Here is a 72,089-nt window from a genome sequence, read left to right on the forward strand (position 1 = left end):
AGAAGAACTATACAACCCATGATCTCGAGCTAGGCGCAGTTGTTTTTGCATTGAAGATTTGGCGACACTACCTGTATGGTACCAAGTGTACGATCTTCACCGATCACATGAGTTTAAAACACATCTTTAATAAGAAAGAACTTAACATGCGTCAACGCCGATGGGTAGAACTTCTTAACGATTACAACTGTGAGATTCGTTATCACCTAGGCAAAGCAAATGTTGTTGTCGACGCGCTCAGCGGACGGAGTTATTTGCTCAGTATTCGCAATACCCAAGCCCAGCATGATCTCGAAACCCTCATCCGCGAAGCCCAACATGCTTGTTTTAACGAACGCACTTTGAAGAAAGAGAGGATCTATCACAATGGAGCTCAGCTTGTAAGCAAAACAAATGGGATCTTCTATTATCTGGACCGAATTTGGATCCCTAAGCGGACCGACTTGCGAAAGATTATAATGGACGAAGCCCACAAATCCCGATATTCTATTCATCCCGGTGCCGATAAAATGTACCAGGATCTTCGCTACAAGTACTGGTGGCCGGGCATGAAACGGGATATTGCTCTCTATGTTGGAAGTTGCCTAACTTGTGCAAGAGTTAAGGCCGAACATCAACGACCTTTTGGCTTACTCGAACAACCTCCAATCCCCATATGGAAGTGGGAGAGTATAGCTATGGATTTCATAACCAAACTTCCGCCCACGCCATCAGGTCACGACAGCATTTGGGTTATAGTTGATCGTCTGACCAAATCAGCCCACTTCTTGCCAATACGGGAAGACTACAAGGTAGAACGACTAGCCCGAATCTACACTGATGAGATCATTTGTAATCATGGTACGCCTCATGACATCATCTCTGACCGTGACGCTCGGTTTACCTCGCGATTGTGGGAAACGTTTCAAGCAGCTCTCGGTACGTCGCTTAACCTAAGTACCGCATTCCATCCTCAAACTGACGGACAGACTGAAAGAACGATCCGTACTCTTGAAGACATGCTCCGTGCGTGTGTCATAGACTTCGGTGGTAGTTGGAACAAATACCTATCGTTAGTCGAATTCTCGTACAACAACAGTTATCATGCCAGCATACAAATGGCACCATTCGAGGCCTTATATGGAAGAAGATGTCGTTCGCCTATTGTGTGACACGAGATAGGTCACTCGCAATTAACTGGTCCCGAATTACTACAAGAAACGACTGACAAAATCCTCCAAATTCGAGATAACTTGTCGAAAGCCCGGGATAGAGAGAAAAGTTACGCCGATAGAAGATGCAAGCCCCTTGAATTTGACATCGGCGACTACGTACTCCTAAAGGTATCACCTTGGAAGGGTGTGGTCAGATTCGGCAAGAAAGGGAAACTAGCGCCTCGATATGTTGGACCTTTTAAGATTCTGGAAAGGATCGAAAAAGTCGCCTACAGACTCGAACTACCGCAGGAACTTAATAACGTCCACCCGACTTTCCATGTGTCAAACCTCCGAAAATGCCTAGCTGACCATGATCTGATTGTACCTCTCGATGACCTTCAAGTCAACGAAACGCTGCATTTCGTAGAAAAGCCTGTCGAAATCATGGATCACCAAACCAAGCAACTCAGACGCTCGCGCATCCCTATCGTGAAAGTCCGATGGGAAGGCAAACGAGGCGCATAGTTCACTTGGGAACTCGAAAGCGACATGAAGGCTAAGTACCCGCAGTTGTTTAAATGAAGATCTGAAGCGAGAAATTGGTAAGATCATTCATGGTGCTGTGCAGCTTTCAGCCTAATTTCGGGACGAAATTCCCTAAACAAGGGGAGGATGTAACACCCCGTGTTACCGAATGTCAAGTCAAAGCCAAAGTCAAAGTCAAGTTTGACTCCTTTGACTGTGATTAGTCTATTTTACATTTTATTATTTGTATTATGTGGAGTAAGTGTTGTTAATCAAAAGAATCGAAGTAATCAAATGTTTAATCGACGGGAAACGCTTTACGACTGTGAATAAGTAGGAAGTAACAATGCGATAAAGTTAATCAATCAATAATCAAGCTAATCGAATCATCAATCGAACTCGAAACTCGAATTATGCGAATTTGGTGTTATATTACGTGTGTGTGTGCCTTACGTGTTACCTGTGCGTACTTACTTTATGTTATGTGTGGTGATCAATCGAATCGAAACTCAAAACTCAATCGAACTCAATCGAAATCGAATCATGATAATTGGTAGCGAAAGGATAGTGTGAAATATAGATGTTTGTATGTAGATATAGTGGTTGGGACTAAACGTAATTTGAATAGGGAACTCTATCGTATTCGTATCGTCTTAAATCGGAATCGAAATATCAGAAATCGTCGCACCGAACACTCAAAGCAAGTTGTGGATCGATCAGGCTCCTAGCCGATCGAACAGCCCAGCCGATCGGACGGACTGTCCGATCGAGCAGGCTGTCCGATCGGGATGCCTGGCCGATCGGCCAGCTCCTTCCCCTTTTGGAAGCCTATAAATAGGCCTGTCATTGTCATTCTTTCCACTTTTGGAAACCCTCTGACCGACCAGCTCGTGTTCTTCACTATTTCTCAGATTTCTCTCAATCCCGGTAAGATTTCATCCTAAATCTTGTACGTTTTTTATCTATGCACACTCCTACACCTTTCTATCTTTCAAATCTTGGTTTCTAACCGTGAAATCATCAAGATCTAAGTATTCTAGGATGATGTCATCATGGTGTTCTTCAAGAACTTCATGTTTGGGCCTCAATCCACCAAGAATCACTTGGATCTAGCCGTTTTCCACATAAACAAACTAAGATCTATCACAGATCTGAATATTTACATGGTGTGAAGGATTGAAATAAGGATTTCCAACTTTCTTTCAACTCTTTTACACTCAATGCCTTCAAACCGATAGAAACGGAGCTTGAGCCAACTCACGAATCACTCTAATGGTTGTGTGGTTCAAGATTCGGATTCTATCTATGTGGTTCACCGATTTCGGGTTAAACGTTAAACTACCGTTCCGAAACGTTCACCGGCCAGACTTGGGTGATTCCTGTCCGAGCAGGGGAAACAAGTAAGAACGAAGGTGCCATGGTTCAGCTCGTTGTCAAAATACCTCGATATAACGTCAAACAATCAGAACAGCCAAGTGTTAGACGAACAGGCCGACCAGGTCAGAATGCTGACCGATCAAACAGGCTGTTCGAACGAACAGCCCAACCGATCGGACATGTCGGCCGATCGACCAGGCCAGCCGATCGGCTAGCACATGGCCCCACACTTTGACAATTTCATGAAGTCTAGTATTGAACGAAGTGTTGTTCGATCGAACTACGGTTTGGGTTGAATTACTCTTCAGATCATGAGATACTATGCTTCAACCCTTAAGCGATTTTCAACTCGTTCGACGTATTGGAGTGCCACCCGATCGAACATGCCGTCCGATCAGGTGACATCCCATTGAGGACCCATTTCTGAAGTACCTAACCGATCGGTTAAGCCGGCCGATCGAACAGACCGTTCGATCGATCGACCTGAAAGGTAAGGACACTTTCTCAAATACTACAACGAAAACTTCAAAAGGACAAGCCATTATACACAAACACATCCTACTCAAAGGAAGAAACAATCCACTCGAACAGACCAACCGATCGAGCCTACCGGCCGATCGAACAGGCTGTCCGAACGGACTGTCTAACCGAACGAACAACCCGTTCGATCGAACCTACAGTTCGATCGACCAGGCTGTTCGACCCATCATCACTTGTTTCCATTTAACGCGCTACTCATCGTTATGCTATCGAACTATTCAGGCTAACCCTACTCTCAAGCGCTCCCTTCAATCCATCAATCGCTGTGAGTATACTCGAACCCTTTTTGCTTTAGCACTTTTGGGTGTTACATACGTTACTTATCTAAAATCACAAACGATCACACTACTCAAGTACTTTAAATGCTAACCGTTCTGCATGTATTACGTGACTAAATGAATGCTTGTTGTTATGTTTACACGTGGAATGCTGTCTACCTGCCTTAATGATGTAGTACTATAGTTTGGACTCAGCACCCGTTCACACGGGGGTTGTTAAGGACAATTACTTACATGGATTACGGTGGTAATCATGTATTGCGAACTACCTCGGGCAGTCAACCAGCAGTCATTGGTATCGATAGATCCATGTCGATAATTAACATGCTTCGTTTTCCTCTGTGTACGTGCTGGTTATGCGTAAACTATTTCGAACTCTATATGCTATTATCAAACTTGTATGCTCACCTTTACATTTTATGTATTGACTTTATTTTAACGTATGTGACAGGAAATTAGGATGCTTATCTGCTAGGAAGGCGAGCTTAGAATAAGCGTCAAGAGCATAGTTGTCTGTAGATCTTGCAGATCGAGTCTCTAGAAGCATTTGATCAATATTTATATTTGAATCTGAGTTGTCGGAACAGAACACTTGACTAGTTGTTATCTATAATAATTTGTTTTACTATTTGGGATACGGTATGGGACGTATTAATTAAACTAAATAGTAATGATAGTTGTTGTGGAAACTTCTGGACAATCTGTTTCGCTCAGTGCCATGCCCCGATGATTCCCCCATCGGTTGGGGTGTGACAGGGCCTACTACAATAACTAAGATAATCTCTTAAAATGTGCAAAAGTGCGGAAATAATCAAAGGTTACACTACACACGAGTCGGATCCAAGTGATTCATCTTGTCTATCTGTTTTATTTTTATTTTATTTTTTAGCATTTTAGTTAGTTTTGTTTTTCTAGTTTAAAAACCTTTTTTCTAACTTTTGATTTGATTAGACGTTGAGGATAAACCAGTAATAAAAGCTCTTGTGTCCTTGGACGACCTCGGTATCTTACCAACACTATACTACGTCCACGATGGGTGCACTTGCCCATATGTGTGTTTAGTGTTAGTAAATATCGTGTTTTATAAATTTAAAACTTGCCTAAAAAGTGTAAAAGGGCTTAAAATATACACCGAAAATATACTACACTTCACATGCATCATTTGGTTATCTTGTTCTGTACGACTACACTTCGGAACATTATATCTTGATTGTTAACTTGTCTTATTCGTAGTTGATATGATAAGAGGATATTCTATAATTTAAGAATGTTGTAAGTTATACTTACCTTGCATCCAGATTATGCCTTTCCTTCTCACTTGATTCGTTTGACCCGCTTCCTTTCCAAGCTTTTACCTAGCTTGCCAAGCGTCAACTATCATTGAAATTGTAAGATGGTTAGGTTAGTCATAATCATTTACGACTATTCCATCCTACGCTTCTTATGTCGAATTTATCATTCGATCATGTACTTGGTCGGTTTGACTTTTTAAAGTCAACCGCCTATCAACGTTAATTATTACTCGATGTAGCTCTACTACTCATTTAATTACTTAGTCAATTATCCGATAACGTCATTCTTATGTTACTGGTTTAATCATTTTAACACATGATGATATCAACATCGTTCTAATCAAGAATATATCATCATTTTCATTTTATCATACAAAACCGTTTCCTAGCAAGTATGATCATGTACTCGAACACACAATTTATTCAAGTATTTCCTTATTACAATCACGTATGATGATTCTAGTCATAGTTATATCATCAATTTCATCATATGATTAAAACCCACTTAACCTAGTGTGGTAAATCATTCAATCCATAGCATGTTATGTATGATTTTCACTTAAGGTTTTGTTCCTAAGCAAGTATACATCACTAATCTAGCCATAGCTTCTCTAATTCATGCCTAATTCACGATTAGGATGATTATCCAATTTTTACAACTTCACCAAACATCAAGATTTTACATACCTTATTGTAACAACTGTCACTAAAATCCTTAATTAGGATAATAATTAGCTATTAAGAAAACTCTAATTGAGACACCCAAGTGATTCTACACAAACCCTAAAATTTTCAGAATTTTCAGAATCAGAATCAGGGCCCCTAAAACTCAGGGAGGGATAAACCCTAGCCAACGATTATCTTCATAACTAATTATAAAAATCGAATTTTAAGAAACTGACAACACAGCAAGCCTACACGCACGAAGGGCTACTCTATGAAAATAAGGTGGTCACTCGCGTAGCGCGACGCCTAAGGGGGTACCCCCTCGCGCTACGCGACGGTGTCAAAATCTCAGTATAAATAGCAGGGGTTGGGACTTGAATTTTGGCACTGAAACGACGAAAAGCGGAGTTACATAGGTCGAGTTATAAGCAAAACAGTCCAACACACATACACAATTATCGAATCGCTGCCACAGAACAGGGTAATTACTCGATCGCTATTACGATTCAGTTTCCGGAATCAATACATTCAAAGAATGTCTAAGTGCCGCCCACATTGGGCTATGCTTTATCGTTGTCGATAATTCGATAATGAGCCGAAGCATTGTACTTTGTCGTTGTCGATAATTCGATATACGAGTTGAAGTACTATACTTTATCGTTTGTCATTTTGATAAATGAGCCGAAGTATTGCACTTGGACATTCATTGTCAAAATTGATCTCGGGGAATTATCGTAACTGCTGTATTGATCACTAATCCTGTTTTGTGTGCATTATTGTTAAATTAGAAATAATCAAGGCTAATCAGTAGGCTTATACACTGCTCGTTAAATCTGCAATGTGAGTCATTCTCTTTTTATCAACTGTTTTACAATACTCCAAATTATTTTCAAAGTGTTATAATTACAGGGACTAAGTCATGGATATCTTGATTTATTGGTTAGTGGGGTATTGTGCACATTACTATTTCTCCCAGTTAGGTTCATTGACCTACTATGGAGAAACGTCACTATTAGAGTTCATTGACCTAATAGTGGTATGACCATCGTCACCATTGTGACTTGTCACCATTGTGACAGAACGCCAGATAAAAAAATAAGATATGAACCATTGTAATCGCTCTTATGCTGTAATTAATAACTATGGGTCATTTCCTAAAAACTGAATGAACTCACTCAGTATTTCCCCGCTGACAAAACCTTTTTCAAACATGTTTCAGGTAATCTGTTGTGAGCAAAGAAAAGTGCCAGGAAGCACTAACCAGCTTAGAAAAGTGGCTCAGTGTAAATAAATAAAGGAACATGTTTTAAAAATAAAGATTTCCATGGAAATCACATTATTGTAAATTACTGGGTTTTACCCCTAAATTATGTAATGAGCAGTTTCAATACTAAAGATCCTGTTTTAAAAGACTTCCGCTGTCGCCTAAATTAAAATACCGCAGGATTTCTGTCCCGCGGCTCCTGAAACGGGTCAAACCGGGTCGGGGGCCGTGACAGAAATAAGGTGGTATCAGAGCCACTTCTCAAGCCACTGATTTAAGCCAATTAAGTATTTGGAAAATACTTAATTTCCATTAATTGCTATTTTGTGATTGTTTGTTTATTTATCTGACTAATTGTGTACAGTATGAGCAGATCTTTATATGCTAGTCAATGTAGTAAGTAATGCAAATTCTTAAATAATTTGACTCAAGTATTAGTAACTTTATTATCTACAATCTAGAAGTCTTATCAAGAAAATCATAAAATTTACAAATAAAACCTCGTGTGATGTAAATTTCAATAGTACCCAGTAGGAACTAATATTTAAAAAGTTTTCTATAAATTTTATGATTTCTGACTATGTCTATTTTGTTAAACAGCATGAGTAACTTGTCTGAGGCCCTTCAAAATTTAAATCTCTATCCAGTAAGAGTAGAAGATTCCAGAGATTTCAATAGATATATACTAGATATAGAAGAACCTATAGAATTCGATGCTTTACCTCTCGAGAAACCCAAGCCCAAGGAAATAGAAATTGGGGAAAGTTCTAGGCAAATTGAAAAGTTACCATCTCAGGAAGAGTTAGATTCTATAATGGCAAGCCCTAATGCTATTAAGCCTGTTAATGAAACTATTTTTAATCGCTCTCCCGAAACACAACTACCAATGAACTTAGAACCATCTATTCCAAACCCTTCAATCCACTCGCAAATAGACGAATGGTTAATTAATGAAATACAGTTACAAAACTATCCCTATAAGCTTTTTCCTCAAGTTCCATCTAAGAACCTTTACCAAATCCACCAATAAGTAACAAGAATACGGCTGAACTTCGCTTTGGTGAAGAACTAATGGATACTGGGAATAGGATCCAAGAGATTGGGGGACAAATCTCCTGGAACTACGATAAGAGGGAACACAGTTACTAAAATATCGTTGACAAAAAGAATAGGGGATTTATGAAACTGTTATTATGTAATAATAATAGTAAAATCAGTATGTGTAAGATAAATAATAAAACGGTTGTATATAGAAACATGAAATTTTAGAAAATTTACAAATTTTGTTCGTATACGTGATTATGTGCAATTAAGTATGATATTGGATTATTTCTTGTATACTAATTATTTATCTATAACTTAGTTGTCAAATGGAAAACGCTAATAATGAACCAGTTAATGAGGTTAATGATTCTGAGCAACAACCGGGAGATCAATATATGACTAGGCAGGATATAGAAAATATCGTTGCTCAAGGGATAGCCAACACTATTCCAACAATGATAGCTCAAGGGATAGCCAACGCTATTCCAGCCATCGTTGCTGCTGTTAAAAATCCAATAGAACCACAACAACCAGTTCCTAGCAAACGTATTTCTGAAGATAACTTCAGTAATAGCGTAAACGGAGGCAATGATCATGTTAATCATGATAATGAACCACAACCAGCGCCGCTCCCCAAGAAAATGAAAGTTGCAACACCTGGTTGCACTTACAAGGAATTTCTTGCTTGTAAACCATCTGAGTTTGCAGGCAACGAAGGAGCGACTGCGGCACTACGTTGGTTAGAGAAAACTGAGGCAGTAATTGCCATAAGTAAATGTGCTCAGGATGATCAGGTTATGTACGCGTCAAATCTTTTCAAAGAAGGAGCGCTAGAATGGTGGAATACGGTGTTACAATCAAAAGGAAGAAGGATGGCGTATGCTATGAACTGGGAAGAATTTAAGAGCTTAGTAGAAAGAAAATTCTGTCCCGAATATGAAAAAGAACAAATGATAAACAAGTTTTTAACCCACCGAATGGTTGATGTAGATTGTCGAAAGTATACTACGACATTCTTCGAATATGCTCGAGTAGTACCAACCCTGGCTTCGCCAGAGCCAGTACTTATTTCTCGATATATTTGGGGATTGATTTCTGAAATCCGTAACATCGTCAAGGCTGCGAAACCTCGCACGATTGATGATGCGGTAGATTTAGCTAATACTCTGACTGACGAACTAGTACGGACAAGAGAAGAAAATAGAAGGAAGGAAGTAGCCCAAAAGATTACCCAGGTAATCCGTTCGGATAACCATAACGATTTCAAGAAAGGAGGGAATGGGCAATCTTCTACTAGTTCATTTTGCAATTTTTGCAAAAGGAAGCATTTTGGAAGATGCAAAGGATACTGCAATTTTTGCAAAATTCCGGGGCATCAGGAAGAAGACTGCAGAAGGAAGAAATTTTCAGTTTGTTACAACTGTGGAGAAACTGGACATCTTAGGCCAAATTGTCCAAAACTGAACAAACCATCTGACACTAAAGTCAAACCTGCAGAAGAAGCAAAAAGGAATGCAAGAGCCTTTCAATTGACTGCTCAGGAAATAGAGCTCATTCCAGATGTAATAGTCGGTACGTCCTAAGTTACAACGTTTACACAAAAAGTATTAACTGAATCTGATGCACACCAAAGTTTTATAAATACCTCATTCTGTCAAACTCTTAACTCAGACAAATCTCTACAGTCAAAACATGCAAAAAGGAAAATATAACTCTCAGGTCATATAATTCTTCGCTAACCTAATTCCTATGAAATTAGCCGAGTTTGATATTGTATTAGAAATAGATTGGTTAGTAGCCAACCCTACTCGAATTCTCTGTGATAAGAACTTTATAGAAAATCCAGGTAACTGCCGGAGAAGTATTTATGATTATAGGAAATAAACCACGTAAGATCACATGATAAATCATGAAGATATTCACTTAGATCCTGCTAAGATAGCAATGGAAGAGTTCGCAATTTTTAAATGGAAAGTAGGTATTTTGTAAATTTAGCCGGATACTATAGGGAGTTTATTAAGGATTCTTTTAGATAGATACATCCTTAACTAAGTTAACACAGTTAATTATAAATAAGAACCCGAATAAAAAGAAGCCTCTAGCTAGCCTTACCAGAAGGAACAGAAGATTTTAAAGTATACAGTAATGCTTCAAAGTTAAAATTTGGATATATGGTAATGCGACACAAAAAGGTAATTGTGTATGCATCAAGGCAATTACAAAAGCACGAAGAAAACCTTACCACTTGTAAGCTTAGAAACCACAAGTTATCCTTAAGATTAGGAAACATTATCTAAGTAAGCTTACTATCCATATGGGTCATAAGAATTTAAGATACATATTAGAGCAACAAGAATTAAACATGAGGAAAAAGGGAAATCCTCGATAATTACGACTGTGATATTTAGTATCACGAAGGAAAGGCTGAAGACGGTTAGAAGAACTATACAAATAATAAACCAAAGCCGTCGAAGTCCGAGTTGGAGACAAAATGCTATTGAAAGTATTTCCTTGGAAAGGAATTTATAAATTCGGTAAGAGAAGAAGCTAAGTCTCTTATACGTAGGACCATTACCAGTAATCCAACACATAGGACCAGTAGCTTATCATTTACAACTATCAGAAGAATTAGCTGAAGTACATGATGTGTTTCATGTATCCAATCTCAAGAAACATCTATCAGGCGAATCCTTGGTAATACCTCTTCAAGATATAGAGATAAATGATAGAGAAACCCCTACAAATAGAAGATCGGAAAATTAAGTTTTTCAAAACACAAACGACTAGTGCTAGTGAAAGTCCAATGGGAATCCAGAAGAGAACAAGAGTATACTTGGGAACTGGAATCAGAAATGAAGTGAAAATACCCTCATCTATTTCAGTGAATCTCGAGGACGAGATTTTTCTTAAGGTGGGGAGGATGTAACAACTGTCACTAAAATCCTTAATTAGGATAATAATTAGCTATTAAGAAAACTCTAATTGAGACACCCAAGTGATTCTACACAAACCCTAAAATTTTCAGAATTTTCAGAATCAGAATCAGGGCCCCTAAAACTCAGGGAGGGATAAACCCTAGCCAACGATTATCTTCATAACTAATTATAAAAATCGAATTTTAAGAAACTGACAACACAGCAAGCCTACACGCACGAAGGGCTACTCTATGAAAATAAGGTGGTCACTCGCGTAGCGCGACGCCTAAGGGGGTACCCCCTCGCGCTACGCGACGGTGTCAAAATCTCAGTATAAATAGCAGGGGTTGGGACTTGAATTTTGGCACTGAAACGACGAAAAGCGGAGTTACATAGGTCGAGTTATAAGCAAAACAGTCCAACACACATACACAATTATCGAATCGCTGCCACAGAACAGGGTAATTACTCGATCGCTATTACGATTCAGTTTCCGGAATCAATACATTCAAAGAATGTCTAAGTGCCGCCCACATTGGGCTATGCTTTATCGTTGTCGATAATTCGATAATGAGCCGAAGCATTGTACTTTGTCGTTGTCGATAATTCGATATACGAGTTGAAGTACTATACTTTATCGTTTGTCATTTTGATAAATGAGCCGAAGTATTGCACTTGGACATTCATTGTCAAAATTGATCTCGGGGAATTATCGTAACTGCTGTATTGATCACTAATCCTGTTTTGTGTGCATTATTGTTAAATTAGAAATAATCAAGGCTAATCAGTAGGCTTATACACTGCTCGTTAAATCTGCAATGTGAGTCATTCTCTTTTTATCAACTGTTTTACAATACTCCAAATTATTTTCAAAGTGTTATAATTACAGGGACTAAGTCATGGATATCTTGATTTATTGGTTAGTGGGGTATTGTGCACATTACTATTTCTCCCAGTTAGGTTCATTGACCTACTATGGAGAAACGTCACTATTAGAGTTCATTGACCTAATAGTGGTATGACCATCGTCACCATTGTGACTTGTCACCATTGTGACAGAACGCCAGATAAAAAAATAAGATATGAACCATTGTAATCGCTCTTATGCTGTAATTAATAACTATGGGTCATTTCCTAAAAACTGAATGAACTCACTCAGTATTTCCCCGCTGACAAAACCTTTTTCAAACATGTTTCAGGTAATCTGTTGTGAGCAAAGAAAAGTGCCAGGAAGCACTAACCAGCTTAGAAAAGTGGCTCAGTGTAAATAAATAAAGGAACATGTTTTAAAAATAAAGATTTCCATGGAAATCACATTATTGTAAATTACTGGGTTTTACCCCTAAATTATGTAATGAGCAGTTTCAATACTAAAGATCCTGTTTTAAAAGACTTCCGCTGTCGCCTAAATTAAAATACCGCAGGATTTCTGTCCCGCGGCTCCTGAAACGGGTCAAACCGGGTCGGGGGCCGTGACACTTATGATCCCCTAGCTTGTGTGATCATTAATCCATGTTCAATTGTGAATTTAGACTCCATTTGGACCTCCAATTTGATGATTTGTTGGAAACTTAGGGTTTTGGCTCCTGGGGAGCTTCTGGTCGACGAACAGAACACCCAGAACACACTCAATGTGTGTTTTTATGTTTAAGTTTTCTTTTTATAACTTAAGTTTCCATTTATCCAAATCTAGCCCCTCTTGTTTGGTTAGTTAATTAAGTACGGCACAACCTACTTATTTCTAACAATATTCCCCACTTATTAACTAGGTTAAACATTCCTAGTTAAATTAGTGGGTTCGGGGAATCTATGACTAAGTTTATTTTAAGTCCCGTTAACTCGGGCCTTCTATAAACTTTATTTCCACAAAAGCCTTTATATAACTTTTATTTAATATTAGGCTTAATTATTTAAAATCCTAATATTCACCGGATTAATTTTACCACTAACGGTAATTTACCCGTCTTTTAGTATTAACGTGGTTTGATTACCAAACCCGTTTTCGGGGTGTTACAATGCACGACAAGGATTTCTCAAATACTGTCATCGTTGTTTAAGAACCCCAAAGCATCTCTCAATGTCTTCCGTGTGTGTTGACCTCGCCATGCGGTCGGGCAGTTATCCCAACGCCAATGCATGCAATCCAAGCTCCCGATCATACCAGGCAAACGATGCTCAGCCGAATGTACCTCGTAGATCTTTTGAAGGTCGTCCCATGTGGGCGTTCTAAGATAACGCGCACCATACAGATCAATAATACCTTTATAAGAAAAATGTATACAAACATAAGCTTAAAAAACACTTGTAAATATTATAGTAAAGTATAGGAATTGTACCGCGACAAAAATGCTCCAAGGTGTCTCGCGTTGTTTTCTTGGCCATTTTTAAATACTCGTCGTTGATGTCGGTTGTGTTTCCATAAGCAAGGACTCGTAGCGCCGACGGACACTTTTGAATACCGGTAAATCCAAGTGTCTCTTTCGCATCCGCTTTTTGTTTAAAATAATCGTAGTTGGTTTCCAAGTCATCGACGATACGTAGAAACAAACGCTTACTCATTCGGAAACGACACCTAAAAATTTCTGGGTTCGAAAATGTCGGCGCCTCATCAAAATAATCTTTCATCAACCGATCGTGTGCCGCGCCTCGGTCTCGTTCAATATAATCTCTTGTTTTAATTTCAGGTTCGGGCCGACGACAATGCTTCACATATCTCACCGCTAGTTGACAAGCACTCGTAACCGCCTCTTGCTCGACCTCCTCATCGGTGGATTCATCGCCATCCGCAAAAAAAACTCTTTGTAGTAAAAATTCACCATGGAAGAGGAACTAGGGGAATCCCTTTTTATAAAATGGTAGTATTTGTATGAGAGTTTTTGTGTGTAAAATCGAAGAAGTTTATATATATATATATATATATATATATATATATATATATATATATATATATATATATATATATATATATATATATGGGTTTTAGGTTAAAAAAGAAAAAAAAATAAAAAATAAAATCTAGCTGTTATGTAGCTAGCCGTTGCAACAAGTCCCTATTGGTCAGTCAAATGTCCGTTCAGCGTGATTCAAAAAATGCCAAACACAAATTCAGCCGAGAGCACGCCCGAAAACGCCGGGGGAGGGGGGGGGGGTCGAGGGCGGAATGGGGCGTTATTGGGGATGGATTTTGAAAATTTTGACGCCAACTACGGGTGGTCTTATACATGTTTTAAATGTCGACATTTTTTGTGTTTTTAGTTTTTGTATTACTATTAGTATTATATATATATGTTTTATGTTTTTTATATATAAATTTTGTATGATATTAAAATTATTGATATCATGCCGTGATAAATTATATCTCAAATAGCAATCCTTATTCGATATTTGATTTTGCACTGCTATAACTCTGCATACATTAGTGTTGTATTTGTTTTGCCATTTATGTATACGTGTTACCCATATATGTCTATATATAATGATTGTTAATGAGGCAAGTATCTCCATGTTTAACTGTGGTTGATGATGATGACTATGTTCTACTATATATTGACCATGATTGATCTAAATAAATTTACCATTACTTACCATGGTTGGCTATGTTTAACCATAATGAACAATGATTGATCATTATTAACCAAGATTGATAGTGATTGACCATGGTGACCTAATGAGATGTATTGGGTGATACATGTTTTAATAAGCTATTTAGGTAATAATAAGTCTTAACAAGCCATAATAAGCACTTTAGTCGATGTATGTCACTCGATGACCATCGTCAACCAATAAAAACCATAGATGACCTAACGTGGCAGCCGTTCAAAAAAAAAAAAAAAAAAACCTAACGTCGCATACTAGGTGATACATCTGTTAACAAGACGTATTGGGTCGTAGCAAATATTATGGAGCAGTAATAACCTACTTATATCTATGTATGACGATCACTAGTCAATAGTAACTATCAATATTAACCTTATTATTGATTTAAACATTTTTAATTAAATATTATTACATTTTATGAGTGATTAATGCTCTTGTGGAATGCACTTTGTGTTCTTTTAAACTCGTTCAATTTAACTAAGTTTTTTTTTTTTAAGTTGACTCATTTCACTAGTTAGAAGAAACTACGATCCAAATTCCAAATCAACCAGTTTACCCATAGATAGTCGGCACCTTTAGTATAACATTGCGTATTCGACCGGATTTAACATCTAACTGTGGATTGCAATTGACATGTAAATGATGCAATGCAAATAAATACATAACCGTGGCAAGTTTAACATTTTGTCGTGTAACATTAACTCGACTAAACAATGTGGAACAAATCTCATAAAACAACCACCATCCTTTCCTATTTCTAGCAACCATAAACTACATAAGAAATTGCTTTGGAGCATGAGTATTTTTCATCAAATTTATGATGATGTCAACAACATTACTTATTTCTCTAGCCCAAGGAAGATATAGTATATAAGCGTGATGGGTAATGCTATTAGCATTCCAAATATAACCCTGCAAGGGTTAGATGAAAACAAAAGTTAAGTATTTCCATAATAATCTACTTGAATAATAATATCTTAAGGAAACTAAACTTCACAATAAATAACAAATGAGCATTGTAAAAAGACTATTAGATGAAGTCTCGGATGTTTACTTTTACAGGAACTATTCTTTGGACTTTTTACAATCCACATAATCTCATTTTTTCAAAAACATTTAGGCGTGTAATTAGTAAAAGATAACTTCTTAATCAATTTGAAAAATTAAAAGATTTAATAATAAAAGTTAAAAGGAAATCTAATAACACAAAAGTAAATAAGAGTTCTAACACTTTAGCATGAAAAAATGACCACTTTACAATAATATAATCACTTCTTAGTAATATTTTGTTTTATAAAACCAGAACTTTTAGGTTTTTATTTAATTATGGTAAGTGTTTGTATGTATAGGAATCTACAAGAACTATCTTTCTGTCTAAAACATATATCAATTTTTAATCACAAAATTAGCAGTATTTTTTCCCTCTACTAAGTTTTATAACTTATATGACTTGAATAACACGAAATGTGAAAAAGAGTTGAGCTACTTGCAAGCTACTCGAGCTCGGCTAAGAAAAAAAAAGCTCGAACGAGCCAAGCTTAAACCAGTTGGAGCCCAAGCCTAAAAACAAGCTTTTTGGTAAATGAGTCCGAGCTCGAGCTCAAGTCCCTAAACGAGCCTACTATTTGTATAGATATATATTTTTATTAATATAAATATAAATAGATATATAATTACTATTTATATAATTTTGAAAAAATAACTAAATTATATATAAAATAATAATTCTAATGAATATAAATTAATTTATAAATAATAAATTAGCCGAACCCGAGCTTGAAAAACGACATATGAGCCGAGCTCGAGCTTAAGAAACAAAGCTTGAGTTGAGCCAAGCTCGAACTTGAGCTTTCATAAGTTAAACAAGCTCGAGCTTAGTCGAGCTCGGACTTAGCTCAGCTCGCTTGCACCCTTATAATCATGGTCCACCAATATCAAATGCCTATATTCACTGTTTAGTTTAACGTTTTGAACTAACTTTTAAACTAAAATCAATAGTCTCAATTGAATTTTTAAAATTTGTAAAATTGTTTATGAATGTTACAAATATAAATAGTTGCATATTCTAGGAAAGGGAAAATGGAATAATAAAAGGGTAAACCACGAAAGAGAACCATTAAACTCAGTTTTTTAAATCATAAAGTGTGAATTAAGCTGATTTATATAGTTTTGAATAGATGGTTCGATTATAATGATTTATTGGACTTGTAAAATTTGTTGGTTGAAAAAAACAGTAGCATAAGGAATCTATTTTGATGGAGGGAAGGGAAATAGAAGAAATAAAAGTAAAGTGAAAGTAAAAGAGCATACCCTGTGCTAAGAATATGAGGGTGAACATTGTACTCCTTGGCAAACACAAAGGGGACAATACCCTGTGGTAAAGCAGCCTGTTTGTTTTGTTTTTTCACAAATAAAAGAACAAAGTTAAAGGACTATATGTGTACATCGATCAAACTTATTAATACAGATTATAATAAACCCAAAGGTCTGCGCTTAGTCTGCGCGACGCAGACATAAAAGGTCAGGAAGTACTTCTTGCAAAAAAACAAACACCCCCTAAAAGACTTCATCAAGTATAGAGCTCATACATACTTTTAGGAGAATTTTATGTATGAACTAAAAATTTGATATTCAGTATACCAAATTTAAAATATTTGAAGCTCACATGTATGTATTTTATCAACTATAACTTATATAAATACTATAACTTAAAAGACGTGTATATTTTCATATTTTGATAACATATAACATTGAGCCATTGAGGATATATGAAATTATTTTTTATTTTTTTCATGTATTGATTATAAAAAGACAAACATTAAAGCTGATAAGAAAAATAAAATAATATTTATTTATTTTTATCAGACATTTATCCTTCTGAAGTCATACTACAAATTGATAAAACGACAAACATTAAAGTTGATGATAAAATTAAAATAATAATAACTTATTTTAATCGATTGTTATCTTTTTAAAATTATAGTAAAAAGTAAATAAAAAGACAAAGAGTGGCAGACAAAATGGGAATGTCGGATTTGGTGTGTAATTAATTAAATTGAACGCACGCTTTGCTTTGCTTTAATCAAGGCATGTATATGCCCCACGTGACTTTCACGTGACCCTCAATATCATTTATTTTTTTTTAAGGGTAAATTACTTTTTGAGTCCCTGTGTTTTAGTGGTTTTAACCACTTGAATCCAAAATTAAAATGTTTAACGCCCTGAGTCCCTATAGCCATTTTTCTTAACCATTTGAGTCCAAATTTTTAACACAGTTACAATTTTGTTGTTAAGTTTTTTTAAATGACCAAATTACCCCTATAATTAAAAATAAAAAAAAACTAATATATTTAGATGTGTTTCACTGTTTTGTCTACTATGAAAAATATAATCTCCAAATCTGTAACTTTCGTTCAAATAAATATATCTCTCTGAGCTCCACCACAGAACGATAATGGAAGCTCTACTGAGCTCCACCACAACCACCACTCTCCGCCACTTTCTCTCTCTACATTCACGACCACTAAAACGACACCATATCCTCTCACCTCCATCGATCCCCATCCAGATTTGCGTTCTCCACCTCCACCAGATCCACACGCGCCCTATCTCACTCCCACACCTCCCCCGCCCCATTTCTCAACCGTACAGTCAACTGCTCCACTTCCGCCACCGCCACCACATCCAAACCGTACAGTTCGATTGGACAGGTGTGTCAGGTTATTGGTGCGGTTGTTGATGTTAGGTTTATTGAGGGTTTGCCGTCGATATCCTTACGGCGTTTGAGGTTTTGGATAACTCGATTAGGTTAGTTTTGGAAGTGGCGCAACATTTGGGGGAGAATATGGTTAGGACTATTGCTATGGATGGGACTGAAGGTCTTGTTCGTGGTCAATGCGTTCTCAACACTGGTTCTCCGATCACTATGTTGATCTTGAGATGATTGATTGTTTGTTTTTGATCTTGAGATGATTGATTGTTTGAGATCTGGTTGTTGATTGTGTTTGTAGGGAATTTGATTTGTGTTTGGTTGAGAGAGAAAGTGCAGATGTGTTTTTGATAGAGAGAGATAAGGAGAGAGAGAGAGAGAAAATCTAAATAAATTATTTTTTTATTTTTTAATTATAGGGGTAATTTGGTCATTTAACAAAATTTAACAACAGAATTTTAACTGTGTTAGAAATTTGGACTCAAATGGTTAAGAAAACTGGCTATAGGGACTCAGGGCGTTAAACATTTTGATTTTGGACTCAAGTAGTTAAAACCCCTAAAACACAGGGACTCAAAAAGTAATTTACCCTTTTTTTAAATATGATAAGAATAATGAGCATTCATACCATCGATGAAATAAGTCGAATAAAAGTTGGTTTGTTTGGGTTTTGAATATATATATTTCAGGCAGGAGGTAGGAAGAAAAGATGACCTGGACAATGGCGATGCGTAAAAGGACGCCACGTAAGCCAACGGGAATAGAAACAGCTGCCATGACAGCTGGTCCCGTAAGGAATCTAACGGCCATTGAAAACGCAGCCACAGAATTCCCACATGCTATCATCTTTGGTTGTAAAGCCATAAAGAAACCTGTTTGTATCATCCACATGTCACTATTAATTAATACCCATTTCATTAATACTAAATATTATTTTTTTTAACAGCAAACACATTTTATATATGAATATAAACAGCCAGCAAGAGACTGGATACAACAACAAAAACACGAAAAGAATTTATGCGGTCGAATGATGGAATCCTAAATATTATTAACCATCAATAAGAAGAAGATAAAAAACACATTAATATCATAGAACCCAAATTTGATATGTTATAAACTCAAATTTGATATGTTATTATATTTGAATTTGTTTAAGAGATGAAACTAGGATTAATTTTTTTTCTTTTTTTATTTATTAGTTAAATCACAACATAATTTATTAAAATTTGTGTTACTTAGAGCCTTTGTTTTTTTTTAACAGTGAATTTCTTTTTAATTATTGTCGGTTGTGCGGACCTGAACTCAGTGCATCCCTCTTACAAATCTGAATGTTTAAAGGCTTTGACAATGGATTACCGTCCCATTGATTAGTTAGAGTTTGCAGAGTGACATGATATGGTTTTATGATATAATCTTAAAAGGATAAAAATGAGATGAACTATTATTAAAAACAGTTTTTGTTTGAATAATTTAAAATTTATAAAAGGGAAAATATATTAGTTTTCTTTTATAACGTAAACAAAAAAAAAAAAACAAAATTATGAAAAGAGGTTAATTCTCATTCACGCCCAAAATCAATCTTTTACTTTTTTTTTTCCAGACAATCTAAAACAACTTTTCATCATATCCCCACCACACCACTACTAGTTAGCAATCATAGTCATCATCACCATGCCTAACAAATTCCAATATATTTTTGTTTCCCCTTTGATCCTTTTTGAAAATTTAATTTACTTTTTCTTACCAACACATTAAAAATATATAAATACATTTAATTAATTAATAATCATACATGTTTATGTTTAATTAGGGTTTAGGGTTACCTTTCAAAAAACTATATATAGGCATGTCTAGATTTTTTTTGAACGGCAGCTGAATTATATAAAAATAAAAAGGCCAGCGAAAGGCTGGTTACGAAACTAACGATTAAGTTATCCCTATACACGAACATATTCATGCGTATAGTTATGAGATACGTAAACGTTACTTTTACTCGCATGTTTACTTTTACCCGTCTAAACTCTAAGTGATAGATGCATGATATGGTGTCGCGTTTCACAGTAGATTAAGTCTTTTTTAACGGTCAACGAATCATCCAAATAGGGTACTAGTAAAATTCACCACATCGGAATACACTCGCCTCTGAACCGGGAAAACCCTCACCTAGGGCCGAAGCCCGTGAACAATCGCCCGAAGGCACGACAGTGTGGTGAGGTAAAAGCCGCTCAGTTCAAGGATCGAACTAGCGATCTCCACCTAGTCTCCCATCATCATCATGTGGTGCGGAATCCAATGGGGAGGGCAAGAATCGAACCTGGGTCACTCAGAACACCGGTCTTTCCCTTGCTACTTCACCACCAGCTCGTGGGAGTTTAAGTCATTTTTATTTTAATAACTCACACAAGTAAAAGTGAACGCACGTCTCTCACAGGTATTTTATAATTAAATTAATGATATATTTCACAAATCACTAATCGAATATAAAAATAATATTGAAAAATGTTTAGAGAGAATGTTTGGTGCTAACCAAGACTGAACATTGCCATTCCCAGCCCAGTATCGGATAATATTGAAATGGATTTGGCTATGATTGCAGGCATCTCTACATTCCATCTGCAATTAAATTTAAAAAAAAAAAAATATGATAATAAATCTTGTATAATACAAATGTATAGTATAAAAATAGCATTAAAGTATTTATTGTTTAGCACCTGAAACATACTAGAGACCAGGCAAGACCGATGACGCTCGAATAAGTATTCGGGTTTCTGATCAATTTCCTCCACACCATGATCAGTATTAACCTCGTCATCACGCTCGTTGGCGGCATTGACGTGACGCTAACAAGGCCAGCTTTACCCGTCCCTTCGATATTTATGTTGTTGTTTCCATAACTCTCCAAGTACTCTTCTCCGTTACCTAAAGTAAACGTTACATTTTATCAACTTAAATTCGAGAAATAATAATAATAATAATAACAATAATAGTAATAGTAATAACAATAGTAATAGTAATAATAATAATAATAATAATAATAATAATAATAATAATAATAATAATAATAATAATAATAATAATAATAATAATAATAATAAAGAATTTCTAGACAAAAAATAACCTTTTACTGGTGATATGGGCACTTTCAAATCTTTTGTAGTTGGTTGGTCGAGTGCATATTCACGAGCCGCGAATACATCGGAAACCGGGGAAGCACTCGAGCTCCAAACGAACATGTGTAGATCATTTGAACCTTCGTCTGTTTTTTGCCCATTAGCCTTTTTGGCCAATGGTATATTTGGTTTTCCTGTTGACGGAGAAAACATCCCTGGATTTGGTGGTGGGTAGTTATTACCACCCAACACCCCGTGATGAAAACGAGCCTTATTAGCGTTACTTCCACCGCCTTCCTCTTCGTAGTTGGAAGGTCGGGGTGTGGGCCCTCTGGATACAGGAGGCCCATACACATCTGAAGCCCCAAAGTTTGAATTTCTTCCCCCTGCCATAGAATAAAAATCATTATGGTTGAAACTCGACCCTCTAGGGGTCGGGTTTCTAGACGACTGCAGAGAATAAATCTCTGCATTCGTGAGATTCGACGGACGAGGGGTCGTGTTGGAAAACCCATGCGACCTCCTGGAAAACACGTCGGATCTCGACGCATTCGATTTCCGAACAGTAACATGAAGTTTTCCATCCTCTTTAATCTCCGCTTCCGTCTCCAACACCTGTCGCCCATCCAATGACATAACGTCAGAATCGACATGAATCGCAGCTATCGAACCTGCTGTCCCCGGAAACTGCTCGGAAATCAACATTCTGGCACCGCGAAACTCAAACAAAAACAACATTAAAGTATACCAAATAATGCATTGAAGGACAACAATCTGGACCATTAAACTACCAGATTCACCACCATACATTCCTTTAAGCAAAGGAATCCCCATAACCAATGTGTTTGGCAATGTGGATAGTGAAAACAGTGTTATGGACCATTCTAAACTACCCCTTTTGCTAAGGTTGCTCCAGACAGCCAGGGCAGCCAGAATGACCAGTTTCTGGAGCGTATCGGCTGCGATGAATCGGAGGTTCATCTTGTAAGGATTGTTGGTGGAAATGAAGTGAAATGAGAGGAGGGGGACCGCGAAAAGGGCGACAAAGCGGTTGATCCCAGAGCATTGATCAGGGGTAAAGATCTTCCACCATTTGACCGAGCCGTAGGCTAGGATCATGGCGACATAGAGCGGGACAACCGCGGTCATGACATGGTAGAAATCTGAAAGAGTGATCATGGTGAAGAGATGTGAAGAAGGTGGGAGTGATCAATGAGGTTTTAAGGTTTTGAGAGGTGGGAACTGGGAAGGTGGTGTATTTAGGAACTCTCAAGTATTTTTTGGTCTCCAAAGGTGGTGGTGGACTGGTGGTGGTGGGGGAGGGGGGTGTTGTTTTGTAATATCTTTCACTTTGTTTTTTCCTTCTTTTGTGTGTGGTTTTAATATGTTAACATATGTTGGTAGGTGTATACATATAAAATAAAAATATATAGACAAAAGCTGAGTTATGTTTAAAAGATTTTTTAGATAAAGTACATGAAAGCAAGCAAATTGGACACATAACGTGACAAGATATACGAAAAATAACTTTATGAATATATTATAGCGTATCAGCAGTAACAATCTGTTGACACGCTATAGTAGGATAATATGTGAACATTTAGGAACTCAAATTATGTGTATTATTCTAAAAAACGCAAAGACGCTTGATTTATTATTATTATTATTATTTTTTTGTATTGTAATGATTGCAAGTAAATCTAGTGGTTTTTATTTATTTTTATCCAATTCTTGTTCATCATTCATATTTATCATTCTTTTAACTTTCATGTTGATTTTTTCAAACAGAATGAGTAGATGTTCTCTTACAACATGTCGATTTATCTTTATCTTTTTTTTTAAAGTTATAATATACCAGCTTTGCAAACTCACAGGTTACCAGACGCATAAAGGCACATGTAGGGCTTGCAAATGAAACGAATGTTTACCAAACAGTTCGTGATTGCTAGGAAGGAAGTTCGTTTGCATCTGTTTGTTTAATTAATGAACGAACACAAACAGGAAATTTTGTTTGGTTAGTTAAATGAACAAACAAGAACAGAGGCAGCGTCCATTCATTTATGTTTGTGAACGTTTGGTAACGTATTCATTTATGTTCGATAGTTCGTTTGTGTTTTAATTTTTTATGTTCCATACTTCAAAATACTGACAAATAAATTATTTAATAACTATCAATGTGTTATATATTATGTTCATGAACGTTTGTGTTCGTTTGTTTTTATTTGCGTTCATGAACATTAGTTTGTTTTCATGAACGTTCGTTACCTAAGTTTAACAAACGAAGATGAATATGTTCATTTCCTTAACGAAAACGAAGAGAAACTCGTTTAGTAAGTGTTCATGAACAGTTCGTGAACACATATATTTCTTGCAGAACTAGGCACATAGTTGAGAGAATAAAACTACCCGGTGTGCATAAGGCTTCCAAGTTGCTATTCTATTTAGGCTTGCTCTCCACATAATAAAAATTACTTTGGAACCTAATTATTCCATACAAAAGACGGACCATTATGCCATATATCTAATATATGTATTGAATGACGATTAAGATTTCTGTCACCAACCAGTGGAATTGAAGCGACAGTATTCAGATCGAAGAAGCATGTCACCAACTAGCAAACCGAAGTAGTCTTGAGTTGACTCGTTTATAAACCAAGTCACCTCAACTCAGCTCGTTTATTATCCAAGCTGATTTCGAAGAGTTTATTTCAGTGAGTTTCAAGCCACAAGCTATTTGACGGTCGTAGTTATTACAACCGAAAAACCCCATCAGTAACAAACCCACTAACATAAAGCTTTACAAACGACGTAACTACAATCATTATTTTCCAATAAACCAACCTCTATCTTCACGTTATCGTATTCCTATACTTCTCGAAAACCTCACCTAGAGGATAACACATTTTTGGATTCAGATATATACATATGTCAAGGAAGTCTGATTCATCAGGTAGTGATCAAGATGATGATCTGGCATAGAAAATGAAAGAAAGTTGCACAGTATAGCTAGATAACTAATAACCGATTCACGCTTTACTGCCAACACAAGTTCCAGATACCTTAACCTCAAAACTTAAAAGGTTATCGGTCTTCCTACGAGTTGTTTTAGGGCAAACTTTAAAGACAATCATGGGACAACACACAAGAGAACAGAATTTAGAGAAGAAAAAGAAAACATGCAAGCATTGCAGATTGTTTATCATTCAAAATTTTAGAACCATAATATTATTTCGACCACAACACTATACATTTATTCTGCACAAAACGACCTTTACAAGAAAACGCTATTTCAAGTGACCAAAACTATAACCGAAAACTCAAAAGGGAATCAATGAATAAAATGAATAATGCTGAAAGACCTAAATCATATTATATAAACAAGTGAAAGTAGGAAGGACAACTATGAAACGTATCTTATTTTTAAAGGAGACGCGGGTCCAGCTCCGGCATGGAGTGCCTTCACAAGTGCAATGAATTTGAGCAAACCGTCTTCGCTGAACAACCTCAGCTTCCAGGTCACAGGAACCGCACCCGGGCTGTTGAGTGAACCGTTTTCTGATGTCATGGCTAAGTCCCAAGGGGTGAACTCTGATGTAACAGAGCTGAGGGTTAATGTCACACACCACCTCTCTTTGGTGTCTATAACCTGAAAACAGAGGTACAATAGTTTCATTAATTTGGTTTAATTAGAGTAGTAAGTAGAGGTGTAAAAGAGCAGAGGGCTCATTAGCTACTCGGAATCAGCTTTTGCTAAAAGGTCGAATCGAGAAGCTCGAGCCTAAGTTAGAGCTCATTAACAAATAAGCTAGATCCCGAGCTTCATACAGTTATACCGAGCTTGACTAGGCTCGTAAGCCTACACGAGCCTATTATTTACAATTGAGTTAAATGCCATTTTAGTCCCTGTGGTTTGGGCCATTTTGCCAGTTTAGTCAAAAGGTTTCATATTTTTCCTGTGGGTCCAAAAAGGTTTCAGCATTGCCATTTTAGTCCACTAGGTTAACTTCATCCATTTTTCCTGTTAACGAGAAGGGCAATTCGGTCATTTTAAATGTAATTCTGTTAACTAGAATGACAATTCGGCCATATAAAATGACCGAATTGTCTTTCTCGTTAACAGAAATAATGGATGAAGTTAACCCGGTGGACTAAAATGGCAATGGTGAAACCTTTTTGGATCCACAGGCGAAAAATGAAACCTTTGGACTAAACTGGCAAAATGGCCCAAACCACAGGGACTAAAATGGCATTTAACTCTTTACAATTTTACATAAATATAATCATTTTATGTTGAGATGATAAATATAGAACTACACGATAAATATTAGGCAAATTGAATTTTAATAACCCAAACTATGGGTCTATGACACTCCTGACTTTCACTTTCATTGCTAAGGCAAATCCTACTAACAAAAAAACATTAATAAACAATCGACTGATTTTTATCTCAATCAAAATGTTGAAACAGTTGAACAATATATATTATAGTTAGATAACCGGAGTTGATTTTCCGTTGGAGTGGGATTGCATTTAGTAATGAAGGTGAAAGCTAGGAGTGTCCTTGGTCACATTACAGTACAAATTATTACCAGCCAATGGATCATAGTTTGGAGTATTAAATTCCAATGTACCTGAATATTATTACATATATATAATTATGATAAACGCAGCTACATTATATATTATGTATTATATATATAAATAATTATACACATGTATAAAAAAAATAATTAAACCAGGTGAGCCTAATAACAATAAACGAGTCCAACTCGAGGTTTAAACATAGAGCTCGAAACGAGCCGAGCTCGAGCTTAGGTGAGCTTGGGCTTGGTTCAGCTTGTTACACCCATGGTAGTAAGCCATTTACTTAGACATTCGTATTATTACCGTAATGATATCACTTTTAAATTCTCATCACAATTATGTGATAGCTTACCATTTCCAATGCACTTGCAATAAAACAACAGGTATCAAGAGAGAAATATGGAGTAAATATGTCTTGGGAATCAAAACCAAACTGAGAGATATCCTCAATGCACACAAGCATATGCCCTCCAAGAACAAACAATGATCTTGAACACCATTCATTCTCTGACAAGGAAAAATCATGTTTTAATACAAGATAGATATACAATTAACTAAAATTAAATGGGTCAATTCGGGTAATGGTTTATCTCAAATGTCACAACATCATCATCATACTCAGTAAATCCCACCAATAGCAAAGCTAAGGTAGGGTAATATGTAGACAACCTTACCCCTACCCCCTAGGAATAGAGAGGCTGCTTCCAGTGAGACCCCCGGCTCGATAGTAGTTTTGCATCAAGCCTTGGACATAAGGCACATAACACTCAACAATTAAGACAAAGGCCAATTAGTGCATGTAGCACTCCCTTGTCTTTCGGCTATCAATGCCACCACATGATGCATGATTAACCATCCCCCTCTTTTAACGTTATTTTCACAAAATTAGTAAAATAACATTAAAATTATTGCACTTTCACTTTTGCCCCCCAAGCGCCCACACATATATGCATTATTTACGAATACATGTAAATTTAAACGTGTAAATTTACAAATGGACAAAATAAGTGTTTGTAGGTCAACCCAACCCACCAAGAATAGTTAAGTGAGCAACAGCCACATGGTAAGGTAGTTACAGACAAGAAAGTATTATTCATTTTTTTCCATGAATATTACAATATATACCTTGAGATTTATTGTTCCAAAAGAGCACCATGGAATACTGAAGGATGTTTGTTTTTGACCCTCCACAGACATCCCTCTCAAACAAAGCAACCTGGATCTTATCCAAACTGACATACAGATGAAAGCCAAACAATCAGGGACAAAATAAACCGGATACACATGTAAAAATAGTTAATTGTCGTTCTCAGTTTCAACCACAGACATCCCTCTCAAACAAAGCAACCTGGATCTTATCCAAACTGACATACAGATGAAAGCCAAACAATCAGGGACAAAATAAACCGGATACACATGTAAAAATAGTTAATTGTCGTTCTCAGTTTCAACCATCATTTTAGGAGGTGTTTTTATTTAATTTTGAAACTTTTTCGTCTTATTGGAGAATCGCCTACAATAAAACTAATAATCTGAGGGTAAAATAAAATTACCTATGCATAGCGTCTTTTAACCTAATTTAGATCCTACTTCACAAAATGTTTCTACTTTCTTAGCAGAAACATCCCTTCTAGTAATTTGTCTATTACTTTTTTAAATGATAAGAATTTGGCAAACACTCAAACATCTGATTATGATTATCTTAGGAGTAGGGCTGCAAACGAACCAAACGTTCAGCGAACAGTTCGTGAACCGTTCGGCGGGAAGTTCGTCCATTTAATAAATGAACAAACATGAACAAGAAATTTCGTTTAATTAGCTAAATGAACGAATACGATCAGATGTCTCATTCGTTCAATTGTGTTCGTGAACGTTCAGTAATGTATTCGTGAGCATTCATTCATGTTCGTTTGTTTATGGTGTTCATTAAAGATTTTTGTGCATTTTATTAGTTTATCTAAACTTTTTATATTCTTTAATTTCATTCACGATTAGGGCTTCAAGGTCTAGCGCCCCCCCCCCCCCCCCCCCCCCCGCGCGGCTAGCCTTCGCGATTTTATTTGTGTTCGTGAACATGTTCATTTCCTTAATGTACGAACACGAACAAAAAATCACGTTTGGTAGGTGTTCATGAACACATATGTCCTTAACGGGCCTTGTTCGTGTTCGTTCGTTAGTTTGCAGCCCTAATTATCTAGTTATTACAACTGAAGCAGCAAAACAGATGTACATCCAAACACATTTTTAACAGGCCACCATATAACAACTGATTATCTAAATCAGGTAATTTACTAGCACACAATCACATTCAAAACATCCAAACACCCCTTAATGAAAAGTTACTAATCACCTTACAAGAGGAAACCCTTTCTTGTTGGCATTTGAATGAAATAGTTCCAGCATAGATATAAGCAGCCTTGATTTCTCTATACTCCTAGTTATGAACATATACCTTGCCCCTCTATTAGCGTACACCCTGTGACGTCAATAACGTTGTGATCAAATTTCAAAGGGGCAAAAAGGAAACCAAAAAAATAAGAATTTACAGTCACAGAATAAATAATGTTCCGTTCAGTACTTAGAAGGTAGAAAATCTGTTGTCTTTTCTAAACTGTAATTAACAACTTCTTGTCGTACACTGTTAGCAAAAACTGAACTCGGTTGTCAGAAACTTTAAGATATTTCATTTTCATAACAATGAAATGTAATTTGTGACTGAAAAACATTAATCATTAATCATGGAAGTGAATAGCTAAAATGGATTATTAGAAGAAGATAATCAAGAAATCGATTTGCCACAACAATTGGTGTGCGCAACTCCGTTCATGTTTCTATTGAAATGACAAGAAAAAAAGCCCTACAAAAACAGGAAATTTTGGTTAAGAGAAAGGGGAAACGAACACGGGCACAGGGTTCACTGAATTTTGGACAAACTAAACATGGTGTAGGTTGGAGCTATAGGTGGCAATTGAGTCGATTCGGGTTATATCTTATCTCTAACGGGTTACATAAAAAAAGTCAAATGCGTCAAACACTTCAAAGTTTTCCCCAAAGTATCTTTAATGCAACTAATTGACATACTAAATAATTAAGAGTAAAGTACATGGATGATCCTTGTGGTTTACCAAAATTTTGGATTTGGTCCCTAGCTTTCCAAAAGTAAACGGGTGGTCCCTATGGTTTGCACTTTGTAACACACTATGCAGTTAATATCGGCGATATCGGTCATATCGGTAATCGGTCCCTTAGTAAAATATTGGTGTCAAATATCGGTCAAAATATTATCAGCAATATTGACCGATATAACTGATATATCACCGATATTTGACCGATATAACCGATATATCACCGATATTAGACCGATATAACCAATATATCACTGATGTATCACTGAATTATTGGAATTAAATTGCTATATATATAAATTCTGCATTATTAAAATTACCGATATCTCACCAAGATAACCTATACTTCAAATATCGGTCCTTGACCGATATTCGATATTTTTCCGCATTAACTGCATAGGTAACACATTTAGTCCCCAGCCAACAAATCTAAAGGTTTTAGCATGTCCAAGTTAGGGACTAAATGCGTTACAAAGTGCAAACCACATGAACCATCTATGTACTTTTGGAAAGTGCAAACCACATGGACCATATGGACCATCTGTGTACTTTTGGAAAGCTAGGAACCAAATCCAAAATTTTGGTAAACCACAAGGATCATCCGTGTACTCAATAATAAAATATAAAAAATATTGTTTCATGTCAACCCAACTTGACCCGTACCAATAATAACCAGTTCTGACCCCGTTACCTGACTCAACGATACTGTCACCTCTAACTAGAGCAAGTATTGAAATACCAACTTAACTCACCTCACTGCCTGGAGTCCTAAACCTACTAAAACCTCTTTGACATCTTCTGTTCCGAGGCAACCAACTAGACTCGCGCTAGATCCTGCAAAATTGAGAATCAAATTATCGGAATGGAAAGAAGAAACAATAGCATAAGTAGTAGTATTAAGGGATTATAAGTTATAACCCAATTCCAATTTGCTTAATGGTCATACCGCAACGAACCTAACCTGACCCATCATGTCTGCCATTGAGGAGCACAACATACAACTTTTGCTCACAGATAAGTAATAATGCCATTCCGCTGTTAATCAATAAATCAGGAAAAGGTAGTAAGATATAACAATAATAGTGTTTAAAAATGGAGTAGAAGCATAAACGTTAAAATTAAAAATGGGATAATGCATGCAGAGACCACCCAAGTATTCAACTTTTTCATCAAGGTTAACCATATATTGAAACTACTTTGTAGGCCACCGAAGTATGTATCCATTTTATATACTATAAATCTGCTATTATGCCCCATCAACCAACTTTGGCCCCTCAACTTTGGTAATAACATGTTTAGCCCCTTAACTAAAACAACTTTAGCCCCTCAATTTTAATAATGACATGTTTAGCCCCTTAACTAAAACAACTTTAGCCCCTCAACTTTAATAATAAACAACTTTAGCCCCTCAACTTTAATAATGACATGTTTAGCCCCTCAACTTTAATAATGACATGTTTAGCCCCTCAACTAATGTTTAGCCCCTTAACTAAAACATCAAACAGCTTTAACTCTCGCGGTTTGCTTATTTTTATCTACGTTTCGAACCCACTGCAGAGCGCAGGTGGTAATCGACTAGTTATGTTAATTCAGCCAAACAGTTGGGTGGCCAAGAAAGCAGTTTCAAGATTATTAGATCATAGATATAAGCTAGATATATTCATAAGTAATTATATAGTATAGTTTTATTATTAAGGTTACATTATTATGTTATTATTATTATTCCTAAGTTCCGGCAGTTACTATCTAAATCTGCCTTGTATATATGTATTGTATGTATCACAATAACATTACCAATTCGAATCAAGAACACGTATCTTTTCTCTGAAGAATTCGAACCCTAATTGGAATAATCAACAAAGTGGTATCAGAGCCACATATAACGATCCACTCACATATTACATCATTCAAATCTGCAAATTCAATTCATAATCACTGTAAATCATTATCATGGCAACGTCAAACGCTGGAATTCAAACTCAAATTCCGAAACTTCTAGGGCAAAACTATTACCACTGGCACATACAAATGAAAGTTCTACTGGAGTCACAAGATCTGTGGACAATTATAGATGAAGGGTACAATGAGATCGTTGCCAACGCGTCAGAAAACGATCAAAACATCTACAAAGAAAAGGTTAAAAAAGACAAGAAGGCCCTACACATAATCTTCCAGGCTGTGAATGAAATCGTTTTCGAACGAATAGCGACCAGTAAAACGGCTAAGGAGGCATGGAACATCCTTCACAAAGCATACAGAGGAGAACGCAGGGTTAAAACGGTAAGACTTCAAACATTACGGTGTGAATTTGATGCTTTACGAATGAAAGATAGTGAATCAATAGAGGAATATATAAATAGAACAACCGTGATAGTAAATCAATTAAGGCTGAATGAAGAAGAAGTCCCAGAACAGCGGATTATAGAAAAGATTCTTCGAAGTCTCACCCGAAAATATGAATCAGTGGTTATAGTGGTTATGGCTATAGAGGAATCTAAAGATTTAAATTCGATTACGACAGAAGAATTACTCGGTATTCTGCAGTCACATGAACTGCGATTAAAACAGTATGATGATTCACCAGTGGAACAAGCATTTCAAATCCAAAGTCAGGATCGGTCAAGACAGTTTCGATCTGATTATGCAGGAAGAGGAAGAAGCAGGGGAAGAGGAAGGTATAACGGACAGATCCGTTGTTATAACTGTCAAAAATTAGGACACACAGCGAGATTTTGTAACCGGAAAGAAGAGAATGAAAAGAGCAACAATGCTCTCATGCATGAAGATGAGAATGACGGAGATGATGAAACCATGTTTATGATATTTAATGTAGAGGAAGTAACTAAAGAGGATTGCTGGTATTTAGACAGCGGACGTAGCAATCATATGACTGGGAACAAAAATCTGTTTATTACATTAGATGAGTCCGAGAAAAGAGAAGTAAGGACAGGAGATAATAAAAAACTCGAAGTCTTAGGGTGTGGAGATGTGTCAATCAAGGTCAAGGGTATAGAGAATAAGGTGCCGAATGTATTCTACGTTGAAGGTTTAAAACACAACCTTCTGAGTGTTGGCCAATTAGTGCAAAAGGGATATGAAGTGAGGTTTCAGAATCAGGAGTGTACAATCAAAGATCCGAGAGGATTATGCATAGGAACAGTTCGAATGACAGGAAACAAAATGTTTCCTTTGAACCTAACACATGATGTAACACCAAGAGTCTGTAATATGATAATACAAGATGTTTCGGTTTTATGGCATCGGAGATATGGTCACATCAATTTCGAGACACTACACAGCATGGGAAAGAACAATACCGTCAATGGTTTACCAAAAATCTTGAAATTTTCTCACAATTTGTGTGAAGGCTGTTTGTTTGGAAAACACACAAGGAAACCGTTTCCCAAACAAGCAAGATGGCGAGCATCACAACCTCTACAGTTAATTCACTCCGACATATGTGGGCCTATGAGAACCCATTCCATAGGTGGATGCAGATATTTTATAACGTTTATCGATGACTTCTCGAGGAAGACATGGGTCTATTTTCTAAAGCTGAAGTCAGAGGCCCTTGCAAAGTTCAAAATCTTTAAGAAACTTGTAGAAAATCAAGTAGATCACAAAGTAAAGGGAATACGCACGGATAGAGGTGGAGAGTACTACAGCCATGATTTTCAAAGATTTCTTAAGGATAATGGTATACATCATCAGTTAACAACGAGTTACACACCCCAACAAAATGGAGTGGCGGAGCGAAAGAATAGAACGCTAATGGAGCTCAGCCGAAGCATGCTGAAAACAAAGAAACTCTCACATTCTTACTGGGCAGAAGCAATTGCATGTGTAACATATCTTCTGAATCGATCCACCACAAAGAGTGTACAAGATATAACACCTTATGAAGCTTGGAGTGGAAGAAAACCGAGTGTAGATCATCTAAGAATATTCGGAAGCATAGCATATTCACACATACCAAAACAACATCGTGGAAAGCTTGATGATAAAGTAGAAAAAACGATATTCATCGGATATAGTGAGAATAGTAAAGCCTACAAACTTTACAATCTGACAACAAATAAAACCATCATAAGCAGAGACGTCATTTTTGATGAAGGCCGAGATTGGGAGACATCCAACACTGATGAGAACCACAGAAATATTAAGTTGACCTGCGAAAATAATGATGATCAAGAAGTGGAGTCTGCAGATCTGGAGTCCGAAGCCGATGATCAAGTTCAAGATGTTAACTCACACAATAGTGATCAAGATAGGAGTCAGATGAACAACGAAGATGAAAGCATCCAAAATGACAGGTCAGAAGACGACGTATCATCAATTACTTCAAAAAATGAAGAACTTAGAACTCGTGACATAACCGAAATATATCAAGATACTCAACCCATGACGAAAACACAAGTTGATCGGCTGTACGAAGACAATCAATTAAACTCAAATGATGCAGCCAATTTCGTTCTATATGCAGATGTTGATCCCACTAACTATAGTGAAGCTGTAAAAGATGTAAACTGGAAGGAAGCAATGGATAGAGAAATTGAATCAATACAAAGGAACGAGACCTGGGAACTGGTAGAGCCTCCACTGAATCAAAAACCAATCGGAGTGAAGTGGATATTTAAAACAAAATATGACGAATAAGGGAATGTGGACAAATACAAGGCGAGGCTAGTGGTAAAGGGTTATAATCAAAAATATGGAATAGATTACCAAGACGTGTTTGCTCCTGTGATTAGATTCGATACAATAAGACTGATCCTAGCATTAGCAGCACGTCATGGTTGGTACTTACATCAAATGGATGTTAAAACGGCCTTCTTGAATGGAAAGTTAAACGAACAAGTCTACACCATGCAACCAGAAGGATATATTAAGAAAGGAGAAGAACGAAAAGTATGTCATCTAAAGAAAGCATTATATGGATTGAAACAGGCTCCAAGAGCATGGTACAGCAGAATAGACGAGTATTTTCGATCAAATGGCTTTAAAAAATGTGTGTATGAACACACTTTGTCCCTTAAAGTATCAAAGAAGTCTCGAATGGTGATATGCCTGTATGTTGATGACCTGATTATAGCGAGTGACTCTCTAGATATGATAAATCAATTTAAACACTCGATGAAGAAGGAGTTTGAGATGACTGATCTTGGGAATCTCCATTACTTTCTAGGAATGGAAGTAAAACAAGAAAACGGTAACATAAGTTTGTCACAACAGAAGTATGCGAAGAGCTTACTTGAAAGATTTAACATGAAATGCTGTAACTCAATCACAACACCAATGGAATACGGATAGAAACTGTCTAAGGAGGATCCTGAAGATGAAGTGAATGAAAACTTATATAGAAGTCTAGTTGGAAGCCTAATGTACTTGACAAATACACGTCCAGACATCATATGTTCGCTGTGAGTAAATTAAGTCGTTTCATGGATAGACCAAAAAGGAGTCATTGGGAAGCCGGAAAACGGATACTCAGATATATACAGGGAACGATTAATGAAGGCATAACCTACTCAAAAGGCAGCAAAGGAAAACTGATTGGGTTCAGTGATAGCGATTATGCAGGTAATGTGGATGATAGCAAGAGCACCTCCGGTTACGTTTTTCACATGGGATCAGGAGCCATCGCCTGGCAATCAAAGAAACAAAAGGTTGTAGCGTTGTCGTCCACAGAAGCAGAATACATCGCATTGTCAATGGCCGGATGTCAAGCCCTATGGCTTAAAGGAATTTTAAATGATCTGATGTTTAACATGGACTGTCCTCCCACAATTTTCTGTGACAATAAATCCACTATCAGTCTCGCCAAAGATCCCGTCTACCATGGTAAGAGCAAGCACATTAGAGTCAAATATCACTTCATTCGAGATCTTATCAAGAACGATGAGATAGAAATAAGCTTCTGCTCAACCAAAGATCAAGCCGCTGATATCTTTACTAAAGCCCTGCAGCCGAAAGATTTCTACCACTTCAAAGAGCTCCTTCATGTTGCACCTATCTAGATTACGGGAGGGTATTAGATCATAGATATAAGCTAGATATATTCATAAGTAATTATATAGTATAGTTTTATTATTAAGGTTACATTATTATGTTATTATTATTATTCCTAAGTTCCGGCAGTTACTATCTAAATCTGCCTTGTATATATGTATTGTATGTATCACAATAACATTACCAATTCGAATCAAGAACACGTATCTTTTCTCTGAAGAATTCGAACCCTAATTTGCATAATCAACAAAGATATGGGTGAACTTATTTAAAAAAGTTGAATACTTGGGTGGCCTCAACAGACATTAATAAGTCCCAGTACACTGCAAAACCATGATTGTATTATTATTTTCCTCACATCCTTATATTCTGACTTCTCTCACATGCATCATTCGGGTATAGAATTTGGAGCAAGGATATGACTGCTTTTAAGCTTAGAAGTTTCAATATCACTCATAAAACAACTATGTGGATGCTTTAATCAGTAAGATGCATACATTATAAGTTATAACTTATTAATGGTTGCGACATAAGGGGATGTTTATGAAACAATACCTTTTGATGTCCCCAGATGGATCCTCAAACAAACAATGACAAGACACATATTGCCTACATGTTTCTTCAACCCCAAAATTAGCAAGATCTACTTTGAAGTTCTTTGATATAAACTCTCCTGTTCCCGGACCCGATAAGATTTTTTCAGGAAGAATCCCTCCTCCTGCATCAATAGAGTGTGTCCCATTAACTAGAGGTTGGAAATTTGGAAGGTTAGACGGGGGTTGGGTTGACCCCGAAATGCGCTTTAACCAAACAATTCAAACGTTTTGGAAATAACTAGTGAATCATATATATTTTCATATATATTTAAGAGAATTTATACTATTTCAACACTAGTCAAACACTTTGAAACATTTAATTTAGTAGTTTTTATCCATTAATATACCCTTGGGAGAATTTTGACCCATTTTCTTATAAGCTAACTTTTCTGATTTTACCTGTTTGACCCATTAGAGAAGAAAAATTACCCGAATAGAACTATTGATATTAATATGTGTTGAAACTGCCACTATACATACCCTGAACCAACATCTGGTAATCACTTATGCTGGCCTCTTCATGTCGATAATGTGTACTGTAGTTAAATTTATGTGAATCATTATCATCATCATCTGTTTGTACTGTCATTTCGTCAAGAGACACAACTCTCGTTTTTGGTTTTCTTTTGCGCATTTTTTGGTCCAACCAATTTGATTCTTGCTTCACCAGACCGACTATTTCACCATCACATGAGTCGCTCTCTATCGTTTTCTGTAAATCGCTCTCTATCGTTTTCTGCAAATCTTCACAAGAGAAAAACGATAAGCTATCCATACTTTTTGAACGCTCAGCAGTTGTAGATTCATTATGAACAGGCGATCCAATTTCCACTTGCTCATTTCCACTATCACTTGTATCGCTATCGGAAGACGGCACAGAATACGACTCAACAGATAGCTGCAAAAATTCTTCCTCCAAATTATGGCGACGATGAAGAATATCCTCTTGATAATGAGGTGGTGATCCTGTATAAACCGAGGGTGAATGCGCTTCAATAATATCACTCACTGTGTCCAATATTGTCATTTCACGTCTTTTAACTTTGATACCATTTTTAGCATGATACGATTTCAGTTTCATGCGATTTGAAATAGGCCCATATTCAGTTTCATGTGATGCCGTATTGACAGACAGATCATCATACGGGTAATAAGATTCTTGAAGTTCCAGACGGTGGACATTTTCAAAAACATCAGCAGAACCCGATATATATCGTGATTTTTTACCGAAACGTTTTATTCTTCTCTTTTTTCTAAAATCTTTTTCTTTGCTAGGAATTAAGGGAATCCCACTGTGCAAATTGCCCTTCATATGATCATCAGGAACATAAGTCATCCACCTATGAAACTCATCGAGCCATAAAGCAGACCGCTCTCTCTTCATGCACTCGATTTTTTTTATAATATCAACAATTTCAGCTTCTTTACTTAAATCAGCAATATCGTGTTTGCCTAGATCCTCATCATCGCACGTAATAGAGTCATCATCAGAATATATAATAACACTTGTTTCACTTTCAATGCTGGCAACACGAGATAGCTTCCTCTGCAAATAAGTCAAAAGAAGTAATCACGGTTAAGGAAATCCAAATAGCATTTATTTTATTTCCTTTCATGTTATCCTACATAGATATGTACAGTACCAAGTATTAAAATTACAAACAAATAAAGTCGTAATAATCAGTTTTTAATGTTTGGATAAACATAAACTGATTATGCTTCTAATTATCTGATTTTTTAAGGATTGGTGTTGGATGATCAGTTGCATACCAGATCCAAAAAAAAAAACAAATTACTAAACGTCTAAAGGGCAAAATAATTTTACTATATACCGTTTCATTAAACCTAAACTAATATTACTCAAGTTCCACAATATGCCCAGTTATCTTTTACAAGAATATACTTTCGGGCCATTGTTATCTATTGATTACTTGAGTAATCAGAATTCTGATTATTACAACCTCTAGCAGCACATGCACATCCAAGCACTATCTCCTACAGCCTATTTTTATTAAAGTCGATTATTTGATTCTGATTATAATATCACATAATCATTTTCAAAAGAACACATCCAAAAACCAATTTACTAATTACCGACCATTTTTGTGTGAACGCTCCCCTCTCCTTCAGCATCATGTTTAGCTGGAGAATAAAATCCAAAGCTAGCCGGTTGCTTATGCCTACGGGCAATTATAACCTGTCGCTTCCAAACCTCTCTCGTTGAGATCTTTTTGTCATCTAATATCAGCTGCAATTTACACATTAGAAAAGCACTAAATGCCGCATTGATGACAAACTAGACAAAGGATAATAATCACTATAGAGTAAAATGCCATTTCTTGTCCTGGGGTTTGGCCACTTTTGCGACTTTTGTCCAAAGGTTTGTTTTTCCGCATCTAGATCCAAAAGGTTTGAAATCTTGCCATTTTCATCCAACTCGTTAACCCCATCCATTTTTTCCGTTAAATGAGGGGTATTTCCGTCCTTTTAGACATTTTCTATTAAAATAAAAAAAAACACTATTAAGAAGTAAAGATACACCTATGTTGACTTTCTAGTTATGACTTTTCTTATAAAACTTAACAAATAGGTAAAAGGACGAAAATATCCCTGACTTAACGTTAAAATAGGGATTGGGTTAACGAGTCGGATGAAAATGGCAAGATTTCAAACCTTTGGAATCCAGATACGGAAAAACAAACCTTCGGACCAAAGTCGCAAAAGTGGTCAAACCTTAGGGACGCAAATGACATTTTACTTGATAATAATCATTATCATATTTTGAGAAGAATGCCCGGATAGTCCCTGTGGTTTGCTCCATTTTCACCTATAGTCCCTAACTTTCTAAAATTAGGGCTATAGTCCACACCTTAATCAAAAGTACAGGTGGTGGGAGGTTATGGTCTGGTTTTATAAAGAGAGAAAGGGCCCACCTTAATTATTATATATATTAAGGACTAAAGATGGCTAAAAAGTGGGCCCCACTTATTATTTTTTTATTACTAAGGGGTACTTTTGACATTTCACATCCACTTAACTGAGAAAACTAACCCTCATCCACGCTAGAGACTGTCCGAGAAACAGGAGGGTAAAATTAGGGACTATAGTGGTAATTTTAGAAAGTTAGGGACTATAGGTGAAAATGGAGCAAACCACAGGGACTATCCGGGCATTTTTCTCTCATATTTTTTTTTCCAGTTCTTACCTTATCGGGATCAGAGAAGAAGCTATACAAGTGTGCTCTGTACCAGTTGGCAGAACATACTGGATTTCCTTCTAACCACAAATTCTGAAGTAAAGGAAGACCAGCTAGGAGTTCTAGTTCTGAAAAGTTAGAAATAATATTGTAGGAAAGATCAAGCCCCTCTAGTGATTTTAGATTCTCCACCCCACGAATAGTAGTCAGAGCATTGTTCCGCAACACCAATTTTACAATCTGATATGACACCTGCAGTTGCACACACGTATATAGTTCCTTAAATGATAATACTTCCAAGAGTAATTATTTGCATGATATCATAACTCTATAAATAAGGATTGTAAGGTATTATTTGGTATGTTTGATTTGATTGTTAAACCACCACTAAGTTGAGCACCGTTAGAGAGAACCAAACTACTGAAAGTAGGTTATTGACTGCTGCCTCACAAAAGCAGGACTAGTTTTTATTTCTATTTTTAATAACAATTAATTAATAGAGTAAAGTACACAGATGGTCCCTGTAGTTTACAAAATTTGGGATTTAGTCCCTAGCTTTTTAAAAGTACATGGATGGTCCCTGTGGTTTGCACTTTGTAACGCAATTAGTCCCCAACCAACAAATCTAAAGGTTTCAACTGGTCAAAGTTAAAGGCTAAATGTGATACAAAGTGCAAACCACATGGACCATCCATGTACTTTTGCCAAAGTTGAAATGTGTTACAAATTGCAAACCACAGAGATCATCCGTGTACTTTTGGAAAGCTAGGGACCAAATCCAAAATTTTGGTAAACCATAGGATTCATTCGTGTACTTTACTCTAATTAGTAACTTGGGTCCTCTAATGATATATTGAAAGGTGTGGCCCAACCATCACGTGCCAAAGGTTTATAAAACATCAAGATTGTGCATATTGATTAGATTGATAGTCAAGCATCCCAATGCATTGCTTTGACATGTATTTAGCATTTGATTCATAATAACATACAATCTTTTCATGTAAATACACAGCAACTCAACACTTGCAGAGCTTTAAAGAATGTCAATTAACCTTACCTTACTAAATGAGGCAATTGTTCTCAATTGATTATAACCAAGGTCCAGGTGCTTCAACTTGCTGCATCTCCATAGATTATCCACTTTAGAAAACTTGTTCCTACTTAGATCAAGGGTTTCAACAGCAGGCAGGAGTCTCAAAGAATCATCCATCAAAACCAAGCCATTATAAGCACAAGAAACAAACGATAACCGCTTCCACTGAGGAGATTGCTCTATCTCAGCGATTCGACTAGCAAAAACATGTCGAAGCGCATCCTGTTTCACCTCAACAAGAAAGGAACGCCATGTCAAAGGTACTACTTCACAATTGTCTATATAATAATGAAAACCCCGTAAGTTATTATGTATTATTAATCAACTATATATAGAGAAAGAATGAGGATAATCACAAAGGAAACCTAATCAAAATACAGTGAGGATAGTTACAAAAGAAACCTAATCAAATCATATCTTCGATAGTTACAATAAACCCTAACTAATATATTCTATCTAGTATTATCAACCAGAAGTATAGCTAATCCTAACTCCAATTATTATTAGAATCTATCACTCTAATGCTGTAATAACCAAACAATTGAGTTCATGAACATATGCAAAATCAATCTTACGGTGGAATTATGACAAAAATCTTCTCCAGAGTTATTATGTATTATTAATCAACTATATATATAGGGATACACGAGGATAAGTACAAAAGATAATCAAAATACAACGATGTCGATGCTAATTACAAAGGAAATCTAATCCAATCATCTCCTAGTTATGGAGACCCTAACGAATATATTCTATCTAATACTGTCAACTCGAAGCAGAGTTCATACAATCACACAATTGTGATTAGAATCTATCAATCTGATACTGTAATTCATAAAAATATGGAAACATCAATCTTACAAAGAAAACCTAATCAAGATACACTGAGGATAAGTAAACGAAACCTAATCAAATCAAAACTAGTATTACAATAAACCTTAACTAATATATAGCCTAGTGGCATCTTGGGGGTGGGATAAGACTTTGGGGCCAATAGGTCCTGGGTTCGATTCCCACAAGGGGTTTTTTTCCCATATTTATTGGGTGATCCAAATTTGCCGTTCAAAAAATAATTGTCAACTAAAAGTAGAGTTAATCCTATTATACTTTATCTCAGCAATTCGAATAGCAAAAACATGTTGAAACGCATCCTGTTCCACCTCAACAAGAAAGGCATAACACGTCTATAGCATAACGAAAACCCCCAAAGTATATATAGGCTCCGAAAACCTTTTCCTGGCGTATATAGTATCCGGGTAACATAAAGTGTGGCATTGTGAATCAAAACAGCAACAAAACATAAACAATCTTACAGTTGAATTATGACAAATAAACTTCTCCAAAGTAAACCTAATCAAACCACAAACGAAACCTAATCAAATTATATCTCCTAACCCTAACTAATACATTCTATCTAATATTGTCAACTAAAAGCAGAGTTAATCCTATTATAACTAGAATCTAACAATAATCAAACAATTAAGTTGATCAATCATCAACATAAATAAACATCAATCTTACAGTTGAATTATGACAAATAATCTTCTCGAGCGTAAACCTAAGCTCCAAAATCCCTCTCACACCAGACGCAGACAGATCACATCCACGAAGCTCCAAAACCTTCAACCTACCAAACGGCAACAAACACAGAGGGGTAGGATCTCTACACGACTGCAACGGAACAACCGAAACAACTTTCAGTGACGTCAGAATCCGCAAAATCCGTCGTAATTGCTCCAGCGCACGGTGATCACCTAGGTCAGAAACATAGGCGCGAAAATAATCCACCGGAGCTCCGGCGAGCTGCCGTTCAAGCTCCGCCAATGATTCGAGCCGCGATTCGACGTAATGAAGACCTACCGGATTCAGTTTTAAGACGAGTGTGCCTTCGATTAACGGTCCGGTGTTGTTCTCGACGAATTTGAGTAGCGATTCGAGGTACCGATCGCCGGTGAGAATTGCCGCCATTGTTGTTGTTGATGTTGTTAAAGTGGTGGTTGATTCGCCATTAGTGTTATCACCCTCCGAATGTGAATTTGTGTGAGAAGTTTACATGAGATGAGATGAGATTTGGTTTTACGGGATGAGTTTTGTAAACTGCGAAGAATGTTGGTTTGTTTGTTTGTTTTCATTTGGTTGAAATAATTTGTGTGCATAGATTTTTTTTTTTTTTTTTTTTGTGAATTTGTTGGTGAAATTATTATATTATATTATATTATATTTATTATTAAAATGAAAGAATTTATTTTCATTATATTTTTAATATTTATTTTTACATTTACGATCTTTGTTATTTAGAGGTTTGTTTATGATTCTAAATAATTTTGAATTTTTAAGATGTGTTTGGTTTATGGGGGAAGGGGTGGTTATCACTTGCAAAAATTCCATCACTCACAACATCTAATCAAATTCCGTCATGTCATCAACCATTATTCCATCACTTACAACCGTTTTAGTGGCAATGGCCATCACTCACAACACTCAACAATAAACTCTCACACTCACTCACAACCATTTATCACTCATAACCCATCACTCGTTGATTTTATCACGCCAAACCTTCCATCACCGTTGAATATGTTGGTGGCGGTGGAAAACTACAAACATCCACGCGTGATTATTGCCCCATCACGGAGAAAATGGCACTACCCCCATTCCCCTAAGGAGTGGAATATATTTTAGTTTTGTTAAATTTTGTGAATGAGACACGTCGTTGAAATATTTTATCAAAGCAAACAACTTCAGCACGATTTTCGGGAAGAAAATCCATGCCTACTATGATATCAAAACTACCAAGCTGCATCGGGATAAGATCGATAGGAAAGACGTGATTGTTGAGTTCAGGCGTACAATCACGTAGAACGTAATTAACAGTGACGGTTCTTCAAGTGGCAACTTCTACGTAGAACGTCGAAGGGAGGTTAGCGTGTTTACGGTTTAGGAGCTTTTCGAATTCTAACGATACAAAACAGTTATCGGTTCCAGTATCAAATAAACACGAAGCATATATACAGTTGACAAGAAACATACCATTAACCACGTTGTTATCAGCTTGGGCCTGGCGGACATTGATGTTGAATGTTCGTCCGCAGGCTGCTGGCTGTTGTTGCTGCTGCTACTGCTGTTGATGTTGTTGATGCGCTGATTGCTGTTGTGGCTCTTGCTTCACGACTCTGTTTGGGCAGACACTTGCAAAGTGGTTAGGATCACCACATGCAAAGCAAGCTCTTGCGTGAGTAGGAGCTGCTTGTTGACCCTGTGGAGCAGGAAGAGGGGCTGGCAATGCAGGTGTCACACCCCGGCCGCGTGTAACATGCAACCGCGGCGGAAACGCCGGGGAGTGTCGTAGACAGAATTAAATTGTTACATAACCATGGCATACAAGTTGTATTTTATTTATAAACAAAGGTGTTACATTGTCTTAGAAAGAGAGTACGGAAATCAAAACATAATTAAGCTAGTTCAAACTTCATTTTTAGGCTCTAAGGCACAGGTCCGCCCTAGAATCATGATCATCGTCCTATGGAATAGCTCCTGAAAACACATGTGAAAGTAGGTACGTCAGCATAAAAATGCCTGTGAGATACATAGGTTTTGTGAAAATGGGGTTCATGACTTGAGTTTTGAAGAATGTTTAATAACAGTCAGTCATGAACCTTGTAATTTGTTTTGCTTTGTAAATCATTTGAAAAACGATAACATCAAACGATATGTATAGATAAGTGCAAGGTTAAACGAATTACCAAGTAAAATGAGTTGAATAAGATAAGTTGTTTGTGAAAATAATGTCTTGTGAAGAAAATGTTATTTATGTAAAATGTGATGTGTCTAAACTGAAATGACTTAGATAACGCCACGATATGTAATATCATACAAACATTTATATATAGGAAGTACCAGCGGCGTATCCACCATGTTTGTATCATATTACATATGCCACGTTACTTAAATCATTTGCCCAAACCAATCCACCATGTAAATTGTTCATGTGTAAACCAAATGTCAAGTGTTATTGTAAACCATGTCAAATGTTTATGTTCAAATGTAAACCACCAAATGTGTATGTCAATGTTGACGTGTTTATGTTCAATGTAAATCATGTAATGTGTAATCCCAAAATGTATCATGTATGGTAAGCGAAATGTATCAACTTAAACCATATGCACAAAACAAGTCGTTGAGGTAAAACGTGGTTTAAATCAGCGTTATGTTCTGCGGGAAATGCATGCTCTAATGATATTAACATTTATGTGGTATTGTAAACTATGCATACATCCAAGCCTTGAGACTGCGGCGATAAACCCTTAAACAAATTAAAGGTTTATCTAAGTTATGTATATCGAATTCGGTCATTCCTTCCAGTCCTATCAAACCCAGGACTTCAGAAACGGGAGTTGTCAATTCCTATGGTACCACTACCTACTAACGAACGGCGTAGCTAATGTTAATGAATGTATTGTCCCATGTTAAACAAACCAAATGTCATAACAAAATGAAGGCATGTGATGTAAACAATTGTACTAAGTATGCTAAGTAAACATACGAAGCAGAAATGTTCATGTAAATCAAAGTGCCCATATGCTGAGTAAACATATGCAGCGAAAATGTTCATGTAAATCAATGTGCCCATATGCTGAGTAAACATATGCAGCAGAAATGTTCATGTAAATCTATGTGTCCATATGCTGAGTAAACATATGCAACAGAAATGTTCATGTAAATCTATGTGTCCATATGCTGAGTAAACATATGCAACAGAAATGTTCATGTAAATCAATGTGTCCATATGCTGAGTAAACATATGCAACAGAAATGTAATGTAAATCAAATGTACTAAGTACGCACACAATGGGCATACGTAGCATAAAATGTAATGAAATCATGTACTATAATGTACTAATGAGCATAGCAGATATACGATGTGAAAACATGGAAAGCATGAAAGTAACAGATAGGCACATGTGTTTCACCCCAAAACAGTTTGGAAAACAGTAAAAGATGGGGTTCTATGTACTCACCTGAGATTGCTTTGAGTTCCTTGTATAATAACCAGATAATGCTAAAGATCACGGAATATCAACGGCACCTAATAGGTAGCTTATGTTAATATACCGGACCAAATCGGAAGGATCGGACAGTACGCGGGTTCGTAAACCAAACGAGTATGGAGACTCGTGTAATATGGTTTAACAAAGCCTACATACTAAAATGAAACTTAACCTAAGTGCTTACGGTCCATCACGACCCGTTTAGGTAGCTTATGCCACCTTACGCGTCGTTCGCGTAGAACGCGTCTGGAACGCCTAACATCGTGACCACAAGGTATAACCTCGGAAGGTTATAGCTATGGTCACCTAGTGTGTTTGGTCAGGTCCTAATGACCGACCAAATGGGTCGGGTTCGAAAGCATAAGCGATGGTTTAGATCGCTTACCTTACGACCCTATATAAGCACTAAACTAAAAGTGACGAGCTAAGCATGTTAGAACATGCTTAACTAAGTTTGAAAACAGGTTTGACATCAAAACAAACGGCTTTGATGCTCACGAGTAGTTTGGTTACAAAATATGCAAGAATGCACATTTTGGCCGAAACTACGACTCGTCACTGAGCCTAGATAACGGGGTAATCAGTAGGTATGGTCACTACGGACCATAACCATCGTGATCACGCTCACGTTATGAAGTTCCATGAACTTCGCATCGACCATAAGCTGGCCAATGCAGAAAGTCAACTAAACGTTGACTTTCGGACTCGAAAAGCGAATAAAAGAGCGAAAGAAGACTTACGGAGGGTCCCCGAGTGCAAATCAAGACCAAACAGCTCAGGTATGAAACAATGGTTTCAACTTAGAGCTTTAGGATCTGATTTTGTGATTTTTACACTAAAGGGGGGGGGTATTTATAGGAAATGTGGAACCGTTAGGATCGTTTTATCGAATATCGTGCCTTGATCTCGTGCGTACATGTGTCCAGTGGATAAGTTCAGTGAACTTGACCCTTGGCTCTTCATTGGGTGAAAAGGCATTGCCCCTTGATCGAACGAAAGGCCAGATTCTGCATTAAATGCGAAATCTTTCTGTCAGACATCCCCACGCGGCCCGCCTCACATTTGGGCAGAACTCACGCGGGCCGCCTGGCCCTCTCTGATCTGCACCACTTGCAGAATTTACACATTTGGTCCCTGTTGCGTGTTTAAGCTATTTCCAGCCCTTCTAAGACCTGTAAAGCCATCTTTAAGGCCCTAAAATGATGCCTAAACATTGGGGACATGAAACATGCCCAAAAATATGTCGGATGTCGGTTCGTTTGGCCGTACGATCGCGATGTTCGCTTAATTACGACGGAATGCGTATAAACACGAAAGACGATCCAAATGATGCGACGAATGGATTTTTCTCATGCCAAACACTAAGGCATAATATAAGGATGCTTACATAAATTTTTGGATGTCTGGATGTATTCAGAACGTAAGTTATGCGCGAAAGTGCAAACTTATGCACTTTTTGACACTTTTAGTCCCTGAATGACCCAGAAGTTTATTTTAGCATACCAAACCCCTCAAAGCCTATTTCTAAGCCATGTAAAGGATATTTATGGTATGTTTAACTTATGGGCATGTTCCGGAATGTTCGTTACAGTTCAGATTGGCATACTTTCGCAGTTTGTCAAGTTTAGTCCCTGTAAGCGAATTAACTTGTTTTTGCTATACCAAAGCCTTCAAAACTTATTTCTAAGTTATGTAAAGGTTATTTAAGGTACGTTGAGTGTATGTTGATGTTCCGGAGTATTTGTCGCATTAAACTGAGTACGTTTACGCACCAGTTTTGCGTATAATGCTCCAGAAAGCGATGTAGAGTTTGAAATTGAACGAAAGTCAAAACATGAAAAATGCAAAACACAACCAAACAAACATTGGGATCAAATAACATTATTTTATTGATAATTGAACTGTTCATGATGATTACAGGCACAAATGTTACAGTCTCCCCTACTTGTGGAAATTTCGTCCCGAAATTTATTTAGAGGAAACTCGTGGAAAAAGATGCGGATATTTTACCTTCATTTGATCTTCACGTTCCCAAGTAAACTCGGGTCCACGCTTAGATTCCCAACGAACCTTGACCAAAGGAATGCGCTTGCGTTTAAGCCACTTGACTTCACGTTCCATGATTTCTACCGGTTTCTCAACAAACTTCAGTGTTTTATCAACACGAATTTCGTCAAGCGGTATGTGGAGGTTTTCATCAGCTAAACACCTCTTGAGATTGGACACGTGAAAGGTTGGATGAACATTTCCAAGTTCAGGAGGTAACTCAAGTCTGTAGGCTACCTTACCGATTCTTTCGACGATCTTGAATGGTCCAACATATCTAGGTGCAAGTTTTCCTTTCTTTCCGAATCTGATCACACTTTCCAAGGCGAGACCTTAAGTAATACTCGATCACCGACTTGAAAATCCAAGGGCTTGCGTTTTAAGTCCGCGTAGTTCTTCTGATGGCTTCTAGCTGTCTGAAGGTTATCACGAACTTTCTTTACCTTATCTGTTGTCTCTAAAATGAGGGCAGGTCCAGTAAGCTGAGCCTCGCCAATCTCATTCCAGCAGATGGGTGAACGACATTTTCGACCATAGAGAGCCTCGAAAGGAGCCATGTTGATGCTGGAGTGATAACTGTTGTTGTAAGAGAATTTAATCAATGGAAGATGTGAATCCCAACTACCACCAAAGTCGATCACACAAGCTCTAAGCATATCCTCCAGTGTCTGGATTGTTCTTTCAGATTGACCATCCGTTTGCGGATGATAAGCTGTGCTCAGATTAAGTTGGGACCCCATAGCAGATTGCATGGTTCTCCAAAAGTGAGAAGTGAAACGAGCATCTCTGTCAGAAATGATGCTCAAAGGAACACCATGTCTAGCTACAATTTCATCCACGTAGATTTGAGCAAGTTTGTCAGCCGAAAAATCCTCACGGATTGGCAAGAAATGCGCTGATTTGGTAAGACGATCAACGATTACCCAGATGGCATCGTGACCTTTCTTTGTGCGCGGGAGTTTGGTAATGAGATCCATAGTAATGTTTTCCCATTTCCAAACTGGGATCTCTGGTTGCTCCAATAATCCGGAAGGACGCTAATGTTCAGCCTTAACCTTAAGACAAGTAAGGCATTTGGATACGTATAAGGCAATGTCTTTCTTCATACCAGGCCACCAATACTGAATACGAAGATTCTTATACATCTTATCTGAGCCAGGATGAATGGAATAACGAGACTTATGGGCTTCATCCATAAGCAAGGTACGAAGATCATCTTGGCTTGGGACCCACAAACGGTCCATGAAATAGTACGATCCATTGTCTTTTAATTCAAGAGCAGGTGTTATGTGATAAGGAAATTCCTTATCCATCAAACCTTGTGAAACACAAGCTTGTTGAGCCTGAGATATACGGGCTTGGACATCGGTTTGAATAACAGATTGGACACGTACACAATGAAGCTTAGTACGTTCCTTGCGACTCAATGCATCGGCTACGACATTCGCCTTACCAGGATGGTAGCGAATTTCGCAGTCATAGTCGTTTAGAAGTTCAACCCAACGTCTTTGCCTCATGTTGAGTTTCTTTTGATTGAAGATATGTTGAAGACTTTTGTGGTCAGTGAAAACCACACATTTCGTACCGTACAAATAATGTCTCCAGATTTTGAGAGCGAAAACAACTGCACCCAACTCAAGATCATGAGTGGTGTAGTTCCTCTCATGTATCTTCAACTGCCTTGATGCGTATGCTATGACTTTGTTTCTTTGCATTAGGACGCAGCCGAGACCTAATTTAGATGCGTCACAATAAACGACGAAATCATCATTGCCCTCAGGCAATATTAGGACAGGTGCGTCGCAAAGCTTTTGTTTCAAGGTCTGAAACGCTTCCTCTTGTTTGACTCCCCAATCGAATGGCTTGTTCTTCTGAGTTAGAGCAGTTAGAGGAACTGCAATCTTCGAGAAATTTTCTATGAAGCGGCGGTAATAACCCGCTAGACCAAGAAAAGAACGAACTTCAGTAGGGGTAGTAGGTGTATCCCAATCCTTGATCGCACTGATCTTGGAGGGATCCACATGAATACCTTGTTCGTTGACAATATGTCCTAAGAATTGAACTTCTTTAAGCCAGAATTCACACTTGGAGAACTTGGCGAAAAGTTGTTCTTTCTTTAGGAGTTCCAAAGTAAGACGGAGATGTTGCTCATGATCAGCTCGCGTCTTAGAATATATCAAAATGTCGTCAATGAAAACAATGATGAACTTATCCAAGTAAGGTTTGCAGACCCTATTCATCAAGTCCATGAAAACAGCAGGAGCATTAGTCAAACCGAATGGCATGACTGTGAACTCATAATGTCCATAACGAGTACGGAACGCTGTCTTTGGAATATCTTCTTCATGCACACGGAGTTGATGATATCCAGATCGCAGATCAATCTTTGAAAAGTAAGAAGCGCCTTGCAACTGATCAAAGAGGTCATCAATGCGAGGTAGGGGATATCGATTTTTGATGGTAAGCTTGTTAAGCTCACGATAATCGATACACATCCTAAAAGATCCATCCTTCTTCTTTACAAAGAGAACGGGAGCACCCCAAGGTGAAAAGCTAGGACGGATAAAACCTTTGTCGGAGAGTTCCTGCAGCTGTTTAGATAACTCTTGCATCTCAGACGGTGCAAGACGATATGGAGCTCTGGCAATGGGATTTGCACCAGGTACGAGGTCAATACGGAACTCGACTTGGCGTGCTGGAGGTAGACCAGGTAAGTCTTCAGGGAATACTTCGGAATAATCCCGAACGACAGGAATATCTGAAATAGACTTACCCTTGCCCTTATCTGCTGTAACATGTGCTAAGAAAGCCACATAGTGCTTTCGCAGATACTTCCGTGCTTTAAAACAAGACATGAGTTTGAGACCACCGGCAGGCTTCTCACCACGAACCTGTAGGATCTCGCCTGTAGACAGCGGCACACGAACAATCTTCTCAGAACAAACTATCTCTGCGCGATGTTTGGATAACCAATCCATTCCCACTATAACGTCGAAGCTTCCAAGTTGCATTGGCGTGAGGTCAATAGGAAAAATATGGTCGTTAAGATTCAACTGGCAGTTGCGTAGAACAGAATTTAGAACAATGGGTTCACCACTGGCAACCTCTACTGTCAAAGGTTTACCTAGTTTCGTTCTAGACAGCGAAGCATTGTCTCGAAAGACAATGACACGAAACTCTTGTCGGCACCCGAATCAAAAAGGACAGATGCTGGCTGATTATTAATAAAGAACGTACCGTTTACCACCTCGTTGTCTGCTTGTGCTTCTTGTGCATTCATGTTAAAGACTCGACCTCGAGCCGGTGCCGGATTCTGGTTTGCATTCTGGTTCTGGTTGACTAGTCTTGGACACCGATTTCTGTAGTGGGTCAGATCCCCACAATTATAACATGCACCTGGTGGGTAGTTTGGTCGTGCAGCCTGACCCTGTTGTTGAGCAACTTGTGGAGCAGGGTTCTGTACTGCGCGGTTCTGAGCAAATCGACAAACATTGGCAAGATGACCTGATTTCCCACAGTTAGTACAGAAACGGCACTGATATTGTGGCTGATGGTGACTGTTGCATTGATTGCACAAAGGTGCACTTCCTGAGTAGGGTTTCTTTGCTGGAGGCTGGTTGGGAGCTGCCTGGTTAGCTTGGGCAGTCACAGCAAAATTTTGGGAAGCCTTACGCTTCCTTGACCCCCTTGAGGAACCAGAGTCCTTTCCCTTCTTGTTCTGACCTTTCTTACTATCCTCCTTGTCAGCCGACTGCTTCTTGCCCTTGTCACCCTTCCTGTGTAGTTTATTCTTTCGGATCTGCGACTCAGTCAACGTCGCCGATAACTCGATTGCCTGACGGAGTGTGGTAGGGTTGCTACCAGTAAGGATGTCTTGTACTGAGTCAGGCAGGCCGTCGATGTACCTTTCGATAGCCTTGTCGAGTGGGGTAACCATAGTTGGGCAAAGAAGACTCAACTCCTCAAACCTATCTGTATAAGCCCTGTGCTCGCCACTATCTTGCTTCAAAACATCAAATTCTTTCTCCAACGCTCGCTGTTCATGACGAGGACAAAACTCCCTCATCATAAGAGCTCTCAGTTCAGCCCATGTTTGAGCTAGAGCAACTTCTGCACCTTGATCTCTCATAACCCCATTCCACCATGTTAGAGCCCTCTTCTGAAACACGCTTGAAGAAAACTCGACTTTGCGATTGTCAGGACACTGCACATGACGGAAAGTGTTCTCGATGCTCTCGAACCACTGAAGAAGCCCAGTTGCTCCCTCAGAACCACTAAACTTGAGTGGCTTAGCCGAGCTAAAATCCTTGTATTTGCATGTACCATTGTTGTTGTTGGCCTGGTTCCATTGAGCAAAGAGATTCGGAAATTGAGCAGCCATCTGCTGCGCAATAATCTCCGCCAGCTCGGCAGTAGCTATCTGGTTGTCGCGTCGAGGAGGCATTCTAGAAGAGAAAAACATGAAATGAAACGAGTGAGATGATTGGATGAAGAGAATGAGATGAAGCAAAAGCAATCAAAAGCAAAGATGGCGGTTATGCATCGCAAAGCAAATAAGCGACATGAAATGTCTAGTCAAAGTAAATGGGTCAGGATTAGTGTATCGCGAAGACATGCTCGCCTATAAGTGAACACTCACCCCAAGAGTCCCCAGGTAAGAGTGACTGGTCCGATTATGTGGATTTGTACGAACACTCTAGCCTTAGACAGAAAACCCAGGGTACAGGCATTCACTCTTCCAGTTCGCACGTGTTCACACTATTAACCCAAAACTTTGACGGGATTTTTGAAATCCAAAGAGGTTCAAAACCATATAACAGAGGGTTCAAAACCTAGTAATCAATCATCCTAGAACAGATGATTAATTTTCAAAGTGGATTCGGAACCGAAGTTCCCGTTGTGGTTATCACCTAAGGATAGGTGATGTGCATGTTTTAAACTCTAAACACAAGATAACTTGTGTTAGGGTCCTAGAAAGTTATAGTCTAGGTCAAAGCATTACTAATAACCTAATTCCCTATAACCAATGGCTCTGATACCAACTCTTCTGTCACACCCCGGCCGCGTGTAACATGCAACCGCGGCGGAAACGCCGGGGAGTGTCGTGGACAGAATTAAATTGTTACATAACCATGGCATACAAGTTGTATTTTATTTATAAACAAAGGTGTTACATTGTCTTAGAAAGAGAGTACGGAAATCAAAACATAATTAAGCTAGTTCAAACTTCATTTTTAGGCTCTAAGGCACAGGTCCGCCCTAGAATCATGATCATCGTCCTATGGAATAGCTCCTGAAAACACATGTGAAAGTAGGTACGTCAGCATAAAAATGCCTGTGAGAAACATAGGTTTTGTGAAAATGGGGTTCATGACTTGAGTTTTGAAGAATGTTTAATAACAGTCAGTCATGAACCTTGTAATTTGTTTTGCTTTGTAAATCATTTGAAAAACGATAACATCAAACGATATGTATAGATAAGTGCAAGGTTAAACGAATAACCAAGTAAAATGAGTTGAATAAGATAAGTTGTTTGTGAAAATAATGTCTTGTGAAGAAAATGTTATTTATGTAAAATGTGATGTGTCTAAACTGAAATGACTTAGATAACGCCACGATATGTAATATCATACAAACATTTATATATAGGAAGTACCAGCGGCGTATCCACCATGTTTGTATCATATTACATATGCCACGTTACTTAAATCATTTGCCCAAACCAATCCACCATGTAAATTGTTCATGTGTAAACCAAATGTCAAGTGTTATTGTAAACCATGTCAAATGTTTATGTTCAAATGTAAACCACCAAATGTGTATGTCAATGTTGACGTGTTTATGTTCAATGTAAATCATGTAATGTGTAATCCCAAAATGTATCATGTATGGTAAGCGAAATGTATCAACTTAAACCATATGCACAAAACAAGTCGTTGAGGTAAAACGTGGTTTAAATCAGCGTTATGTTCTGCGGGAAATGCATGCTCTAATGATATTAACATTTATGTGGTATTGTAAACTATGCATACATCCAAGCCTTGAGACTGCGGCGATAAACCCTTAAACAAATTAAAGGTTTATCTAAGTTATGTATATCGAATTCGGTCATTCCTTCCAGTCCTATCAAACCCAGGACTTCAGAAACGGGAGTTGTCAATTCCTATGGTACCACTACCTACTAACGAACGGCGTAGCTAATGTTAATGAATGTATTGTCCCATGTTAAACAAACCAAATGTCATAACAAAATGAAGGCATGTGATGTAAACAATTGTACTAAGTATGCTAAGTAAACATACGAAGCAGAAATGTTCATGTAAATCAAAGTGCCCATATGCTGAGTAAACATATGCAGCGAAAATGTTCATGTAAATCAATGTGCCCATATGCTGAGTAAACATATGCAGCAGAAATGTTCATGTAAATCTATGTGTCCATATGCTGAGTAAACATATGCAACAGAAATGTTCATGTAAATCTATGTGTCCATATGCTGAGTAAACATATGCAACAGAAATGTTCATGTAAATCAATGTGTCCATATGCTGAGTAAACATATGCAACAGAAATGTAATGTAAATCAAATGTACTAAGTACGCACACAATGGGCATACGTAGCATAAAATGTAATGAAATCATGTACTATAATGTACTAATGAGCATAGCAGATATACGATGTGAAAACATGGAAAGCATGAAAGTAACAGATAGGCACATGTGTTTCACCCCAAAACAGTTTGGAAAACAGTAAAAGATGGGGTTCTATGTACTCACCTGAGATTGCTTTGAGTTCCTTGTATAATAACCAGATAATGCTAAAGATCACGGAATATCAACGGCACCTAATAGGTAGCTTATGTTAATATACCGGACCAAATCGGAAGGATCGGACAGTACGCGGGTTCGTAAACCAAACGAGTATGGAGACTCGTGTAATATGGTTTAACAAAGCCTACATACTAAAATGAAACTTAACCTAAGTGCTTACGGTCCATCACGGCCCGTTTAGGTAGCTTATGCCACCTTACGCGTCGTTCGCGTAGAACGCGTCTGGAACGCCTAACATCGTGACCACAAGGTATAACCTCGGAAGGTTATAGCTATGGTCACCTAGTGTGTTTGGTCAGGTCCTAATGACCGACCAAATGGGTCGGGTTCGAAAGCATAAGCGATGGTTTAGATCGCTTACCTTACGACCCTATATAAGCACTAAACTAAAAGTGACGAGCTAAGCATGTTAGAACATGCTTAACTAAGTTTGAAAACAGGTTTGACATCAAAACAAACGGCTTTGATGCTCACGAGTAGTTTGGTTACAAAATATGCAAGAATGCACATTTTGGCCGAAACTACGACTCGTCACTGAGCCTAGATAACGGGGTAATCAGTAGGTATGGTCACTACGGACCATAACCATCGTGATCACGCTCACGTTATGAAGTTCCATGAACTTCGCATCGACCATAAGCTGGCCAATGCAGAAAGTCAACTAAACGTTGACTTTCGGACTCGAAAAGCGAATAAAAGAGCGAAAGAAGACTTACGGAGGGTCCCCGAGTGCAAATCAAGACCAAACAGCTCAGGTATGAAACAATGGTTTCAACTTAGAGCTTTAGGATCTGATTTTGTGATTTTTACACTAAAGGGGGGGTATTTATAGGAAATGTGGAACCGTTAGGATCGTTTTATCGAATATCGTGCCTTGATCTCGTGCGTACATGTGTCCAGTGGATAAGTTCAGTGAACTTGACCCTTGGCTCTTCATTGGGTGAAAAGGCATTGCCCCTTGATCGAACGAAAGGCCAGATTCTGCATTAAATGCGAAATCTTTCTGTCAGACATCCCCACGCGGCCCGCCTCACATTTGGGCAGAACTCACGCGGGCCGCCTGGCCCTCTCTGATCTGCACCACTTGCAGAATTTACACATTTGGTCCCTGTTGCGTGTTTAAGCTATTTCCAGCCCTTCTAAGACCTGTAAAGCCATCTTTAAGGCCCTAAAATGATGCCTAAACATTGGGGACATGAAACATGCCCAAAAATATGTCGGATGTCGGTTCGTTTGGCCGTACGATCGCGATGTTCGCTTAATTACGACGGAATGCGTATAAACACGAAAGACGATCCAAATGATGCGACGAATGGATTTTTCTCATGCCAAACACTAAGGCATAATATAAGGATGCTTACATAAATTTTTGGATGTCTGGATGTATTCAGAACGTAAGTTATGCGCGAAAGTGCAAACTTATGCACTTTTTGACACTTTTAGTCCCTGAATGACCCAGAAGTTTATTTTAGCATACCAAACCCCTCAAAGCCTATTTCTAAGCCATGTAAAGGATATTTATGGTATGTTTAACTTATGGGCATGTTCCGGAATGTTCGTTACAGTTCAGATTGGCATACTTTCGCAGTTTGTCAAGTTTAGTCCCTGTAAGCGAATTAACTTGTTTTTGCTATACCAAAGCCTTCAAAACTTATTTCTAAGTTATGTAAAGGTTATTTAAGGTACGTTGAGTGTATGTTGATGTTCCGGAGTATTTGTCGCATTAAACTGAGTACGTTTACGCACCAGTTTTGCGTATAATGCTCCAGAAAGCGATGTAGAGTTTGAAATTGAACGAAAGTCAAAACATGAAAAATGCAAAACACAACCAAACAAACATTGGGATCAAATAACATTATTTTATTGATAATTGAACTGTTCATGATGATTACAGGCACAAATGTTACAGCAGGAGCTTGAACTTGAGCTTGAGCTTGGCGGGGACCAGTATGGCAGTTTGCAGTAAAGTGGCCGTACAAGTTGCAGTGAACACAAAATCGACATGCGATCCCAACAGGATGATGAAAAATACAAGTAGGGCATAGCGGGTATGGACAGTATATGCACGCTTAGCCGGCGGTACATTGGTCTTTGGTGCCGCTACTTAGCGGTTCTGGTTCTAAGCTTGAGCAGGGACAGCATTGAGTGGAGTGGCGGTCACCGCACAGTTCTTGTTGTTGTTGTTCTTCTTGCACTTGCGGCGTGAGAACTTGGAAGCTTGCGGTGCGGCGGTTTCAGTGGTGGGAGAAGCCGTAACTTGGTTGAGACTCTTGGTGATATTCTTGAAGTAACCAGCCAAAACTCGCTTGTTATTAATCTCGGCAGCGAGTAGATAAGTCTCTTCGATGGTTGTCGTCTTGGCAGCTTGCACGAAGTCAGCAACACAATCCGGTAAAGCACGGATGTATTTCTTGATTGTCATCTCAGGTGCTGCCACCTGGCTGGTACAGATGATACTTAGCTGCTTAAAGCGAGAAGTTAGACCGGCATTGTCGCCACCCTCTTGCTTGATGTTCCAAAACTCGTTCTCTAGCTTCTGGAGCTCATGGGGAGGGTAAAATTCTTTCATCATAAGTTCCTTCAACTCCTCCCAAGTAAGCCTATAGGCTGCGTCGTTTCCTCGCCTGTTCCTTTCGGCGGTCCACCAGTCCAAAGCCCTGGACTAGAAAACGCCAGTTGCGTTGACAGTGCGAAGGTGAACTGGATATTCGCTTTGGCGTAGCGTGACTTCAATTGAGTCGAACCACTGAAACATAGCGCTTGGTCCGTCTTCGGCTGTGATGTGACAACTATCAAAATTCCAGGTATCCGTACAACTATTAAACCATGATTAGTGCATAATGACTGTGCTGAATTACAATTAATGACTTGAACTGTTTTCTGATTATTGCTTTATACATATGTAGGATCGGATTATGACCCAAACGAGTCGTTCAGAAGAGATTTTATCAGTTTCAGATGCGGAAAATAAGAAACTGACGATGAAACAGCTTGTTTATCCCTTTAAACCTCTTGTGTATTGATATAACAGTGTTTACAGTTGAATGGAAAACCGGCAGCACCTCGGTATCTCTTTCTGGAAAACCCTTTTTCAAATGAAATGACAATCACCCTATTTATACTAAACATGGTTTCGCTTGAAACTATCCATGATCATTCAAGCGAAACCCTCTAGTTGTCTACAAGCGAAACCTACAAAGCAATTCAAGCGAAACCCATATGCAATCTGATTTGCAAATTGCTTTGACTTTTGTGATGTGATGCAATGATGATGTCACTTTGATGATGTCATCATTGTATAAGATGACATCATGCTTGATCAATTCGGCAACGAAGCCGAGACTCGACATAAGACGAAGATGACAGATGAATGCACTAACAACATACATGTGCATCACATATTGCATATGACATATCATTGTTGCATGAGAGCTTTATTGACTCAAATGATGCACGAAATACAGTTAGCACAGTTATCAGACAAATCAGAAAAATACTGACGGAGTTAAGTGCATAGACAGACAATGTGTTGAGACACAGAATGAGCCAGAAACCAAGAATTACACTAGTATAGTGTGTAGGAAAGTAAGGATCACAAAACTGCCTTCCTAGAGATAGTTTAAGTGCCTGAAACTCACATAAACTGCAGAATTCAGCAAAAATCAGCAATTTTCAGCATTTAAACACACTAACATCATGCATAAATATGGTTAAATGGTCCTGAATGCTTTCAGGGCTGTAAACGAACCGAACGAACACGAACAAGGCCTTGTTCGTGTTCGTTCGTTAAGGAACAAGCTTGTTCATGAACTGTTCACGAACGCTTACCGAACGAGATTTCTTGTTCATGTTCGTTCATTAAGGAAACGAACATGTTTGTGAACTGTTCATGAACACTTACCATACGCAAATGAACTCTAACAAATGTTCATGAACATAAATGAACACAAACGACGTTTATGAACACAAACGACGTTTATGAACACAAATGAATACAATATTCAATTTAGAATAAAATCTGCATTTTCAACATAAAAATTACAAAGAATCCACAAAAAAATAAATAAACACTTAACATAATTATCCGAACACAGTTGACATGATTATCAAAAACATGACTTACACAAAATTAAGAGTTTCCCAAGCTTTAACATAAACTAAAATTGAAATAGTGAAATGAGGGATGTTATGAGAGGCATATAAGAAGACTAGGGTTTCAAAATCTTAAAAACTAGAAATAATAAAACAAAATACAACTAAAAACCTTTAAACGAACGAACACAAATAAACATTAACGAGCGAACATAAATGAACTTATTACCGAACGCTCACGAACATAAACGAACACATTACCGAAGGTTCACGAACATAAACGAACGAACGCGACCTCTGTTCATGTTCGTTCGTTTAACTTAACGAAAAAAATTTTCTTGTTCGTGTTCGTTCATTTACTAAACGAACGAACTTCCACCGAACGGTTCACGAACTGTTTGTTGAATGTTTGGTTCGTTTACAGCCCTATGCTTTCCTAAGTGTCGGGAATCAAAAGTGTCATAAAAGGGTACATAAAGCACACCAAACTGCATAGTTTAGCACCTTAACAAACCAGTAACCAACCGGACACTACCCAAAACACCAAATTTTCACTAGAAGCACTGTTTTATTATTACCAAGCTAGTTATGGTCCCCGAACATCATAACACACTATATAAATATCTAGTAACTAAACACCTAACTAAACACTTGAATTTTAACCATAAACTAACTATATGGTTAAACCTACACCTATACCCCCCCTAGTGGACGGCCCATACATGTGGCCCCACTTGTGATTTTGTTTAGTTATTATAATGGATCTTGTTGGTGCTTTAATAAACATAAAAACCAAGAGATAAACTTATGAAATGGGTTATAAGATAAACTCCTAGTAACATAAGCTTCATTTCATCACAACACACTCAACACCACTTTTCTCTCTTCTCTCTTGCTTGTTCACAGCCAAGAGCAATAACAACATAATCATCATCATTCATTCATCTTCATCCAATTCTAAGAATATACAAGGGTGTTAGAAGGTACATAAGGAAGCTAGGAGCTTTCGGAAGTTCAAGGACCTTCACCATTTGCTTTTATCCGCTTCTTTTCTTCTCTGGATCATCCCTAGCCTTGAGCTAGTGGTAAGAACACTAATCTCTTCATTTTACATCTTGTTTAAGTGGTTAAAGAATGATACATGATGTTAATCTTGAAGAAAACTATGAATCAAGAGAATGAAACATGAACATAAGCTTAAAATTATGAAGAAATCTTGATGTTTATGAGTTATTATGCTTGTTGATTGTTGTTTACTTATGTAAATGATGTAGATCATCATATGGTCTTGCTAGATCATGATTAAAAACATAATCTAGCAAGATGAGAGGATGAAAGTGTAAAGATTCATAGATCATCCTCACATAAACTATGAAATTGAAAGAATACATTGTTTTCTTGTAAAATGATGATTAAAGTGAGTTGTAAGTCTTGTAAATCTAAGATTTCAAGAATGATTTTTTTTTTCAAGAAACTAAGTTAAAAATACAAGTTTTACTTAATCTTGGTTCTCAAATAAATAAACCTCATTTTTGGTGATTAATAAAGTGTATAAGCACATATGTGACAAGAAAAAGCCATTAGGAAACATTTTTAGAAAATGTGATTACAAGTTGTAAAGAACTAACTTCTTTAAAAATGATGTTTTTAAAGAAACAACCACACTTTAAAGGGTAACAAGACTTACTAAATACACTAGTAAGTTACTATACATTTTATAAATTTTCAAGTTCATGAAGTGGTAGTTTATGCTTGTTTTTAGCAACATTGGTAAGTGTAGATTGTCTATTGTTGATTGTTGATTGATTGTGTTGATTTACAAAAGAAAATGATATGCCTTGAAGGCATGGAAACCTCCATTTTTAAGGGAAACTATGGCAAAATTTTTCTAAAAAATTAAACACTTAGAAAAATATTTTTAAACAAATATTTACAAGTATATTTTTAAACCATAAATTTTCATACAAAGTTTGCCATAATTTTTGTTACAAAATTATAAATATTGGAGGTTGGTTTTATAAATAAAAGTGACTAAATATGTATTTAGGAAATATATATTTAGAAGTCACCATGTATGTGATTATTTGTATATTATGTGTATTAGTTATATTATTTTAGGACTTGAAATAATATAACTCATCAAAATACCAAAAATTACAATCCAAAATATTACCAAAAATCCCAAAAATATGAATATGCAAAGAATACCCAAAATATTGGTGAAACCGAACAGAGAAGTATAACTCACAAAAATATTCCGGAAATATTATTCATAAGTACATTTTTGGTAAATAATATTTTGGACACCAAGAGAACAAAAATAGATTTTTACAATTATTACAAGATTATATCATATTTTTGACAAGGAGAAAATATAATATTTTTGGCAAGTAAAAATATATTTTTCTTGGAATTATTAGAAGATATATTATTTTTGGAATAAATATATATTTTCTCAAACAAACATGAAATACATTATTTTTGAGAGAAAATATATTTCCATAAATAAACTTGAAATATATTATTTTGGAAGGAAAATGGATTTATATATATTTTCTAAGTTAGACTTGGAAGTATATTATTTTTAAGGCTTGTATGAAATTTACAAATATTTTTGGCAAGGGAAAAATTATAAATAATTTTTTCTAAGTAATGTTTCTTAAAATATATATTTTGGAAATATATATTAATGTATTTTTACTAGAGATATTATTCCGGAAAAACTTATACAAAATTAAGTATATGAATACTTAATAAACACAATAAAAATACGTATTCTCGTACGTATAAATACACACAGGAATACGACACCTATACATGGCAAAAATATACAAGTATAAGAATACGAAGACAAATACACTCATCCTTGGGAAGGATATACATGTATAAATACTTGAAAGGTATCAAGTTAAAATATATTGTTTTAACAATTATTCCAAAATTTAATAAATATAATTTAAGTTAAAATATTTATTATTTTAACAAATAATTATATAACTTGGAATAATATTGAAGACACAAAGAAACGTAACTCAGAGACACTAATTAATACTAAGTCAAGGCACGACCCGCTCGTCTAATAGATCATATTACGTTGTAGGTAGTCGTGTACATCAGAAGAAGCTTTGAGTTACCATTGATTACGAAGAACGCAAGACTGTGAGTTCATGTCCCCCTTTTCTTATAACTGTTTTCAGTTTTATAACTTCGGGGGTGAAGTACATGTTACAAATTGTTTACAAACGTTTATATGTGGTATGGTTAGCTAAGGAAAGGTACTGCTTGATCATGTGAGTGGTGGGTATAACGCATAAGACCATTAATCCTCGTAGTAGGACCGAGGGACATGAGTGATAGATCTATTTGCGTGTAGCGAGCCCCGACCATGTGGACCAGGGTTTGGCCCATGAGGTGACTATATCTTACAGTCGGAAGCCCGGTGCAAAATCTGCTAGGTTTGAGCCTTCCTGCATCACGTCACACATATTAATGGCCTTGCAAACCATTAATGATTTGTTTCCTTGTTTGCTTTCATACCAGGGTATACAAAACATACATACTTACAATGATTACAAAGGTTTATTCGTGCACACATACAAAACACATAAACTCCCTCAACTTTTGTTGATGTTTTCAAACTACATGTATTTCAGGGAATTAAATGTGGATCTGGCGGGCGTTTAGAGGTTTCAAGTAATGATGGAAATAAAGGATGTCATCCGGTGTCTTAGGATTTGGATAATATGTCTTATCCTGGACAAGACACATCTTCCAAAGCCTGATTTTATTTAAAGTCTTTTGTCCACTCCCTATGGAACTCTAAAACAATTTGCATTGGTTTGTATTCGGATTTGAAGTCTATGTTTCAAAATAACGATGTTTGTGGTATTTTAAACTTATTTAATGGATGATCATCTTTAGTTTTATCATATAGTTGTTGATATGATTAAATGCAATGATATTAATCAAGTCACACATAATCACGCTTCCGCAAAAGTCAGGGTGTGACATGTGAAGTCTTTGGGGCCACATGCCTTAAACTGCTTGAAGCTGAAAGTACCCTTTGGAGAGTCGGTCCTAGATTCCTCAGAGGACTTGCTACCGATTTCATTGATTTCGCTGACAATTTGCGGAATGACCTTATCAATTTCCTTAGCGACTAGGGAGGTAATGCGTTGTCAGCATGGTTTCGGTGGGAAGTGCGAGTAGCGTGTGATCCGAATGACGACATTGTCTGCAACAGACATCGTCACAGGACTCAGACACAATTTTGGTTAAGTCGAGTATAGTCTACCGAACTACCCAAAAGTGTCACGGCCCCCGACCCGGTTTGACCCGTTTCAGGAGCCGCGGGACAGAAACCCGTGGTATTTATTATTTAATTTGAAAGCAGAAGTTTTAACAGGATCTCTAAAACCTGAAATGCCCGATTATTTTATTTCATAATTCGAGATAAAACCCGTAATTTACAATAAGGGAATTTCACCAAGAAACCCCTGTTTTACAAAACATGTTTATTTATTCGAGATAAAACCCGTAATTTACTGACGTATTGTCCTATGTTCGTTGTCTAGACTCGGAACTCGCGGAATGTGCAATTTGTGCACTGAGATTAAACACAAATGGCTAGTGTTTAATTCACTCAGTGTTGGCTCTGATACCAACCTCTCACACGCTTAATTTCCACGTGTCACCGGTGGGCCCGGTGGGGGAGTATCGTGACGTAATTGATATCATCATAGTCAAACAACACAAATTATAATGCACAGCGGAAGCAAAAAGATAGATTTATTTCAACCAAACAAAATGTAATATCCAAGTATCACAATGTAGCTGAAATAGATCCACAGGCGGATCAAAATAAAGAGGAGAACTATTCAACAGATTCATGGCATCCAAGCTTGCGAGACTCTAACGATGCTAAGGAGAGACCAGCCTATTACGTGTAGAACCTGCACTTAATCTTTTTGGGGAAAAATACGTCAGTTTGCACTGGTAAATACAATTTAACTGACTCATTTTGAAAAGGTTTTAAAAATTGATTTGAATGCACATGGCACAAAAACTTTTTATAACTTGGGATAATTAATAATATTTAAACTTGTAAAAGAATTACATGTTCGTTATGCGTTTAGTCGCCCCTTTCGTGCCGGGTTTAAGATTAATAGACACACCACATAGTATAAACCCGCGGCGGGAAACCAACGGTTATACCTTAATAAATATGGACACACTGTCGGGTGTACGCCTACACCCGCGTGTCAAGGTCGTGGCCATTTCATGAATGATGCCAAGGATATCCGGGACATGGTCATTAAACTCCCAAAGGCGTAAAACAAACAAAACAAATTTTTAAACGGGTCATCTTGATAATACTTAACCACCAATCGATTAAGGTCAAATGCCTGATGTAACACCTCGAAAAATTCCGTCCAATAATGTCTTGACACGTGTCATAAGGTTCCGGTATGTGAAAACATACTTTAGAGGGACTAAAAGTGACAAACAGTGAAAACTATGGAACGTAAGGGTCCAAAGTGTCAACAATGGATAAATAGACTCTATGATAACCCTACATAATGTTTATAACCTTAAACGGATGGTTCATGGATCATACGACGCAGAAATTGCACAAAAGTGAGGAATTGCAAACTATAGGGGCCAAAAGTGTCAACATGTTTAATTTATACCTCTGAGTGAACTTTTGGCAGATCCGAAGCTTTATAATGCTAAAATATACTCACTAGAATATGTGGTAAAAATTTCATGAAGTTTCGTCAACGTATGAGAAAGTTATGGCCAAAACCGTACTTGAGGGGCTAAAAGCGTCAACGTCGAAATTCATGGCTTTTCGGTTGAGCGCAAAGTTATCCGAGGACATTACCATGTTGGTAAATGTCCTAAGGTTCTTAGAAACCAAGTTTGGGGGTTTACGAGTCAAAATAAGCAGCCGAATCATCGCGTGCAAGTTCAGGGACCAAAGCTGCCAAGTTTGAAAGTTGTTGGCTGATCAGCAGGTCAGGCGACCCGCCTGGACAGACCCAAGCGGGCCGCGTGGGACTATCAGATACTGAATTTCGTGAAAATTGCATTTTTAGTCCGAATTTAAAGTGCTAACCAGCTCATTCCACCTCCACAAGCTCCAATAAAACCCCATGCATGCCTAGTGCAATAGTAACCTATCCTCAAACCTCTGAATCCATCTTTAAATCAGATCAAAGTTCCATTTCTTGGCATTTGCATTTGTGAACAAGAACTCTTTCATCTTGCAAAACTCTCAAGACTTTCTGGAGCAATTCTGAACGACAAGGCCACCTCTAAGTATTAACTAAGCTTCATTAGGACCTTTGTAAGCTTCTATATCATTCTATAATTCGTTCTTGCATTGATTAATTGTTAAAAGTCAAACCGTTGTTCTTTTATTTTGACTTTTCGATTAAACGAGTTTTACTCAGTCATTTCTCAAATTGAAACCACATATATGTTGGTGTTTATGTGGGAAACAAACCCTCAAAAGGGTATTCTCTGATTCCCACTTTATGCATGCTAATTGTCGAGTCAAAGGCGTTCTTAAAAAGTCAACAGAAATGGTTTTTGTGAAAAATAGCTTAAATGGTAATGTAGATGACATGCAATCAGTTTGATCATCAACAATAGCTTTATAATGAATATAAGAATGTGTTTTACCATGATCAACTCGACAATCTTTAGTATAAACCCGGATTGGAACCGAAAGTCTTATAAAACGACTTTTTCGTAGACTATCGATTCGGATCCGTACATGCATGTTTGAGATCTGTATTGGAGAGTATTTTTGACCATTTTTATTTTGGTAAAACTCTCTGGAATTTTTATTGCTTGAGTCTATGTTTAGCCGATTCATTTGCATGTTTCCAATTTATGCTTAAAGTTGACTATTTTGCCCTTTTTGATATAAAACGTGATTTTTGGAAAAGTGAAAGAGTAGAAATATTTATTTCTAATATATAAACTTGCACCGAAAATTTGAGGTCAGTTAGTGGTCCAGATTTTGAGTTATGGCCGATATCGTAAAACTATATCTTAAAGTTACATAAACGGCGCATTTAGCGTATAACCTATTTCAGGCCACGTTTTGATATAAGACTTTTTACCCACTGATGTTATATAATATTTTGGGATTTTTGATGATTTTTATTTAATTTTTGGCTGATCGTATCATAGATCGCTTAGTCGATTCGGTTAATGTCGGTTTTGACCGTTTAAGCCATAAAATGAGTTTTATACATTCTTTTGACCCGAAACCTTTTTCTACTGATTTTATATGTTAAATAAATTATTTTGAGCATTCTGGAAATGTAAAAATCTCAGATTTCTTATTAAAACCCGGAAACGGCGTTAAATCGTATTTTAAGCGTTTTTAGCGCATAGTAAGCGTTATACTCATTTTAAACATATAAGACTCATACCCACTGATGTATTTAGTATAATTTCATATAATAACAGTAAGTATAAATGTTTGAACTCAGATTTCCAGTTTTGGCAGTTTTAGCCCTTGTGAAATTACTAAAATACCCCTACGGTGCATAGTTTGATTTTAAATGTTAAGTTTGGTATATGGGTCATACCCTACTGCTATAATATGTTAAATGAAGTATATTTACTGTATAAACCAGACCCGAAACTCAGATTTCTAATATGACTCTTTTATAATCTTTTAAATGACCAAAATGCCCTTATAAGGCATAAATTGAGTTTAAAATTATTCCGGGCAATATAGAACATAACTTACTGATGTTATATCATATTTAAAGCATATTATCTCAGGGAACTTGCATTTGACTCTTTTGGTTACCCGTAACGCCCTTTTTGCATTCGGTTCGGTTTACGTAACTAGTTTGCGTAAATTGACCGAAACGGGTCAAACGTTATCATTTTTATCTCAAAATCCAGAATGTATTTAGTATACCCATATTATACAAGTATTCAAACTTGTCGGGTCTAAATCACACTCTATCCGGTCTTTCGCTTAATCATGCGTCTTAACCGTATATTTCTGTAAGACTAACCGGTCTAAGCTTAGGCTTAATTAAAGACCCGTTAGCAGTCTAATTGGTTATTTATACCATCGTTCTAGACTAGAGCTTTCCGGTAAATCGTACCTACGCTTACTTAGGAATACGACTGAGTTATTATTCTTGATATTTAAGACAGGAGCTAGCTCAGGTAAATACTTTTAACTTATTTTCCCTTATACGGGCTTGGGATACGGTATTATAAAAGTACCGCTTGGTCGGGTGTAGAAACTGTTTAATCGGAGATGATTAAATTGCATAATCCCGTTTTAATCTGTGTTGATTGATAACAAATAACATTGGGGGTTAATGACCGTGTCCTGGATATCCTTGGCTCATTTTAAAAAGTGAATGGCCACGACGTAAGCACAAGGTGTAGGCAAAACACCTCCTGTTGCATATGTATAACGTATACTCACTCGTGAGAGTATCTTATTGTGAGATTATATTTGTGGTGTGTCGATTAATCTTGTCCGGCTTGTATTGTATAATCACCGGCCCTAAATGTTGGACAACCATGTAAATCGGATACAAGATTTTTATTAATAAAATTGTCCCAAGTATAAAGATTAATTTGCCTCTGTGCATTTTAATCAATGTGTCAAGATGTTTTGTGCCGTTTGCACACGAATCACTTTTCAAACTCTTTTTCCAAAATGAGTCAGTTAATTGTATTTACCAGTGTAAACTGACGTATTTTCCAAAAGGTTAAGTGGCAGGTACTATGCGTAATTGGCTGGGAGCTCGGGGCGTCACTAGGGAATCTTGCAAGTTCTAGATGCCTAAAGTCTATTGAACAGTTTTCTTGTATTGATCCGCCTGTGGATCCTTTACCTTCCGTTGTAATACTCTGACATTACTTATATTCGGAATGTAATATATTTATCTTTTGCTTCCGCTGTGCATTTATATATTGTGTTGTTTGTCTATGATGATGCCAACTACGTCACTATACTCCCCACCGGGCCCACCGGTGACACGTGGAAAATTGGGGTGTGACAGGTTGGTATCAGAGCCAACATTGAGTGAATTAAACACTATCCTAATGTGTTTAATCTCAGTGACACAATTGCACATACTTGAGTCTAGACTTAACATAGGAATACTCCCGATTCTAATCTGGAATTTACTGCTTCCGATTATTTTTATATTGGATACGTCGCCAAGCGAAGAAGCCGTAATAGGAGTTCTCCACACCGGAGCCCGAGATGCTGAGTCTCGTACCGCGGCTAAAATGGAACGAACATCCAAGGAGAAAGCATTCAGAAATAAGATGAAGAAGAAACTCCTTTTACTGAAAATCGTTTTCCTTATTAGTCCTTATAAGAACATAATTATCTTTTAATGCCTACGGGCCAAACTTATTTAAAACATCCATTAGTGATGTAGTGCCTACGGGCCAAACTTATTAAACATCCAATAGTGATGTAGCGCCTACGGGCCATACTAATTGTCATATAAGACAAAAGGCAGTGGTGGTCTATGACTCCCTGTCAAGAAAAGGTAATGAACTTTGATTCACACCTAAATGCCTTGATCCCAGACGATCATGGCTTATAAATTAAACTTGTCCTCGTGACTAAGCCTTTTGTGCTATTACTAAATGCCTCGATCCCAGACGATCATGGCTTATAAATTAAACTTGTCCTCGTGACTAAGCCTTTTGTGCTATTACTAAATGCCTCGATCCCAGACGATCATGGCTTATAAATTAAACTTGTCCTCGTGACTAAGCCTTTTGTGCTATTACTAAATGCCTCGATCCCAGACGATCATGGCTTATAAATTAAACTTGTCCTCGTGACTAAGCCTTTTGTGCTATTACTAAATGCCTCGATCCCAGACGATCATGGCTTATAAATTAACTTGTCCACGCGACTAGGCCATTTGTGCTATTATTAACTTATAAATTAGGATTTATGATAAAATCCTGAATAAAATAAATATCCTTCCTTCCCTGCCAGTAGGCATTTTTAAAAAGAATCTTAAAGGTGAAATCTAGCCTACGCGGCCAAGATGGTGAAACCTACCCAAGGGATTCAGATCCTTGTTAACGCCTAAGAACGTGTTAGCACTCCTGACAAATGTGATTCGATAAATCACAACAATCAAACTTATATTGGATTCTTCCAATTTTCTTATCTAGCCTAGTGATTTAGAAATCATGGCTTGTGTCATCCTATAAGATGATCACATTATAAACATCCGATAGTGATGAAGTGCCTCCGGGCTAAACTGGTTGTCCGATAAGACAACGACAGTGGTGGTCTTGACCTCCTGTCTAAAAGTGTTGGACCAGGTCCAAGCATAATAGTCGGTAGGATCCATACGATCTCGACTAATAACATCTGAGAAGATGATCATATTATAACCATCCCTCAGAAGGGGAACGCCCACGGGCTATACCTATTGTCCTAAAAAAAGACAAACGACAGTTGAAGTCTACAACTCCCTGTCAAGAGAAGGTAATGAACGTGATTCGAACCTTAAATGCCTCGATTCTCTGAAATCATGGCTTACAAAAATTTAGAACTGTCCTTGTGACTAGGCCTTATGCGCCACTTTAATATCCTTAATGTTTTATAACTAGGATAAATTATAATGGAAAATACTAATTAAATATAACTAACAAGTTAACCAATATGGTTTATATTACCATGGTTGATAAATCGTCAAAGATGATGATTCCATAATAATCTCTGAATAAATCATTGTTAATAATTATGTAGCAATCAAGCTACATGGCTGGATTAGATGAAGTTAACAGTCGTTTGAAGGAGAGTAATGATACTACCGGAATTAATGTAACTGGAGCAGAACTGCAGGCAATAATAGATTATGCTGTTACTCGAGCTCTTGATCGACAGAATGATGAATCAAATGATACCCACTCCAAGACTCTATCTATGGCTCGTAGTAAGCCCCCTCCTAAAACATATGAGTCAAGGGGGGACGATGATCATGACTTGTCAAATCAAAGGAGTATTCCGTCTAGACAAGTTGTGTTTCATCAAGAGGCACCAGTTAAGACCTGTTCATATAAATATTTTATCTCTTGCAAGCCCAGAGACTTTACAGGAGAAAATGGGGCCATCGATTGCATGACATGGCTCGATGAGATGGACGCCGTTGTTGACATCAGCGGTTGTGCGGAGCAAGATGTTGTGAAATTTGTTTCACAATCATTTAAAGGAGAAGCGTTGGCATGGTTGAGATCATTGATCCAAGCCACGGGGAAAGTTCTACTCTACAACTTATCTTGGGGACAATTTGTTGCTTTAGTCAAGGAAAACTATTGCCCTCAGCATGAAGTAGAAAAGATAGAATCAGACTTCTTGACTTTGGTCATGGAAGATTTGAATTGTCCGGCATATGTGACAAGTTTCAACACTATGTCCCGCCTAGTTCCTTATTTAGTCACCCTTGAACCTAAACGCATAGCGCGTTTCATTGGAGGCCTAGCACCAGAGATAAAAGGAAATGTTAAAGCATCTAGGCCAACCACATATAGGTCCGCGGTGGACTTATCCTTATCTCTCACCTTAGATGCAATCAGAATTAAGTCTGTTAAGGCTTCTGGCGAGAGAAGAAGAGAAAGAGAGGAGGAAAACTCTCATCAAACTAACAAGAAGAAGAAGGGAAGCTCGGAGCGTGGGAAAGATTCCGAGTTTAGGAAGAACTCGAGACTGTCGGATAACAGACCCAAATGCAATAACTGCAAAAAGCAGCATTTTGGAAAATGTACAATAGACCCACGCGCTAAATTGTGTGGAATTTGCAAGACCAAAGGCCACAAAACCTTAGATTGCAAGGGGTTAAAGAACGCCACATGCTACAACTGTAACGAGGAAGGGCACATCAAAACCAACTGCCCAAAGCTTATAAAGAAGCCTGAGAGGCCAGGAAAACAAATGCATGAGTCTTCCGGATGAATGCCAGGAAGGATAACTATATAGCAGGTACTTTTCCTTATCAAGCAGTTTATGCAGAAATTTAATTAATACTGACACATGTGATTCAATAATGAACGATCACTGTTGAGAACTGTTGTCTCCGTCTTAGTAGGACTTCGGTCATTTTATACGAAGAAGGAACTGGCCGATGACACTTTAGAAAATGCTCCAATAAACCTTAGATGGATATTTTATATCTAAATAGGAATCACCCTTTTTCTGATATTCCTATGGCAAGCTTTCAAGCTACCTAAATTCTTTAATATAATAAAGACAGACGTGACGTTTTGATTCTCTGTCAGAAAAGTAATGGACTAGGTCCAAATCTTTAATGCCATTGATGGTCTTTTGCGACCTAGGCTAAGTAGTATTAATATATTTTAAATAACGTTCATTAATAATGTTAGTGCTATAATAGCCTGTATAGGTGATTGACACCATGGTTAGTATATATTAAGGCCATCAGAGTGAAAAATAGCAGTTGTTGGATTTCAACTAAGAAATTGTTTTATTGGTATTAGGAACCAATATCGAGTATGGCAAACTCGGGTAAGATAACAGTCAATCGCGCCATTGATGACGCGACACATGCTAATGATGCTGAAATTGTAAACCTTAGAATTTCCAAAGATGTTCTTCAAAATATGATAGACGCAGCCGTTGGAAAAGCTGTGAAGAAGGCTGTGAAAAAGTTAAAGGAGCCCCATGCTGCTCGGTCCAAGTTTTATCTAGGACCACATTTCCTTGCTCTTAAGGAGGATCTCGTTCATGCCTCGGATGCAAAGGATGAACTAAAAAGGAAAAGGGAGTTAGATAACTCCCAGAGTTCTAAGAAAAAGAACAAACAAAAGTCTGACAAGAAACCAGTATGTGAGACCTGCAAGAAGCGCCATTATGGGAAGTGCAGGTTCGAACTAAGATCCAAATCACAGCCCAGGGCTTGTGGGATCTGCAAGTCTAAGGGACATAAAGCATTGGACTGTAAGGACATGAAGAATGCAGTTTGTTTTGGCTGTAATGAGAAAGGCCACATCAAGACTACGTGCCCTAAATATGTCAAGGGAAATGCGGCGGAGGAAGTAAAGCCAAAAATTGAAAACGCCTAAAGTGCCTAAGCTGGCCCATAAATAATGACATCAGGTACAATTCCTTGTCGTTTTATCAGTAATTTAAATGCTAAGAGTTTTATTTTGGTTCGGATACCAGTAAATCCTTCGTAAACTATAAGTATATCAGATTTTTTTTAAAACTCTTCATAAGGACTCCATATATTAAATATGAGGTATAAATTACCAATGGAATCTTTAATGACCTCTCTCGCATCCTCGGAGAAAATCCTTTCATAAGAATCTGGAGTACTTTTCCCCAGAAAGAGTACGACAATATATATTATTTATTTTATTTTATTATTTTTCTCATTGTTTTCTATCGTCTGCGAATGCCAAACTATGTTTGATAAGAGTGCCATATGAGGATTTGCGTATCCTAGTGCGTCCCATAGATTGCTTCCATGCCTGATCAGTATGGAGGTTTAATGCATGGGATCCCCGAAGATATCCCAATAGTCATATTGTACTAAAGTCGACTAGTAGTATTCAAAGAAGATATCCAATATAAAAATGTCCTTATAAGTATCTCTACTTAGGCATCTTTGCAAAGGCAAAGGGGATGTGTCATTTATCTGACACCGACAGCGATAGATGAGCCAAAGCCTGAGAGTACGGAAATCTCTGACATCTTTATGTGTCATAATTAGCTTCCTTATAAGAATTACCATGTTCACCTCTTGAGAGGCAAGTAGAGTTAAGATCTATATCCCATTTCGGGTTATTCTATTATGAAACCTTCAAGGTAGCTAGTACCATCATTGGAAGAACCGAAACCCTGATTAAGTAAGTTTTAAAATAAAGGATCCATATAGCCTAACTCGATATCCTGAAGAAATCGGTATTGCTAATTAAGAAAGACGGTTCATTCTGCTTATGCATTGAATACCGCAACCCAAA

At 37.4% G+C, this 72,089-nt stretch overlaps 2 protein-coding genes across 4 annotated transcripts; both read right to left on the minus strand.

Annotated features, from left to right (window-relative positions):
- Nucleotides 1–15,237: 15,237 nt before the first annotated feature.
- Nucleotides 15,238–22,813, minus strand: LOC110909324 (probable auxin efflux carrier component 1c). Its single transcript, XM_022154356.2, has 6 exons — nt 21,465–22,813; nt 21,058–21,265; nt 20,874–20,959; nt 19,058–19,215; nt 16,945–17,021; nt 15,238–15,546 (listed from the first exon to the last, which is right to left on the minus strand). The coding sequence occupies exons 1-6, from the start codon at nt 22,633–22,635 to the stop codon at nt 15,474–15,476; spliced, it is 1,773 nt and encodes a 590-aa protein (XP_022010048.1). The 5' UTR covers nt 22,636–22,813; the 3' UTR covers nt 15,238–15,473.
- Nucleotides 22,814–24,611: 1,798 nt separating this feature from the next.
- LOC110909307 lies at nt 24,612–42,152 on the minus strand. Of its 3 annotated transcripts, none has more exons than XM_022154343.2 (12): nt 41,581–42,152; nt 40,024–40,281; nt 38,976–39,218; nt 37,869–38,018; nt 36,251–37,316; nt 35,730–35,892; nt 30,127–30,200; nt 29,918–29,999; nt 28,391–28,516; nt 27,166–27,272; nt 26,393–26,547; nt 24,612–25,102 (listed from the first exon to the last, which is right to left on the minus strand). In XM_022154343.2, exons 1-12 carry the CDS (start codon nt 42,025–42,027, stop codon nt 24,857–24,859), a joined length of 3,117 nt encoding a protein of 1,038 aa, XP_022010035.1. In that variant the 5' UTR covers nt 42,028–42,152; the 3' UTR covers nt 24,612–24,856. The 3 variants fall into 3 exon arrangements, with proteins under 3 accessions (XP_022010035.1, XP_035838751.1, XP_022010041.1); XM_035982858.1 differs by having other exon boundaries at nt 24,652–25,102; nt 40,024–40,337; nt 41,581–41,700; XM_022154349.2 differs by lacking the exons at nt 24,612–25,102; nt 26,393–26,547; nt 27,166–27,272 and adding an exon at nt 27,341–27,404.
- Between the last annotated feature and the right edge of the window lie 29,937 nt (nt 42,153–72,089).

This window comes from Helianthus annuus, chromosome 14 (assembly GCF_002127325.2).
Source record: "Helianthus annuus cultivar XRQ/B chromosome 14, HanXRQr2.0-SUNRISE, whole genome shotgun sequence".
NCBI classification, from domain to species: Eukaryota; Viridiplantae; Streptophyta; class Magnoliopsida; order Asterales; family Asteraceae; genus Helianthus; species Helianthus annuus.

Bases quoted from the DNA above. Each gene is read 5' to 3' on its own strand.
- LOC110909324 (XM_022154356.2), bottom strand. From the start codon at position 22,635: ATGATCACTCTTTCAGATTTCTACCATGTCATGACCGCGGTTGTCCCG. The intron at 20,960-21,057 runs GTGCTAAACAAT...ATTTAATTGCAG, and splicing joins TGGTCTCTAGTATGTTTCAG to ATGGAATGTAGAGATGCCTG. The intron at 19,216-20,873 runs GTTAGCACCAAA...TGATACAAACAG, and splicing joins AATGGCAATGTTCAGTCTTG to GTTTCTTTATGGCTTTACAA.
- LOC110909307 (XM_022154343.2), bottom strand. From the start codon at position 42,027: ATGGCGGCAATTCTCACCGGCGATCGGTACCTCGAATCGCTACTCAAA. The intron at 28,517-29,917 runs GTGAGTTAAGTT...TTGACGTCACAG, and splicing joins TTAGGACTCCAGGCAGTGAG to GGTGTACGCTAATAGAGGGG. The intron at 27,273-28,390 runs GTGATTAGTAAC...TCTGTATGTCAG, and splicing joins AAAGGGTTTCCTCTTGTAAG to TTTGGATAAGATCCAGGTTG.